At 43.9% G+C, this 70,818-nt stretch overlaps 4 protein-coding genes across 6 annotated transcripts in view; 1 reads left to right on the top strand and 3 right to left on the bottom strand.

Annotated features, from left to right (window-relative positions):
• Window positions 1-5,015: 5,015 nt before the first annotated feature.
• On the bottom strand, window positions 5,016-20,222 carry LOC121533455 (MAP kinase-interacting serine/threonine-protein kinase 2). Of its 2 annotated transcripts, none has more exons than XM_041839412.2 (14): window positions 20,035-20,222; window positions 19,287-19,502; window positions 18,727-18,814; window positions 18,459-18,578; window positions 18,256-18,353; window positions 15,962-16,041; window positions 15,667-15,740; window positions 15,357-15,461; window positions 14,899-14,954; window positions 14,569-14,664; window positions 9,781-9,975; window positions 9,373-9,537; window positions 9,234-9,274; window positions 5,016-9,077 (listed from the first exon to the last, which is right to left on the bottom strand). In XM_041839412.2, the coding sequence occupies exons 2-14, from the start codon at window positions 19,335-19,337 to the stop codon at window positions 8,804-8,806; spliced, it is 1,443 nt and encodes a 480-aa protein (XP_041695346.1). In that variant the 5' UTR covers window positions 19,338-19,502; window positions 20,035-20,222; the 3' UTR covers window positions 5,016-8,803. The 2 variants fall into 2 exon arrangements, with proteins under 2 accessions (XP_041695346.1, XP_041695347.1); XM_041839413.2 differs by having other exon boundaries at window positions 18,459-18,560; window positions 20,035-20,221.
• Window positions 20,223-29,142: 8,920 nt separating this feature from the next.
• mob3a (MOB kinase activator 3A) lies at window positions 29,143-31,116 on the bottom strand. Its single transcript, XM_041839415.2, has 3 exons — window positions 30,688-31,116; window positions 29,824-30,026; window positions 29,143-29,549 (listed from the first exon to the last, which is right to left on the bottom strand). The coding sequence occupies exons 1-3, from the start codon at window positions 31,103-31,105 to the stop codon at window positions 29,520-29,522; spliced, it is 651 nt and encodes a 216-aa protein (XP_041695349.1). The 5' UTR covers window positions 31,106-31,116; the 3' UTR covers window positions 29,143-29,519.
• A 73-nt stretch (window positions 31,117-31,189) lies between these two features.
• On the bottom strand, window positions 31,190-44,318 carry LOC121533456 (tyrosine-protein kinase ZAP-70-like). The gene is made up of 15 exons (XM_041839414.1): window positions 44,193-44,318; window positions 43,986-44,072; window positions 36,318-36,812; window positions 35,955-36,115; window positions 35,728-35,866; window positions 35,546-35,627; window positions 35,412-35,434; window positions 35,275-35,314; window positions 34,951-35,161; window positions 34,488-34,694; window positions 34,074-34,266; window positions 33,799-33,939; window positions 33,561-33,673; window positions 33,181-33,444; window positions 31,190-31,248 (listed from the first exon to the last, which is right to left on the bottom strand). Exons 3-14 carry the CDS (start codon window positions 36,720-36,722, stop codon window positions 33,327-33,329), a joined length of 1,833 nt encoding a protein of 610 aa, XP_041695348.1. The 5' UTR covers window positions 36,723-36,812; window positions 43,986-44,072; window positions 44,193-44,318; the 3' UTR covers window positions 31,190-31,248; window positions 33,181-33,326.
• A 3,256-nt stretch (window positions 44,319-47,574) lies between these two features.
• The window catches only part of adamts10 (ADAM metallopeptidase with thrombospondin type 1 motif, 10), a 36,895-nt gene continuing 13,651 nt past the window's right edge, over window positions 47,575-70,818 (top strand). The window contains exons 1-15 of one of the 2 annotated variants that reach the window (XM_045205500.1): window positions 47,575-47,774; window positions 52,719-53,095; window positions 56,072-56,442; window positions 57,540-57,690; window positions 57,955-58,157; window positions 58,614-58,697; window positions 61,292-61,437; window positions 62,486-62,529; window positions 62,937-63,042; window positions 64,193-64,339; window positions 64,499-64,640; window positions 65,380-65,487; window positions 65,585-65,730; window positions 66,169-66,232; window positions 66,581-66,692. In XM_045205500.1, the coding sequence (XP_045061435.1) occupies window positions 52,990-53,095; window positions 56,072-56,442; window positions 57,540-57,690; window positions 57,955-58,157; window positions 58,614-58,697; window positions 61,292-61,437; window positions 62,486-62,529; window positions 62,937-63,042; window positions 64,193-64,339; window positions 64,499-64,640; window positions 65,380-65,487; window positions 65,585-65,730; window positions 66,169-66,232; window positions 66,581-66,692 (1,930 nt within the window). In that variant the 5' untranslated portion in view covers window positions 47,575-47,774; window positions 52,719-52,989. The remainder of the gene's footprint in view (window positions 47,775-52,718; window positions 53,096-56,071; window positions 56,443-57,539; window positions 57,691-57,954; window positions 58,158-58,613; window positions 58,698-61,291; window positions 61,438-62,485; window positions 62,530-62,936; window positions 63,043-64,192; window positions 64,340-64,498; window positions 64,641-65,379; window positions 65,488-65,584; window positions 65,731-66,168; window positions 66,233-66,580; window positions 66,693-70,818) is intronic. The other variant, XM_041839416.2, reaches the window with a different exon arrangement.

Raw genomic sequence — 70,818 nt, forward strand, 5'->3', positions numbered from 1 at the left:
CGGGCCCTCCGACGTCATAAGGCGGCGCCGATCTCCACCGCAGTGAGGGACCGGTGTACGCACCTGGTGATCGAGTCTGGCTCTCTACCAGAAACCTGCCCCTCCGCCTGCCCTGTCGGAAACTGGGTCGGCGGTTTGTAGGCCATTTAAAGTCCTGGGAAGGTTGAACGAGGTGTGTTATAAATTACAACTACCTGTTGAATATAAAAGTATTAACCCCTTGTTCCATGTGTCCCTTCTCAGGCCGGTGGTAGCTGGCCCACTCCAAGAAAGTGAGATCAGGGAGACTCCTCCGCCCCATTGGACATCGAGGGGCACCGGCGTACTCCGTGAGGTCCATCTTGGATTCGAGACGTCGGATGGGGGGTCTCCAGTATCTAGTGGAGTGGGAGGGGTACGGTCCGGAGGAGCGGTGCTGGGTGCCGAGGAGAGACATTTTGGACCCGTCTCTCCTGACGGAATTCCATCGTGGGCACCCGACGCACCCTGCTCCGCGTCCTCGGGTCGTCCCCCGAGGCCGAGTCGGCGCACGTCTGGAGCCGCGCGTCAAGGGGGTACTGTCACGGTTTCGGGCCGAGGCTGCCTCTCTCCCTTGTTCGGGCAGGCTTCGGCGTTCGTTGTCTCCGGAATACTAGCTGCCACCGTTGTATGTTTCATGTTCGTTGCTTTTGTCTGATTGTTGTCACACCTGTTATCATTTAGTGTCATTAGTGTCCTATTTAGTTCTCGTTGTGTTTGTCAGGTGTTGTGTGTTATTGATTTTGGTCTGTCGTGTGTTGGGCTTATTTTCGCCCCTTTCGCTCGGTTGAGCTTTCCTCCACTGCGTTGGGAGCTTTCGCACCCTGTTAGTGCGCTTGTTGCTATTTCGCCTTCGTGCGTATTTTTGCCTTCGGGCAAGTGTTGTTATTTTTCCTGTTTGGAGATTAACTAAAGTTGTTTGGACTATCCTTCGGTGTTCTGCGTTTGATTCCACCACTCCACCCACCTACAGCACGCGTGACAGGCAAGTGAGTTAGGAAGGATGCCTGTATCTTTGTAGTGACTAGGTGTATTGACACACCATCCAAAGTGTAAGTACACTGAACAAAAATATAAACACAACATGCAACAATTTCAAAGATTTGACTGAGTTATCAGTCAATTGCAATAAATGCATTATGCCCTAATCTATGGATTTCATATGGCTGGGCAAGGGCACAGCCACGGGAGAGCCAGGCCCAGCCAATCAGAATGAGTTTTTCTTTATTACAGACAGAAATCTGGTCTGCGGTTGTGAGTCCGTTTGGACATACTGCCAAAATCTCTAAAACAACGTTGGATGAGGCTTATGGTAGAGAAATTAACATTCAATTATCTGGCAACAGCTCTGGTGGACATTCCTGCTATCAGCATGCCAACTGAATGTTCCTTCAATACTTGAGACATCTGTGGCATTGTGTTGTGTAACAAAACTGCACATTTTAGAGTGGCCTTTTATTGTCCCCAGCATAAGGTGCACCTGTGTAATGATTGTGCTGTTTAATCAGCTTCTTGATATGCCACACCTGTCAGGTGGATCGATTATCTTGGCAAAGGAGAAATGCTTACTAACAGGGATGTAAACAAATTTGTACACAACATTTGAGAGAAATAAGCTATTTTTTTGCTCATGAAACATGGGACCAACACTTTAGATGTTGTGTTTATATTTTTGTTCAGTATAATAACTTCACCATTCTCAAAGGGATATTTAATGTCTGCTTTTTTATTTTTTTACCAATAGGTGCCCTTCGTTGTGAGGCATTGGAAAACCTCCCTGGTCTTTGTGGTTGAATCTGTGATTGAAATGCACTGCTCAACTGAGGGACTGTACAGATACAGTGGGGGAAAAAAGTATTTAGTCAGCCACCAATTGTGCAAGTTCTCCCACTTAAAAAGATGAGAGAGGCCTGTAATTTTCATCATAGGTACACGTAAACTATGACAGACAAATTGAGAAAAGAAAATCCAGAAAATCACATTGTAGGATTTTTAATGCATTTATTTGCAAATTATGGTGGAAAATAATTATTTGGTCACCTACAAACAAGCAAGATTTCTGGCTCTCACAGACCTGTAACTTCTTCTTTAAGAGGCTCCTCTGTCCTCCACTCGTTACCTGTATTAATGACACCTGTTTGAACTTGTTATCAGTATAAAAGACACCTGTCCACAACCTCAAACAGTCACACTCCAAACTCCACTATGGCCAAGACCAAAGAGCTGTCAAAGGACACCAGAAACAAAATTGTAGACCTGCACCAGGCTGGGAAGACTGAATCTGCAATAGGTAAGCAGCTTGGTTTGAAGAAATCAACTGTGGGAGCAATTATTAGGAAATGGAAGACATACAAGACCACTGATAATCTCCCTCGATCTGGGGCTCCACGCAAGATCTCACCCCGTGGGGTCAAAATGATCACAAGAACGGTGAGCAAAAATCCCAGAACCACACGGGGGGACCTAGTGAATGACCTGCAGAGAGCTGGGACCAAAGTAACAAAGCCTACCATCAGTAACACACTACGCCGCCAGGGACTCAAATCCTGCAGTGCCAGACGTGTCCCCCTGCTTAAGCCAGTACATGTCCAGGCCCGTCTGAAGTTTGCTAGAGTACATTTGGATGATCCAGAAGAGGATTGGGATAATGTCATATGGTCAGATGAAACCAAAATAGAACTTTTTGGTAAAAACTCAACTCGTCGTGTTTGGAGGACAAAGAATGCTGAGTTGCATCCAAAGAACACCATACCTACTGTGAAGCATGGGGGTGGAAACATCATGCTTTGGGGCTGTTTTTTCTGCAAAGGGACCAGGACGACTGATCCGTGTAAAGGAAAGAATGAATGGGGCCATGTATCGTGAGATTTTGAGTGAAAACCTCCTTCCACCAGCAAGGGCATTGAAGATGAAACGTGGCTGGGTCTTTCAGCATGACAATGATCCCAAACACACCGCCCGGGCAACGAAGGAGTGGCTTCGTAAGAAGCATTTCAAGGTCCTGGAGTGGCCTAGCCAGTCTCCAGATCTCAACCCCATAGAAAATCTTTGGAGGGAGTTGAAAGTCCGTGTTGCCCAGCGACAGCCCCAAAACATCACTGCTCTAGAGGAGATCTGCATGGAGGAATGGGCCAAAAATACCAGCAACAGTGTGTGAAAACCTTGTGAAGACTTACAGAAAACGTTTGACCTGTGTCATTGCCAACAAAGGGTATATAACAAAGTATTGAGAAACTTTTGTTATTGACCAAATACTTATTTTCCACCATAATTTGTAAATAAATTCATTAAAAATCCTACAATGTGATTTTCTGGATTTCTTTTCTTCTCATTTTGTCTGTCATAGTTGACGTGTACCTATGATGAAAATTACAGGCCTCTCTCATCTTTTTAAGTGGGAGAACTTGCACAATTGGTGGCTGACTAAATACTTGTTTTCCCCACTGTAATTATACACTATATATATAAAAGTATGTGGACAGCCCTTCAAATTAGTGGATTGGGCTATTTCAGCCACACGTTGCTGACAGGTGTATAAAATTGAGCACACAGCCATGCAATCTCCATAGACAAACATTGGCAGTAGAATGGCCTTACTGAAGAGCTCAGTGACTTTCAACGTGGCACTGTCATAGGATGCTACCTTTCCAACAAGTCAGTTCGTCAAATTTATGTCCTGCTAGAGCTGCCCCGGTCAACTGTAAGTGCTGCTATTGTGAAGTGGACACATCTAGGAGCAACAACAGCTCAACCACAAAGTGGTAGGCCACACAAGCTCACAGAACTGGACCGCCGAGTGCTGAAGTGCGTGGTGCGTAAAAATAGTCTGTCCTCGGTTGCAACACTCACTACCCAGTTCCAAACTGCCTCTGGTAGCAACGTCAGCACAATAACTGTTCGTAGAGAGGTTCACGAAATGGGTTTCCATGGCCAAGCAGCCGCACACAAGCCTAAGATCACCATGCGCAATGCCTAGCGTCGGCTGGAGTGGTGTAAAGCTCGCCGCCATTGGACTCTGGAGCAGTGGAAACACGTTCTCTGGAGTGATGAATCAAGCTTCACCATCTGGCAGTCCGACGGACAAATCTGGGTTTGGCGGATGCCAGGAGAACGCTACCTGCCCGAATGAATAGTGCCAACTGTAAAATTTGGTGGAGGATGAATAATGGTCTGGGGCTGGTTTTCATGGTTTGGGGCTAGGCCCCTTAGTTCCAGTGAAGGGAAATCTTAACGCTACAGCATAGAATGACATTCTAGACGATTCTGTGCTTCCAACATTGTGGCAACAATTTGGGGAAGACCCTTTCCTGTTTCAGCATGACAATGCCCCTGTGCACAAAGCGAGGTCCATACAGAAATGGTTTATCAAGATCGGTGTGGAAGAACATGACTGGCCTGCACAGAACCCTGACCTCAACCCCATCGAACACCTTTGGGATTCATTGAAACACTGACTGCAAGCCAGGCCTAATCGCCCAACATCAGTGCTCGACCTCAGTAAAGCTCTTATGGCTGAATGGAAGCAAGTCCCCGCAGCAATGTTCCAACATCTAGTGGAAAGCCTTCCCAGAAGACTAGAGGCTGTTATAGCAGTAAAGGGGCAGGACCAACTCCTTATTAATGCCCATGATTTTGGAATGAGATGTTCGACGAGCAGGTGTCCACATACTTTTGTCATGTAGTGTATATGTGGGGTACAGAGACAAGGTAGTCGTTCAAAAATCATGTTAAACACTATTATTGCACTTGTGACTTGTTAAGCACATTTTCACTCTTGAATTTATTTAAGCTTGCCATAACAAAAAGGGGTTGAATACTTACAAGACATTTCAACTTTTAAGTTTAAATTATTCAGGAAAAACAATTCCACTTTGACATTATGGGGTATTCTGTGTGCAGGCCTGTGAATTTCTCTCCAATTTAAAATTCAGGCTGTAACAAACATTTTGAAAAAGTCAAGGGGTGTGAATTTTCTGAACAGCAGAAAGAAAAGAAAGTGTTTCAAAGCATTTTTATTGTATATTTTTTAGAAAAACAATACAAAATTCTGCAACAGTCAGATGTTGCTTTGCGTGAACTGCAAATCAGTCACATGTTACAGTAAAGTGCTTATTTAAAATCAATGTTTGTCTGATGTAATTTCCAACATTTTCCCCATCAATATTTTGGGCTGGGAGAGAACAGTTAAAAAAAGTATTAACAACACTCAAGAAAAGCCTGAAGGCTTGAGGAGATCATAACCACATTGTAGAAAAAAAATCTACATTACCTCCCTCAAACTCAACTATTTATAAAAATGTTTAATTAAAATGTAAATGTTAAAATGCATTGCCGGTGGGCTACATTCAAATTGTGGGGAAGTGGATTATGACTGTCCAGTTGAAGGTCTCCATTTTACTTCAAAAAGGTCTCACAATGTAAGGAGGGATAGCTTGTATCCACTCTCCAAATAAAAAGGCAGTCCAAAACTACTGCATTGGGTAAAAGTAGAAATGGTTATGACCAAGGAAACTCATACCATAATTATATCTAAGCGTACTACCCAAGTCTTTGTGCATTTCTGAGAATCCCAACCCTAACAAAATGTAGGGAGAAACATGTCCGATACAAAAGTTGAAATACTGAATTGAATAGGTATTTTCAAATCCCTAAAGTTTGCCTGACTTAGCTTAATGATTTTGTTCAGATTCTTGATAGCAAGGTAGTTCCACAAACAAAGAAGAAAGAGCTGCATACACAAATTCAAGTAAGTCTTACTATAAGACATAAAACCCCACAAAGATGCATCGGTAGAAGGTTTCTTTAAAATATTACAATCAGTGTCCTATTATCAGCATAATGGGCCATATGACGCCAAGGGAGCCATTTTTTCCAGAGTACCACACTGCAGTGCTGGCAACACCACATGGACATTCATGAGTTTAGTAGTTTCTTACGCCTTGAGAATGTGCACTCGTGTAAAAAACCTCAAGTCAAAACACTTGTCATGACTATTACCCTCTTTGGCAAATGGCTACAATGTCTTGAGACCATCACCGTAAAATAATTGTTCAATTTCAGAAAGAGCCAAACTTGTTTCCAAACAGATAGTTAAACACTTTCACATACAAAAACAGTAAAAGAAAACGCCTTCACTGGGCATTCATTTCGCTCCAGATACAAATAAAACACTTTCCCCATCTCACATCCTCTTGTTCATTCAACTAGAACTCAAGAACAAACGCTTAAAAAATAAATCTTAAGAAAAACATCTGGTGTTCCACCTGAACACCACATGCAGGTCGATATAAAAAATACAAATAAAAACCCGCTTAAAAACAGCCATAAAAATATCAGTGGCACAGTTAAACATTGATGTCGTTATCAAACATAAAATAAAGTAAACTTTTTAAAGAACTCATTAATACAGCTACATGTCCTCAGAATATATATATATATTTTGAATGCTTTTCCATTGTGTTTATTGTTTTTAAATATGGTTTTCATAGTCTCCTTCACCATGTTCTATGCAAATTTGCAACGTTATGATGCAGTTTAGAATCATTCTGAGAGGGTGTGCGTCACATTAGAGGACACCATCAGGTTACCCTCTTAACGGAAAAGCCTGATTGAAACCGGATCTCAGAAATACAATAGCTCTAAGTCACAGTGGCCAAAATGTGCTTTTTTAACCCTGCTATGCTTGACAGGTTATTATGACAGCCATGGCATACAATTACTTCACACTAACCGGCAGTCAAATTACTTAAGACGTATTAGCTGTGAACATCGAATGGTCTGATGACGACAAAACTTAGTACACAATTTGGCATGGGGAACCATATTTGCCATTTTTAATGAGAGGGTAGCATCAGGCAAACCCCATTCAAAATGTCAGAGGCGTATACTACAAAGCAGGATCAATGAGTTTGCCAGCTAACGTGCCAAAATGTTCAGATTAAAAAAATATATATATTTTTTAAGTTGAGCTTGAAATGGGAAGTCTCTTTAGCTAGGTTTCCATCCAATTGGCGATAGATATGTAAATATTCAAAAACATTGCATAAAAACAAATATGCATATTTTCTCACCAGAGATAGGTTTTTATCAAATTGACCTGTTGCGGATAAAATGCTGTACGTGATGACGTAGTGCTCATAAATTACTTTTGCGGATAAATTCCCATGTACCGAATAAAGAATACAAGTTACAGGTTTCGTCAACATTTTTTGTTATATTGCTAAATGTGCCCACTGGTCTTGGCACATGTGTTCTAGCCAACAGCTCGCAGATAGAGTGCCGGTAGGATAGCCTACATGAGATTATTATGGACAAAAGAGAAAGATTTGTCAAAAAGCAGCCAAGCGTCAATCATGTTTCCAGAATAAGACCCTTGATATTTATTGGAAAGGAGCAATCAAATCACTGCGTGCACTTTCGCCACCTTGTGAAGTTATGATTCACTTATTTCATATGTAGCCTAATAAACTGCATTCTTTGATGAGTCGTAGTGGGAGGACCACACAACATATCGCGTGACCAAGTTATATCAATATTTGCGCATAAAGGCATTTGCGTCACCATTTCCTCACATAATTAAATTGTACCGACAAATATCCCCCCTAGTCTATCATATTTTGTTTTAACATTTGTTAAGTTCACTGACAAATTTGCCGTTTCCATCAGGCCTGCCGTGAATTAAAAATAATAAAAAAGACGTACTTAAAAATAAAAAATAAACGCATAAAACGGTTGGATGGAAACATGGTTAGCAACTCAACCAAAAAACATTAAGTTTAGCTTTCTTAATGAACAAGAAAATAAAGTTACTTCTGGTTGTTCAAAGTTAGCTGGCTAACTCATTGATCCTGATTTGTAGTATACCCCTCTGGTATCAAATTAGTTACATGTGCCAAGAACTTTGAGTTGGTGCATAAAGCCTCTCTTGCAGAGGCAGGAAAAACACATTTAATTCAACCCCTATTGCATTGTAGAAATTCAGGAGGAATGAACATTGAATGATGCATGGCCAGTGCTAGTTTGGCATAATTCATTTCATCTATTAAACTGCATTGGTAGACATTGCAGCGTAATAAGGGCTGGTTATAGATACACGTTCTCTGGTACTAGAGGCTCAAGTGCACAGCCACAAGGTTTTGTACTGTGGGCTTAAACCTTCTACAGAGTCAGTGTAGTTGAAGAGGAATTTATCCATTAAGATAAACAAAATAATCTGAAAGCTTTGAAAGTCCCAGCCAAACAATGGACTGCACCAGGAACTAACATCATTCGCGTCCAGCCTGCTCTACACTGAATCCCTCCACACGTCATCTTGGCTATTGCATAAGCATGTATGTATCTGCTGATGAGGCATTCATGCATACACAGACATACAGGCAAAGAGAACATTCTAGGTAAACTTAAGTCACAGTTGATCTAGTTATAACGTGAAAGCAGCACAACAGGTAGTACTTTGGTGTCTGAGCTTGGTTCAAATTTTCTGCCTTAGCTTGAGGCCTCCAATCCCATCGACCTCCCAGTCCCTAGCAGGCCCAGCAGCCCGTCAGCCTGGATGTGCGTGTGTATGCAGGCCCGGCTGATGTGCTTTACAAGTGCTGCTGTGGGGCAGAAGTCAGTTAGGAAACAGACAGCAGGCATGGCAGCAGTCTCCTGTTAAAGAGGGGGTCATGCCTGCAGTCAGTCAGTGTGGCTGAGGAGCTGCGGCCAGGTAGTGGCAGAGAGGCCAGGCTGAGCGGTCGTCTAGAGATCAGAATTGGTGTTGGGGGGAGGTGTCAAAGATGGTGGTTTAGGCACATGATGACGTGATGACAAGGGGGGTGAGGAGCTGGCAGAGTTCGGCGGCAGAGACGGGCTCAGTCTTCAAGAGGCTGCCCCTCTGCCTGCGCTTGGCCAGCTTTGAGTTGGATGGAGGGTAGAGGCGCATGGAGGTGGAGCTGGCTGTGATGACCAAGGGAGCCTCGTCAAACTGCTGCTGCTCCTCCATCACTGCCTGCTCAGCCAGCTGCCGGTTCATGGCCACCGCCTTGCCAGCAAAGAACGTCAAGTCCTTGGCACTGTTTCTGATAGGGTAGGAGGAGACCAAACAAAAACATTAACAATGCAGGTGGTGACACTCCATTTTCAATAGTTGTACTTTCCTATAATGAGCTGATCAGGATACACTAGAATAAATAACATACCCCATATCCCTCAGGAACTCTGAAAGATGAACTCACCTTTGATGTAGGATGGATGTTGGCAGAGTGTCAGAGAAACCCTAAAAAAACAAAAAGCAGAGAGACCTGTTTTAACAGGTGGGTAGACAAAAACAACCCCCACCCATTCTACCCAAGAGGGAGAGAGCGCGAGACTTACCCCCTGCACCCAAGGGTGCTGCAGAACCTGGCCAGCACTCAGGCGGTTCTTGGCGTCACGAACAAGCAGTTTGGAAATCAGGTCTTTGGCACTTGAGGAGATGTGAGCCCAGTCCTTCTCAGGAAACTCATACTTCCCTTCCTGGATACTCTCGAACAACGTGTTCTGGAGAAGAAATAAGCGCTTTCTTTACCATCACATAGTAAGGAACTTGAAGAAACGTATGGCTTGAATTTCACAATTGTGTGCAAGCCACAGGTGCCCTATGTAAACGTGCATCTAGGACTACTATACTACCTACTAAACAAACAGGATACCGTTTCAGGAGCGCACATGATAAACAAAAGGGAGAGAAAGCTCGAGCGAGAATCTGACGCAGCCGGAGGTGGCCTTGGTTTCCTTTCTTACCTGGCATGTGTGGCATGGTTCTCCCATATCCCAGCCACAGTCGCTGCCGCAGCGGCCCACGAAGGGCGGGTAGCCACTCAGCAGGATATAAAGGATGACCCCCAGGCTCCACAGGTCACAGCGCTTGTCATAGTTGGTGGCCTCCTCACTGAAGGCCTCCACCACCTCAGGGGCCATGTACTCTGCCGAGCCACACTGCAGGAAACAGACAGATCGCAGGGTTAGTTAGCTCTGGGCTGGGAACAGTCAACAACTCCCACCTGAGGCTACTGCTGCAGCTATATAAAAACAGAGCTGAATGTAATATGTGGGTACAACAGTGAAAAGGAAAAACAAGTCTATGCTGTCCAATATCTGTGAACAAGTTTTTGGTAAAAAAAAAAGAAAAAAAAACTGCCTGCTGCATTACTCTCCATTCAGCTGATGCCTCATGTGCCTGCACAGAATAATAAACCTGTCTGAGACTCTGTTGTATGAGAGTCACATGGTAGACAGCAGCTCTGGGCTAAACTAAACTAGTACAGCAGAGGGGCTCAGGAGGAGGGGGGATTATCCACACTGATGGATTCCTTTAAGTGCCTCTGCTTTCCAAAACATCTCTGCAGAAAACATAACAAGGCATGGAGAACATTATGTGCAGTGGGCAGGGAGGTGAGGGCAGTGATGAGTGGGGCCTGTGTGACTCACACAGCCTGCTCTTAGCACTCTGCTCAAAACCCACTGTGGATCGGCTACAGGCTCAGCGTGACTGTGTCGGATGTGACACTAGGCCAAACACTGAGCTAAGAAAAGAGGATTGTCGGTGGGTCAGTCTAAGAAAGCCCAGCACAGTTGCATAACTCCGGCAAACAAAAACACCCAATGGTGTTTCAATACTAGCACAGCTTGGCGGGTCATGTTTCGGAGGACGCATGTCTCGACCTTCGCCTCTCCTGAGCACGTTGAGAGTTGCAGCGATGAGACGAGGTCAAAACTACCAATTGGATATCGTGAAAATGGCGTAAAGATTACAATAATCAACAAACATGATTGAGGAATCTGTGGGGTTAGATTGACCAGACCATAGCAACTAAACCCAGAGCCCAGGTCAGCAGAGGTATCAAGGACACCCTTTAAACACTCCTGATTGGCTAGCTAGCTTTATCATGAAAGGTGCTCTAGATAACCTCTGGTAAACCAAATGTCCATAAAACCCAAACAATGAGAGTCTGCTGCAAATCCCATTCCTCTATCCAAGGAGAGGCTGGAGAGCAGTCTGTTTGCACACAGCTAGCCTCTATTGTGAGCCCTGGTCCAGCTGTCGCCCCAGCGCCGTCCCACTGCACCCTTATGCAATGCAATTTCGCAGTGCAGGACTCAGAGCAGACAAAGCCTAGTCTGTTGGCCAGCGAGCCCCAACACAGCTGGTTGCCTTCCTCAACAACACTCCCAGATTCAGGTCAACTCCAACCCTCTCTCATGCAACACCCAAGAGAAACTGCAACACTGCCAGCTAAAACAGCATCATGGAACAAAATATATTTCTGTACACCAAGGTGCTTCAGAGGAGTAATGGGATTATGATCATCAAAAGAGTACTCATGTTTCAGAGCTCCCTTCAAAAACATGGCTAAACCCAGCAGCCAGAGATAGGCTGGCTAGACTGACTGCTCAAGGCACTGATAAGGGTGTGGGGTGGCTAAAGGGGGTAGGATGAGAGAGCTCAGTTCTACTGATACTTGTACAGCAGATTTGACTTTCTAGAGTAGATAAACATAACCCTGCTGGTGCAATACTACTGTAGACTTGCATCAGTCAATACTACTGGACTTGCATAAGGCAATAGTACTGAAGACTTGCATCAGTCTCAGCCTCAATCCATCCTGCTGTGACACAGATAGTGGTTAATCAGCGGACGTATGAGGATTTGTTGGTGAAGTCAACCTGGGACTTTCCTAACCATGTGACCAGTCAGCCCATACAGTCATCATGTGACAACACAGCTGTTGTTTGAGGACAGCTTACAGAAAGAGGAGTTGGTCTTTCATCAGCGCCTCAGTTGCACAAAAGTGCCTGACAAACCTCTGACAACTCTGTGAATTCCCCTTAAGGCGCAGCACAGGCCTGTGTGTGGTCTCGTACTGCTGCACACAGCCCCATGCAGATCTGCTTTCACCACTCAGTTCTCAGGAAACCACTTGAACATGATTCTCAGAAAAGAGACCAGCTAGTCCCTGAAATTCACACCCCTCTCCACCTGAAGACTTTCAACCTCTACAAGTACAGTAAACAAATTGCTCACGCTTGCTTTTATCAAATTCTATTTACTCAAGCACATGAAAATCTGTAAATACATTGGGGAATAACATGGCCTAAGTGCAGGCATGTGGGTAAAGAAGGGGGAAAAACAATTTAAAGAGGGGGAGGGAGAGAAATAAATCAGAAAATATTGTCCCTGTGATGAGGCCAAAGAAAAACAAGGGAGAGCGCTGGGTACACACGCCACTCCCCCCACTCCCCCTCCCACTGGCTCAGCCAATCAAAGCACAGTTGCTAGGTACAAGGGCAAGACTCAATTTCTATAGAACAAGCTTCAGACATGGGGCTTTTGTTTCATGAATACAAAGAGAAATGCAGGCTTGCACAAATGTGGTGAGAGAAAGTGGGTGGTGATTACAGTGCGGGAAGAGACTGGAGGGTGGGTGGCAATGCTATTTCTGTTTCTGCATGTTACAGCACAAGTGATACCAGAGGATCAGTGAAGGAAAACATTGTTTCGTTCCAATTACCGTTCCAAGGAAAATAAGGTTCTCATTCAACCACTTCCACATACCATGGCTTGGCCTCGCTGTCTGTGCAATCTGTTCCCTGTAGCCTTAATCCTACTCAAGGATATTACATCTAGTTCTTTCCACAGGAATGACAAAATACCTTTATTCAAAACAAGTCTGACCCGACCCAGGGCACTCTCTCAGATAAAGACCAGGCCATTGTTGAAACCAGAGGGGGATGCAGGCAAGGTGAGGGAGAGAGCAGAGACCCATGATCATAGAGGGGGAGAACACTCACGCCACCCAGTCGGCCAAATGTGCGAGTGTGACCCCCCCATCCCACCAGACTAAACACGTGAGAGCCCTGGTCCCACAACTATTCCACCAACAGGCCAGGGCAGAGCTGGCCCACCAACAGGCTGCTAAAGCTAGGTCAGGTTACAATGCAAAATCCACCACCCCCTACATTTCTCCACATTCCCCCTCTAGCTAGCCTGGACGGGCGATCAGCTTCACCTGCTCACACCCATCTCCCTTCCTCTGACAGCTATGGGATGAGGCGCAAAGAATGGGATGGGTTTCCTTTACATTTGAACCATTCCAATAACTGTGCCATTCAGGGTTCAAATAGTTATGTTTGACGAAACTTGGGGTTATGGTTTAACCCCATGTGCCTCACTATTTCCACTGATAAGTAGCAGGATGTGGACATTAGACTTCTGGGAATTTGAATGGAGTTGACAGGAGCAATCCAGATATCTAAGCCTGGGAGCTGCCAGATAGGAGAGCGCGGCCAAGGGCGGGGTACACACACACACACACTGCCTGAGAGTCAATCCCCAGATGACACCACCTGATCTTGTCCAATACCATACAGGCCAGCCCATTTAGCTGGGGAGTGGCATTGTAAAACCACCCTGCATATTATCCACCTGCCCCGTGTAAAACAGCCAGCGGCAGGGCATGTGACCGATTAACCTCACTGGGGCTTTGTGCCACGTCCTATAATCACAGCACATCTGCCTTCTAGGGACGTAACAATTCACCAATACGCATCAGTCCCCGATTCAAATGTTTAAGATATGACTGCATCGGTCCGCAGACCCCAAACCGATCCAAATGTAACATGAATCAGGCAGAAAAAAAATTATTCAAACGCTACGAATCGCCGATTCAGTCAAATGATCATGGCTATACCTTCGGACTTACAATAGATGTTATTTCGATTGTTCAGGTTCCCCATCAGCAATAGTTTTGCTTTAAGCAATCAGTGTATATGGTCTTTTTAGATATACAAATGTAATGTTGATAATTTCATAACAAGGAATCACTTTTGCGAGGTGCACTACATGGCCAAAGCGGGCGGAGAAAAGAAGCCCACCAAAAACTTCCAAACGGTCAAAACCATTCGATTTTGAGATGCGGTGAAATCCAAAGTTGTGCGCTATATCTATTTATGCTATGTCATAGCTAATTTGTAAATATTGATACATTACTAGCTCAAACACTTAATCTGCAAAAATGACAAATTAGTGTGTGATTGTAATTTCAGAACCAAAGTAGGGGGACAAAACATAGGCTACACTGCCCCCCCCTAATTTATAGTGGTAGTGGGGTGGTAGATGCCCAGTCTCCCTTATGGCTCAGATCAGGTACCTACAGAGTATACGCCATAGACATACATAATTTACACCCACACAGAAGTCAGCTCAGACAGAGCCAGCTAATGAGCTCCATCAATAGATTTGAACTTAGAATAGAAAATGAATGCGTTTATGCAACAAATGTTAGTGAATCGTATCGCATCCATTCATTCTCTAATCAAACTGAAACGCACCGAATCGTTTCAAACTAAAAATGTATCGTTTTAACCCATTTATTTAGATATGTATCAAATAGTCTTCAAAAAGAATGATGCAGATCCCTACTGCCTTCCATAGAATTTCTCCCATAGCATTTCCACAAGATTATTTATACATGCAGTCAAAATGAGTCAAGGTGAACTGGACTGGCGCAACAGTGTAGTATACGGACTGACCGGAGTGAGGAGTTCTGGGGTAGAGATGGGTGAGCTGTCGCTGTTCAGCTTGATCCCACTGCCCAGGTCAAAGTCACAGATCTTCACAGGAGAGATCTACAGAGGAAGGGAGAAAGGCACGTTTTAGAGGTTACAAAAACATCCTTTCTTCTGATGCCGCTCAATAGATTTGTGACCAAAGTTCAGGGTGTTGGTTGTCGTTTATGCCTTTCATTGGGTATGATAGGACTTTAGGGGAAGGCGATTTATTGGCAATCATACTTAACTTCAGATTAGAGTGCCCTTGGGCCAGTGACTAAAGATATCAGACACCCATCAATGGAAACTTACCTTGTCCACATGCTCACACAAGATGTTTTCTGGCTTCAGATCTCTATGTGCCATTCCTTTAAAAAAAGGAAAAGAGGCGTCATTCTGAGGCATGGTGAATTAAACAGTAGGGGTGGGGGGATTTTGGCATGTGGCAACTGACCAGCATGGGCCACTGCTAGGGATCACAGGGCGTCTATGGCTAACCTTTGACCCAACAGCCCAGGTGTGGAGGCAACACGCGAGACCATAAGCCCATTTATTATACCCAGGTGTACAGTTGGCCGAGCCTTCCAACAATCTGCTGAAACCAGATCAGATAGTTGCAGTGTAATGCCCTTGTGAGACACGCCAGCCCATCTCCAGATGCCAGCGCCCATTGCCATGCCATTCCCAGTATCCACGTGAAACCCCATCCTCCCCCTTGGCCTGGCAGGCGTGCCCTGGGCTATGGCTCGACCCTGCTGGAGGAGGCTTACCTTTGTTATGCAGGAAATCCAGAGCGCTGGCGATGTCCTGCACCACAACGCAGGCTTCCTGCTCGCTAAAGTGTTGTCTCCTGTGGATGTGAGCCAGGACCGAACCTGCGGGTCAACAAGACTCTTATTACTCTGCTCAACCCCATTACATTGGCTTGTATAAAAAGTGCCTGTATTAAGCTACACCGACCAATTCAATATGAGACGCATGCAAGAGGAAATGGTGCATTTTACTATAGCTTTCCATTAGCCCCCCAAAGAGACTGGGTGTGAGTGTTCAGAGCATTTAAGCATGGTTAGAAGCACTCACCTCCTCTTAGCATTTCAAACACCAAGTAAAACTTGTCTTCCTCCTCAAAGAATTCCACCAGCTCCAGGATGTTTCTGCAGTGAAGGAAACAGGACACGGTCATTATGTGGTCATACGATTACAACCATTACTAAAACAGCTGTCAGTCTGGAAATATGTATTGAATAACTGGAAAAACGTCTCAGAGCATTACTCATTAAGTGCCAAGAGCATCTGGTGAAGTAAGGTGCACTGCTTTCTACTAAAAAGTGTCACAAGTCAGCCATGTGGTTGGACATATAGGCAGTAATCTTACCTGTGACCCTGGCACTGGTACAGCATCTCCACCTCCCTGAAAACGCGACTGCGGCTGTGACCTGGTCTCTTCTCAATGATCTGGAATGGAGGAGTCTGGGTTAGGGGATGGGGTTCCAAACACCATGTATGCATCATACTATACTGTGCACGGAATGGAAATAACCATGTGCCCTTAGCCCCACTTCCTCCTCACCTTCCAACCTTTACCACTTTAGGCACAGTTAGGATGAAGGGTTAACATACTTCTGAGGTTTGCCTAGTGCCTACCCACCCAGACAGCCAATAGGTTAAGCATCACACCTCTAAATATAGTATACGTGTGTAACCTATATTCCAATCTTCAAGGCTTGCTCCATGAAATCAAAAGGTTTCATTCCAGCCCCCACAGGCAACCAGTTCCCAGTTGCATCAACAACAGAGTGGAGACTAAATTTAGCTGTAGTACTGTTGTGGGCCGCTGCTTGGCAGCCTAGCTTGTTGCAAAGCCAAAAGAGACTGCTGACACTAAAAGCAAATGCCTCCATTTTTCCAGCTGCCCCCTCTTCTCATTGTCTGAGGGTGTACGTGACGCTCTTCCTGCTAGCTGGATTAGGGATGCCATTGAAACCCACCGGGTCAGAGCACAATGTTTATAGGATTAGAGGCCTGCGTTGTCCAAAGCTTAAGCAATATTCTAAACAGTCAGCACAAAAACCTGTTACTTTCTCCTGAACACAACCTCCAATGAGTAGCCTCCAAGTAGCAGACACTAGTATTGATTAACTAATAAATGGGAGAATTGATAGATGGCTAAATGGATAGCCAACATGGGGGTGAGCCCCTTTTGTCCCCATGGAGGGCTGTGGGGATTTTACTGTCCTCTCAGAGACAGTCACCCAGCACCTCCAGGGGCTATAAATCCCTGCAGCCTGGCTTCAGGATGGCCCTATTGAATCATACTGCAGGTCTGTAAATAAACCCAGACATGTGAATGCCTAGACAGCCCAGGAGCACTCAGTGTGCTGGGCCCCAGGATGAAGCTAGCCAGGCAGGGAAGAAGGTAAGCAGATAGGAGACCGGCCCCTTCAGTTTGTTTTCCTGCAGCTCTGGCTTTTGTTCGGATTGCAACACTAGAGTCCCCGCCCCCCTTCCAGACATCAGGAGGGGGAGGGGTAGTTGACGAGGACATCTGGTGTGGGCGGTCTGAGCCCCTTCAGAGCCTCAACTGACCTTCAGACACTGGTTCTCCCACAACCCCCGCCCCCCCCATAGGACCCCTCTTTTCAGTAAACAACTCTATTACTAGAAAGATTTAAGGGGAACAAATACCATTAATATACTGGATACAAAAGTAGTCTTACAGCAGTCAAAGAATCCATACAAAATATGGAACTAACTAAATCTTACAACACTTCTGCAAAAATGAAAACCAGACCAAATTGCACAACATCTCATGGCAAAAGGAGAGAGAAAGAGGCAAGAAGCCACAGGAATCCAACGACTGTTTTTCAATCCACGCCCCATTTTGTAGAAAAAAAACTGTGGCGCTAGAGGAACAAAAAAAAGAAGTGAACACACCAGGTCACAACCCTTACCCAGGTTTATGTTTTGGTACAGCTGCCAGCACACCTCCTGCCACTAGGAGCCTGGCTGACGAATGAGAGCAAAGAGGGGGGGTGTCTTATTGGCTGGCAGAGCCAGAAAAACACAGTAAAGTTTCTGTGCTAGCAGTAGCTAGGTACCCAGTGCCCATAAAAACTACAACAGCAGCACAACACTGGCAGAGCCTCAGACATCAGTTAAAAATAACAAAAATGATCAATTATGTCTTGGAATGTCCCAAACAAGGTTACAGTCCACAAATGTAGATGCCAGAGAAGACTGTGTCAAAGAGACTCATTGATATAGTGCATCTATAGGGTCTTCCATTAAAAAAAAAAAACATGAAATGAATTAAGGGGCTACATTTCCAGAGCAATTCCTTCACGTGCACAATTCACAGCTTGTGGCTAATGATCAGATAACCATGTGCAGTCTTTTGCAATGTAACATTCCCATATCGATCGCAACCCAAGGCCCAGACAGCAAAGAAGTGCGATGTGAAATGATAGCAGTCACAGGCCCATGTCAGGAGTGACGCACACTTCAGACACTATCCTCTGAAGTTGGCAATATCCTGGGAGAGCCTTCAATAACCTTTCCTAGAAAAATGGTCACGTTCCCAAATTCTATACAAACCACTCAAACATTCAGGCACTCAATGATATTGGGGTTCCTTTTCAAAGAACTCGTGCAGCATGAGAAACATCTTACCTTCACAGCATATTCTTTATTGGTGATGAGGTTGATGCAGCTCTGCACTCTTGCATATGCCCCCTCTCCAAGAACCTCTGCCTGCAGCCTGTAGACATCTGGTAGGACAAATGTACAAAAAATTTAAACTGTAGAAAAAAATTGCTTGATTTTGTACTATAATCTACAGAATCTGTCCTTTACATGAGAAGAAAATTACTCACCCTCAAATCGACCAGAGAAGCTGTCAGTTGCCCTGCAACGCTTTTTCTTCTTATTTCTCTTCTTGGCATCAGGGATGTCAATAGGCTGGCTGGAGGGAATATCTACACAATCATAAAAATCTGTAAGAATAATTTAGAATTACAGGGTGCTACTTAACATAGGAAATGCTACTACAGAGTTTGTGTCCCAGGATGCCGATATTGACCTATTGGAGTAAGATGAGAACTTCTAGTCAAGGGTTCAGTACAAACAAAGGAATACACTTACCATGTCTATTAGACGACTCAAAATTGAAGTCGGAATCAAGGAGGGATCCATTTTTTGTGAATTCATCAGTCTCAAAGGGATTTTGGCCCTAGATGGCCAGAACAAATGGGTGAATTTAAACTAAAAGTTAAGCATTGTTCAAAATTACCCACACAATTTATGATAAAATTATCAAACCATTAGCTACAGTGGCCATGGCCTCATCCATTTCAATATTGAGTCAAGTTTCAAGAATTTCACAGCGATACTGTATCCAGTGAACAATTCTGTACACTGCCCACTTGTACACAGGCTTCACATATACAATAACATCTGAACCAATATGTGATGTTGTGCCATTTAAAAACATTGTCCAAGTAGGCCAATTTAACATTTTCCCTGGGAAACTCAATTAGTCTGTCATTATCCATATCTGCATGTGTGAACTGTAAACATTGGTAGCAAGGACACACGTTTGTCACCCAAGTGTGAAGACAGATGTAGTTAAATATAGCAAGATGGAGCCTGGTATCACTTCGTCATCTTGTAACCAATGCAATCTAATAGAAACACTCATTCACCTTGAAAGAGCTATGGAATCCAGTGACTTCGCTGATCATATTTTGCACCATTTTGCTTTGATTAAATTTGATTATGAGGGACTGATGGCGGCTGCAGCGTTTATGTAGTATCAAATTACACTCTCCGAAAACAAAATGTTTATTTTAGAGAATGAAGCAAATTATCGCTGTGCTGTCTGGTCAAGATGATGCGGCTCTTTCAACCCGACGGGAGCACTGTGGTGAAAAAGAAATGCATTGTATAAACATTAGACAACAATCGGGAATATTTGACAACAATAGACTAGTTAGGCCTATATCAAGCTAGACATTAAACATTGGAAGAATGTAACTTTAAGGAGTAGCTGTAATATTACATTTCAAAATAGTTCACCCAATTCACATAACGCAACATGGCCCGTTGTCCAACCACGTTTACTGAACCCACACTGCGCTACTAGAAGCAAACACTTTGCGTGAGAACACTGCATAGCAGCATCAATTTGCAGTTAACTAATCTAGCTAGTTAGTTAATCAATCGCACCAATATCCTCAAATTAATTACCAACTGAGTCAACCGACTAAACAATCTAAGCGTAAAGCAATATGGAAATGGCATTTTAAAACAATGAATGCCAATTAAACGATTTGGCTAGCCAGATAGCTAGTTAATGCTGTCGAGCCATCGACAGAAGCATTAAATTCGATAAACTCCGAGTAAAAAGGACGTCAAGCCAAAGTAACTATCGACAAACTAGTTTTAATTTACCCCGTTTTCGTTTTTCACAGCTCCAGTGTTAAAGCCGTTGTTTGACCCACTGCTTTCATCAAAGCCGCAGAGATTGTCGAGGGGAAACCAGATCGTGAGTGTGTGGAAGGTGGAACGAAATGCATCCCGACAAGGCTTTTTAATCTCACGACTGTTTCCGCCCACTTCTCGGTTCATCCAGCCCATTCGGTTACTCGCACCCAAAACACAGCAACAGACGGTTGGTTCATCACATGGGCTGGGATTAGGAATTACGTGTGTTCTCTAGGTCTGATTCCATTTCAGCCAATAGCATCTTTCCTAACGCCTTCTCATTCACCCTTCAGAAATGATCTGAAATTATTTTGTAGGTGTGCAAGCAAACACAGCCTTTCACCACATTGTGGAGATTCTGCCATGTCGCTTTCTTCTATAAAGAATGTTCAGAGTGCTAGGTTTTAGGAGAGGGGACAGAAATGGAACTGGGCGAGAGTGGATTGCTTTGTTCCCCATGAGTTCCAGTGAAGAGGCATGCTGGAATGAAGAGGATGTACACTAGTGTGTGTTAGGACACAAACAATGATCATGTTTATTCAGGTGTAGGCTTATCGTGTTCTGTCAGACATGGCGAGATATGCATTTCAACAATAGCATAAATCTAAGTATTTTTCACATTAGATCCTGAATAAAAAGTGCCCGCTAGACAGTTATCCTACTTACGGAGGCTGGTGATGACAAATTGCAATAGGGGTACACACATAGACTAACCAGGTGAATCCAGGTGAAAGCATTGATCCGTTAATGATGTCACTTGTTAAATCTACTTCAGTCAGTGCAGATGAAGGGGAGGAGACAGGTTAAATAAGGAATTTTAAGCCTTGAGACAATTGAGACATGGATTGTGTATGTGTGCCATTCAAAGGTTGAATGGGCAAGACAAAATATGTATGTGCCTTTGAACAGGGTGTGGTAGTAGGTGCCAGGCACACCGGTTTGTGTCAAGAACTGAAACACTGCTGATTTTGGTCCACCACCCAAAGGACATCCAGCCAACTTGACACAACTATGGGAAGCATTGGAGTCAACATGGACCAGCATCCCTATGGAACGGAGGAGGGGGGGTGCAACTCAATATTAGGAAGGTGCTCCTAATGTTTGGGATACTCAGTGTATGTGAATGCACACACACTAGTTTAGTGCAACATACATGTCATATAAATCAAATCAAATTTTATTTGTCACATACACGTGTTTAGCAGATGTTATAGCGGGTGTAGCGAAATGCTTGTGCTTCTAGCTCTGACAGTGCAGTAATATCTAACAAGTAATATCTAACAATTTCACAACATATACCCTATACACACAAAACTAGTAAGGAATGGAATTTAAGAAAATATACATGGACAAGCAATGACAGAGCGGCATGGACTAAGATACAGTAGAATATTATAGAATAGAATGCAGTATATACATATGACATGAGTAGTGTAAGATATGTAAACATGATTAAAGTGACTAGTGTTCAATTTCTTAAAGTGGCCAGTGATTTCAATAGGCAGCAGCAGCCTCTAATGTGCTAGTGATGGCTATTTAACAGTCTGATGGCCTTGAGATAGAAGCTGAGGAAAGTAAAATATTAGTAGTATAGGACCCTCCTTCATGTCTTCACACTACACATCTATGGCATGTTATCTCGTGAATCGTGACCTAGCATCGCACGTTTCAGAAATTGCTGAAGAGGTGGTACGCTGGCAATCAATTGTCTCTCACAGCAGTGATAATGAAATAACTCTCTGAGGATTTTCAAATGATCTACTGTATCTTCCCGTTACGCCTAAGCAACATTGACACAATGAGTAGAAGATTGACCCCGTTTATTTTGGTAATGTGCAATGGATTGCTTTCTCACAATGTTTAAGAACGAGTTTTAGCAAGTTCTATAAAATGACCCATTACATACAGTGCCTTCAGAAAGTATTCACACCTCTTGACTTTTTCCGCATTTTGTTGTATTACAAAGTGGGATTAAAATGGATGTAATTGTCATCTTTGGTCAACAATCTACACAAAATACTCTGTAATGTCAAAGTCGAAGAAAAATTCTAACATTCATGAAACATTTATGAAAAATACAACTTGATTAGATAAGTATTCACTCCCCTGAGACAATACATCTTAAAAACACCTTTGGCAGCGATTACAGCTGTGTCTTTTTGGATAAGTCTCTAAGAACTTTGCACACCTGGATTGTACAGTATTTGCCCGTTTTTATTTTTACAATTCTTCAAGCTCTGTCAAGTTTGTTGTTGATCATTGTTAGAAAGCCATTTTCAAGTTTTGCCATAGATTTTCAAGCTGATTTAAGTCAAAACTGTAACTAGGCCACTCAGGAACATTCAATGTCATATTGGTAAGCAACTCCAGTGTAGATTTGGCCTTGTGTTTTAGGTTACTGTCCTGTTGAAAGGTGAATTCGCCTCCCAGTGTCTTGGAAAGGAGACTGAACCAGGTTTTACTCTAAGATTTTGCCTGTGCTTAGCTGTATTCCGTTTGTTTTTATCCTAAAAATGTTCCAGTCCTTGCCAATGACAAGCATACCCATAACTTGATACAGCCACCACCATGCTTGAAAATATGAAGAGTGGTACATTTCTTTGCCACATTTTTTTCAGTATTACTTAATAAGTGCCTTGTTGCAAACAGGATGCATGTTTTGGAATATTTTTATTATGTACAGGCTTCTTTCTTTTCACTCTGTCATTTAGGTTAGTATTGTGGAGTAACTACAATGTTGTTGATCCATCTTCATTTATCTCATATCACTCACAACCATTAAACTCTGTAACTGTTTTAAAGTCACCATCGGCCTCATGGTGATATCCCTGAGCAGTTTACATCCTCTACGGCAACTGAGTTAGGAAGGACGCCTGTATCTTTGTAGTGACTGGGTGTATTGATACACCATCCAAAGCCTAAATAATAACTTCACCATGCTCAAAGGGATATTCAGCGGCTTTTTTTTTTACACGGCTACCAATCGGTGCCCTTCTTTACAAGGCATTGAAAAACTTCCCTGGTCTTTGTGGTGGAATCTGTGCTTGAAATTCACTACTCGGTTGAGGGACCTTATAGATAATTGTATGTGTGGGGTACAGAGATGGGGTAGTCTTAAAAAATCATTTAAACCACTAATATTGAACACAGAATGAGTCCATGCAACTTATTATGTGATTTATTAAGCACACAACCCTAACCCTAACTTATTTAGACTTGCCATAACAAAGGGGTTGAATACTTATTGACTCAAGACATTTCAAATTCCACTTAGACATGATGGGGTATTGTGTGTAGATCAGTGACACAAAATCTAAATTTAATCCATTTTAAATTCAGGCTGTAAGACAATAAAATGTGGAAAAAGTAAAGGGGTGTGAATACTTTCTGAAGGCACTGTAGCCTATGCTGCACCCAAAATAATGTATCTGTTTATTTAATGGTTGTGCAAAATATGTTGAATTATTGCCATGACCCAAACTTTTAGGTCATGTTCTTTCTGTTGTTTACCTATTGTTACTAACTATGTGGCCATGAAACACTTGCTACTGTATGTGCTAGTTTCCTTGTAGGACTTGTTTATAAGAAGAGGAACATCTTGTGACTGTGTTTTCTCTCTCCTTTCCTCTCCCCGGGCACTCAGTGTATCTTGGCCCATATACTTGGGCCTTAAACTGCAGCAAACATTATGTAAAGGTTTGGCTGCTACTCAATAGGGCCAGGACCAAATTATGCAATCCCAGGTTAGGTTGTAAAACAAACCATGGGGCTGAGGAGGGGCACTATGGGGTAACAGTAGCAGGGGCATAGTAAAAGGCTTCAAGTGGCAGCCTCATTCCAATAACAACATCCCAGGAGGTAGTCTTTCAGAGAGGGGATATTTCTGCCTGCTCACGGATTGGCTGAGATCAGGAGGCGTGGCTGACAGGATGATAACAACAATGGATTGCATTTATACAGCACTTTTGTGTGCTACAGTCAGTTACTCATTCACCACCAGTGTGTAGAAACCACCTGCGTGATGTATGACTGACATGCATCAGAATGTGTACAATACATTAACTACAAACCTCTGCAAACTTCTTGAATGGCCAACTCCTTGAATATTTCCCCCCCTTAAGTGTGTGTACATTACTGTATTTATACTTTGGATATCGCTTTTCAAGGGGAAAGTAAAACAAATAGCTGGTGGGGGTCTTTAATGTGTAGTAGCTCAAGACATCATACAGTGGGGAAAAAAAGTACTTAGTCAGCCACCAATTGTGCAAGTTCTCCCACTTAAAAAGATGAGAGAGGCCTGTAATTTTCATCATAGGTACACGTCAACTATGACAGACAAATTGAGAAAAGAATTTCCAGAAAATCACATTGTAGGATTTTTAATGAATTTATTTGCAAATTATGGTGGAAAATAAGTATTTGGTCAATAACAAAATTTTCTCAATACTTTGTTATATACCCTTTGTTGGCAATGACACAGGTCAAAAGTTTTCTGTAAGTCTTCACAAGGTTTTCACACACTGTTGCTGGTATTTTGGCCCATTCCTCCATGCAGATCTCTAGAGCAGTGATGTTTTGGGGCTGTCACTGGGCAACACGGACTTTCAACTCCCTCCAAAGATTTTCTATGGGGTTGAGATCTGGAGACTGGCTAGGCCACTCCAGGACCTTGAAATGCTTCTTACGAAGCCACTCCTTCGTTGCCCGGGCGGTGTGTTTGGGATCATTGTCATGCTGAAAGACCCAGCCACGTTTCATCTTCAATGCCCTTGCTGATGGAAGGAGGTTTTCACTCAAAATCTCACGATACATGGCCCCATTCATTCTTTCCTTTACACGGATCAGTCGTCCTGGTCCCTTTGCAGAAAAACAGCCCCAAAGCATGATGTTTCCACCCCCATGCTTCACAGTAGGTATGGTGTTCTTTGGATGCAACTCAGCATTCTTTGTCCTCCAAACACGACGAGTTGAGTTTTTACCAAAAAGTTATATTTTGGTTTCATCTGACCATATGATATTCTCCCAATCCTCTTCTGGATCATCCAAATGCACTCTAGCAAACTTCAGACGGGCCTGGACATGTACTGGCTTAAGCAGGGGGACACGTCTGGCACTGCAGGATTTGAGTCCCTGGCGGCGTAGTGTGTTACTGATGGTAGGCTTTGTTACTTTGGTCCCAGCTCTCTGCAGGTCATTCACTAGGTCCCCCCGTGTGGTTCTGGGATTTTTGCTCACCGTTCTTGTGATCATTTTGACCCCACGGGGTGAGATCTTGCGTGGAGCCCCAGATCGAGGGAGATTATCAGTGGTCTTGTATGTCTTCCATTTCCTAATAATTGCTCCCACAGTTGATTTCTTCAAACCAAGCTGCTTACCTATTGCAGATTCAGTCTTCCCAGCCTGGTGCAGGTCTACAATTTTGTTTCTGGTGTCCTTTGACAGCTCTTTGGTCTTGGCCATAGTGGAGTTTGGAGTGTGACTGTTTGAGGTTGTGGACAGGTGTCTTATATACTGATTACAAGTTCAAACAGGTGCCATTAATACAGGTAACGAGTGGAGGACAGAGGAGCCTCTTAAAGAAGAAGTTACAGGTCTGTGAGAGCCAGAAATCTTGCTTGTTTGTAGGTGACCAAATACTTATTTTCCACCATAATTTGCAAATAAATTCATAAAAAAATCCTACAATGTGATTTTCTGGATTTTTTTTCTCAATTTGTCTGTCATAGTTGACGTGTACCTATGATGAAAATTACAGGCCTCTCTCATCTTTTTAAGTGGGAGAACTTGCACAATTGGTGGCTGACTAAATACTTTTTTTCCCCCACTGTACATAACAGGTTAATTGATTTAAACAACATACTTACAGTAAGGACTAACAAGTATGTACATACATTATATAGGCATACAACTACAGTAAGTAGGAATTAAAACCAAAACAAACTTGTTTTTTGTTTAGGGGGGTCTACACGTGTCTGTGATGTATACAAATACGTGTGTATGTATCGTAGGTGTGTGGATGTGTGCACAAATGCTTAATACTCTCCACAAGAGAGATGAGTGTGCTGCAGTTAGCAGTCCTCTTCTGTTTCATCTTGGCTGCTGGGTTTTTCCAAGGAGTCAGCGCTCAAGGTCACATGGTGAAGATTTACACACACTTGTTCTTAGAATGAGGTTCCCAGAAAAATAGAAACATGACCACCTTTAAAGGAAAGGAAAAACTACAACTTTCAAGCAAAATAAAATATTATTACAGAAATACATGTTATCCAAATACCACCTTTACACGTCCCAATGACACTTTAGTTGAGGATAAAGACATAATAGCACCAAAAGTACACATATTACTAAGTTATAGGTTCCTGAGACCACACATGATACAGCCCACCCAATACTTTCTCCAAGATATTCCCACTAAGGACATGAAAAATTGCTCAAATGTGCTGTGAAATTAATATACTGTGGAGTGGGTGTATTCCTGGTCAGCTCATGTTACATAACAATGTTACATAACATATGGCATTAATTTAAATTCTCCTTATTCAAACTGAGATAATACTAACAAAGGAGATTAGTGAACAATCAGCACACTTAAATGAAACATATTCAGTTCACTTCAGGACCACAGTGTTTGGCATTTTGTATATTATTTGAAGAAGATTTCACTTAAATGTAGGACTAGTCCAGACCAACCACTCAACCAACAGACAATCTTAACTGAAAAAATTCCCTATGGTGTCCCTAAAGCTGTATTTGCATGGTACTCAGGTAGGCAGGTACATTTTCTATATGAGTTATCTTACATGTCTGGCAACTGTAGTAATTACTATGTTGGCCTAATAATATTGTACCTGTCCTTGTAATATACTGTACCTGTCCTTGTACTTATCTAGTAAACATATATATATTTTTAGGGGCTTCAAATTTAAGTAGAACCACAAACTGTGAAGGAAATTGTTTAATGAGTAGCATAGGATGGTTGTTTAGCAACAAAAGCGACTCATTCGCAAATTTGGGGCAAAACAGACAGGGTTGGCTTAGATTGTTGACAATGTAAACTATATGTCATCTGCAATGTTTAGGCTATTGAAAACATGCTGTAAATACATTTGCACAATGATGAGCACTTGTTGTCTCTCAAATATATCCTTACAGTTGTTGGTTAGCTAGCTAGCGAAGTTGAGCCATATTAGCATAGACGTGACATCAGTCAAAACACCTAAAAACAAAACATGGTATCAAGAACAAGATAGAACTAGCTGAAACAAGCCACCTATGATTCCACACATAGCAGCTTCTTGTCATTGTTGCTAGTTATCTGGCCATCCAGAATCACAACAACACAAGGACTTCTGCTCCATTGAAGCGTGCACATCGTTTCCATGACGTTGTCAGCTAACCCGTCTATACAGGAGAACATATTGTAAACTGTGACTACCTAATTCTACTTGAACCCAATTTGACACTTTTGGTCCCTTTCTGTGTACATTTGAGAATATTTCATTATAAAGTCCTAAATATTAGACATCCCAAGCACTTGTTTTATTGTAATATCCTAATATGTAACGGGAATAATATCCTATTTCAAATAGAACTTAACTATAATTGAAATAAGACCATTTGAACTGACAGTCTGTGAGATAATACAGAGGGCCATACATGAGGCAACTGACTTGCAAGTCATGAAACCGTTAGGGTGTGCACTCAAAGCCTAATATTTGCTGAGTCACATAATCCACCATGTAAATGATCACATTTGCATTCAAAACAGTACAAGCACATTGTCATTGCAACAACTCAGACAGAGTTGAGTAAGCTTCCGTTTGATTGGTGCTACTGAAATTCTTTAACTTGATCGCCTTGATACAGTTGAAAGTATGGTTCTTATTATACCTCAGTGGTCTAAAACATTCCAGTAAATAAAAAACAAGCAGATTGAGATGAGTTAAAAATACCTCCTGCCTGTCTTACACGTAGCTCCGTCTTACACGTAGCTCACGTAGCTCACACAGCGAGACCAGTCACAGGGTTGCTGTAGCGGGGAGAATGAGGGGAAATTATTCTTGTGAGTTGGCACTGAGACTACATATTCAAGCAGATGCAGAGAGAATTTTGATTAGAACCTGCTATGTACTATTGTTGACCTAGGGTAGATAGAAAAAATTATATTCCCCTCACAGCTAGTGGTTATGTACTCCTTTAACACGGCCAGTGGGTACTATTGGCACAACAGCCTGAAATAAAGGTGGTTTCCAGGTGTTGCAACCTGGTCTCAGAGTATTTCGTATTATTCTGTACGTAAATACGAGACACATTTCGTATGGTATGTATTAATTCGTGTATGATACTGTATGTTACGAATTACAATTTGTATTATATGTTATGAATTTGCAAAACGTATGATATGTTATGAAATCTAGCTAGCTAGGTGGCTAATGTTACCTATCTGGCTAACATTAGCTAGGCTAGGGGTTAGGGTTACATTTAGGAATTAGGTTAAAGGGTTAGCTAAAAGGGTTAAGGTTAGCTAACATTCTAAGTAGTTGAAAAGTTGCTAATTAGCTAAAATGCTTAAGTTGCCGTGATGAGATTTGAACTCGCAACCTTTGGGTTGCTAGACGTTCGCGTTATACGCCCACCCATCCCGACTAAGTAACCATCTGTTTTATGTAATCATACGAAACGTAACGTATTGTATTAAATGGAGGGTCTCGGCTTTACGTAAGATTAATACAAAATGATCTGAGACCAGATTGACAACCGGAATGGGCTTCCTACTACATATAAACTCCACAACCCAGCCATATTTATGTGTGCTCTTTATACCACCTTGTGGACTAACTTAAGACCTGCACAACTGGTTTATTATGTTGGTTGGCTTCGCTCGACAGGCTTTGTTCTCAGTTCTTTTATTGCTTTTACAAAACAATGCCATAGATTTCATAAACAAACAATATACCAGTTTGAATGTATATTCTGGAAAAATAACAATGTATGATAACACAGCATGGCTTCAAACGCTGCTCGTCTAATCAGCATCCAAACTACCCATTCTATAATTAAACATAAGACACTGAGTTTAGAGTTTAGAGTAGGAACAGAGTGCGTTTAATCTCTCCACATACTACAATCTTAGATATGTACAAACATACATATATTATTTTAAGATAAGAAGAGAACAACTAAATGACAGGAATGATTCAGCTTCAAATTAAAATAGAAAGATTTCTCTCTTAATACTGTGCTCTGATAAAAATGCTCAAAACATTAAAAAGGAAGAGAATGCCTTACAAGGTTCCTGGTTAAACAAACCTACATGGTTAAAATAGATTACAGTACTTGTTTATAAAAAATAAAGACTCTTTTAGATTTGGTTTATGTTTCCTGTTTCATTCTTCTACATGGACGGAACTAGTCCTCAAGGGGGAATGTGTCAAGTGGTCAGTGGCGCTCCCTTAGTGGCACATCTGTGATGTCATCTCTTTCTGTAGGAGACAGGAGTGGTAGTTTAGCAACATTATCATAGCAAAAGCACACAAATGTGCTTGTAAACATCACAATTCTAGGGTGCAATACAGACATAACTTCAGGCAGCTTCCTTTACAAAAAAAGCCATGTAATGTGTAAGAAATTATATGAAAATTAAAATGTATCCTTGCCTTTATGAGCTTGTGCAATCGTTTGTTTTTTTCAGATTGTTTGTTTAACAGCTCGCCTACCAACAAGATAGACAATTCAATTATTTTTATCCTCACTCACCAGTGGCTCGAGCTCCTTGTGGTCTGTGAGGTTGAACTCTGTTACAAAGTAGTAGAAGTGCTTGTAACAGGTGTTGACGTGGGCCTCTGCACCCATCTGGCTCACACGATCAAAGTGGTGGATGTAGACGTGGACGAACACACGAAACAAGCGAGACAAAATCTTCTTAGCTACCTGCATGAAGGTCTTGGGGAAGGGAGTACCTTCAAAAACCAAACAAAAGATGACAAAAGAATATGAAGATGTGTCCTCCGGGGACATGTAAAGTAAACACAAAAGTAGTCATGCTCTCAACCGTATCTGTGTTTGAATCAGTCTGTTTGTCAGATTCATTCTCAACTTTAAATATTACCTTGGGTGCAAATAAAATATATTTTGTTTTTGTGAACTTGTGTACTACAGGATTATGCTTGTATCATTCGAAGGAGATATGTGAGCCTTTAAATGACAACACCTAGGGTAGAGGATTCATATTTTCATCAAGAATAGATGAAGTTATCTGTCCATCCGTTTACACTAATCTAATAGTATTTTAGCAATGCATTTCCAGGGACATGTGCACATGCCATGCCTATTTATACCCTACTGTAGATTGTGTGACCCATTTCTAATGCCATTGCTTGGATGTTTCTACAGATAGTCAGATACCAAGTTGTGTGGTTGGAATTACGTGAAGAATGCAAGGTTAGGAATTTTTGGATCATTGTAGATGAACAGATACAGCTGTTGCACTTGGTAATGACAAAGAGAACAAGGATTTTCAGCCTATCAAGATGCTCTTTTGTAACTCTGCGAAAACATTAAACCTATTTATCACAATGCAGATCCAAGCCCATGTACCTAGTTATCATTCTTTGTACATACCGACGTTGGTGGGGAAGATGTGCTCGTTGTTGATCTGTACCTCGATCCAGTCCATCAGCAGGCTCATGTACTTTGGGGCTGGAACAGCTGTGGGCTTCTTGTATTTGTGCTCGTCCTGCCAGCGGTACTCGTACTTGGGCCCTCCGGACATGACTGGGCAGGTCTGGTCGGTGCAGGAGTCACTGATGGTGCCGTAGATGAGGTTGATGCGGTTGAAGAAGTCCACCACATGCACGGCCACCCAGTCATTCAGGTCCTCTCCATGGGGCAGTGCCACTGCCTGCTTCAGGTCCAGGCCTGCATTCAGAGACGCCTGAGCCTTCTTGTGCAGCTCGAAGCGCTGTGTCCCGGGCTCAAACTTACGCTTCGGCCGGAATGTCCTGTCCTTGTTGAAGACTTGCTTCAGGGCCATGGACATTGTTGCATGTGGTAGTTTGTTTATGTCTTTTTGAATTATTTACTGGTTAGATGAAGGAGATATAACAACAGTGGAGCTGTTAAACACTGGTTTTATTTTTTCTCAAAGCTGGATTTAGTCCTGAGGCTGATGAAGGGTCAAATCTGAGAGAGGGGTAGAAATAATAATTTACAGTGTCAGATTCACAGATGCCATATTGTCAAATTCAGCAGTAACATGCAGTATTCCATCTGGTGCGGCTATGCCAACAAGGCCCACAATGTATTTCTTACATTTTTAATATATGTTAAAACGATATGCATCACCATTAGTTATGTTGTTTGGTAAGAATGCATAATACTGTAAGCGTTTGTTATGTTGCAGTCAATTTCTGAGCTCCAATTAACTAATTAAAAAACAATCAATTCATAACTAATGATTAACCACTGATTAATAATCACTTAATGAAATTATTAAACCATATTTAACTACCAAACCATAAAATACACATCTACGACTGCTGTCAAAAGAGTTGTAGGTTCATGGAAGTCTGTCCTCCACATACCTTAACAGACATCAACTTAGAAAAGAATAACGCCAACCAGTTACAATGTTGCAAAAGTGAGTGTTGTTACAGAGTAGACTAGCTAGTTACCATGTTGCAGAGAGTGAGGTTATTATTAGAATGTGGTTACAATGTTGCTAAGCTACACGAGTCATTTCCTATTTTTCACATTTACTTTATGGCCTGGTTCAGCCAAGCGAGCCAGCATGGCCAACCTTGCACGACTTTATGAAGTGACCTCAGATAATAAGGCCATTTCATATATTGAAGTTACTTATAGACCTACTTATTGACAGCAGACATCAGAAGTATAAAGTGGTCGGGGGCAAAAGTGAAACAAACTAAATCTAGCTAGTTAGTACATGATGTAGCCTTGCGGTAGCCTGAGCGGTGATGCTAATGTTGCTTTCTTGAACGATGAGGGCGCGTGACGAGGCCACCAAGTTTATTCATGACGTGAGAAAAAACGACATCAATCGCACTTGTTGCTTTTCGCAAGATAAAGTTAATCATAACCTGCTCCTCAAAAGATTTCTCATTATTACATTTCACGTAAAAAATAACGGAGTAAATTGCTACCGAGCTGACGGTGACGAAATTCGTCTCCCAACCACTTTCCCCGAACTTGGAGAGAGATACCACTTACTTGTTCCGCTTTACTGAGCCTTCCCCTTGCGATGTTCCCTTGAATAAAATAAACTTTACTAATCGTTTTCAAATGTATAACAGAAGCTACATTATAATGAATGTATAATAGTTTTGAACATAGCGCTAAGTCTATACTTTATTAGGAAACAAAAATAGGCCCCTCCCTATCCAAAAAAACAACAACACTTCCTTTGATCAGACGTCACTGTACACGGCCGGAGGACGGTGGCGCACCTCAATGAGGCGCACACAACTCTTTATTCTAGGCCTACTGTACTGTAGTCTAATGATATGCCAACAAGTATCTTGATAATTCATACAAAGTGAATTGTTTGACATCATATTAATATAAGCAAGACTGTTGTGTCGATGATATAGCTATGGGTTTAATTGTTTCCTCATAGTATTCGATTTTAAAGTGTTGTGAAAATGTTAATCAGTTGTGGAAGTGACAAAGTTTCGCGAGAATTTTACTTCTTGGTAAGCGAAATTATGAAAATGTAGACCATTTCAAAACTCAAAAACGGAATTAACCCCATGTCTCTGACCTTAAAGTCTGTTTCATCATCCATTCACAAATAATTTCCACAATTACTTGATATACATACACCATATTCAGTGACATTTTTTTTTTTTTTACAAATGTATCGAGAGCTGAAGCACTTTATTTTTTATTTAACCTTTATTTAACTTAAATAGAAACAGAGTTCACACTAGACCTAATTATATTCTCAGGGAATTACACTTTCAATATGCAGTTTTACAATTCTAACACGCACCATTTTTTTGAGTTTCTTCTAAAACATTCAAACCAACAAATGATGCAGTCCTGGGCTACAAAAAAAGGCTGTTCTTATATGAATGACTTTCATTACCAACTCACATTTGCGTCAATAAGGCTTGTTTAGCTGTTGACTGTTGCTGCCTGTTTCTGAAGCTGCCAGTTTGTGCCCAGTTCATAAGAGGCTCTTTGTCTATCTTAAAGAATGCATTGTGTGGCGCGGGGACAGAGTGGATCTTGTCCCTGGACTATTTGAGAGGCTCAGCAGCGTCTGCGGTCCCCTCAGGCGGAGTTTTGTTGGATATAGAGTAATAAAAGCCCCGCATGCGCTCCTCCACCTTCACAAAGCCTGGCCGGTCCTCGTGTCTGAGAAGAGAAAGATCAGAGACTTTAGACGTAATGGATCTCCTTTGGGCAGCAGTGTGGTCTAGTAGCAATACCATGTGGTGTGAAAATTAATAGGTCTCTGGTTTCTCACTTACTTGTATGTCCAGCAGTCCTTCATCAGAGCATACATTCTATCTGGACATCCAGATGGACATTCCATGCGGCTCCCACTGGCAATGAAACTGATCACCTCAGGACCTTTCATTTTCTGATCACATGTGGTAAAAAAACAGATTAAGATAATCTAGACAGCACTCAACAGCTCCTGTGTTGGAGGCTGTTATTACAGTATAAATGTTAAATATTTAGATCTTGCTGCTGTACAGATAGTACCTTGTATGGTTTCCCTCCATAAGAAAAGGCTTCCCACATGGTGACACCAAAGCTCCAGACATCACTCTTGCTGGAGAATTTGTGGAAATTCATGCATTCTGGAGCATACCACTTCAGCGGCCATTTTCCTGCTGTGCGTGCCTATGTTCCCACCCACACACATGCTTACCATACCACATGAATAATGTACATATAAAGAACAGCAGTATTTAACTATATAAAACAGACCAACTTAACATTATAGCACATGACACGTGTAAGAGACTCATACCTACCTTGTAATAGTTGTCATCAGCACCCAAAGCCTTGGACAGGCCAAAGTCACTGATCTTGGCAAACTGTTGGTTGACCAGCAGGACATTGCGAGCTGCGAGGTCTCTGTGCACAAAGTTCTTCTCCTCCAGGTACTTCATTCCCATAGACACCTGGTGCATCAGCCCCACAATGTTCTCCACTGTGACCGTATCCCTGAGAGGTAGAGGGACAGAAAGGGAACTCAAATGAACCTTCAGGGGAATTCGCTCATGGTATTTAGCTTCACTTTGCTGAGCTCATCATCACTTTTTGAGTAATAGCAGTGCTATCATTAATTGCATTTCCATAACTCTCTATGATCAGTGTCACTATTAAGAGAATAACATGCTTTATGATATACTGTACTACTGTACGTGTGAAATAATTGGCCTTACTTATTGGTGGAGAGGAACTTGTTGAGTGGCCCAGCAGAAGCCATCTCCATCACTAGCATCAGGCACTCGGCCTGGCAGAGCCCCAGCATGCGGACAATGTAAGGGTTACTCAGCTGGTGCATGATCTCTGCCTCCCTCATCATCTCATCTTTCACCAGATTCTCATTCTCACTCTTCAGCACCTTGATGGCCACATCAGTGTGGCCCCTGGAACCACACAATAATTTGTGATGTGTTATGAATAAGGCCCAGTGTTTTTCTAAATTTTAGCCTCTAACTAGGGTCCAGAGTTTTTCCTGATCAGCTCACTTTCTCAGTAAAAATAATTATAAACCTCTGTGACATAAAACTTAGTTTTCAGTTGTTATAAATGGCTCTAGGCATGAGGTTATAGATTCTAAACTCAGGCTCTGATGCTCTGTTTTGATTAATCCAAGAAGCAGCACCCCCCACCCTCCCTCACTTATTTGTCTTGAAGACTCCTTTCTTGACACAGCCAAAGTTGCCTGAGCCGAGCTCCACCTCGTCAATCATCAGCTGCTCCCTATTGATGAAGAACTTCTTCAGGTCATTGGGGTCATGGTAAGGGTTGACAAATTCACTGCAGTCCATGGGCAGCATCTGACGGTCTGTGGGGGGCGAAGTGTTGACTTCTGTGGAGCCCCCCAGAGGTACTGTAAGAAAGGGCCAAACCACAGGGAAATGTCTTAAAGACAAATTCAAAGATTTTTGTATATGTATTTTGGTGGAAAGGCTATGTGTGTCTGTTGTAATGTTATTGACCTACCTCCAGGTGGCGGTGTGTATCCATTTGTTCTGAATTGCCTCTGAAAGAAATGTACTGTATTCAATAGATCTGTGTGAATTAAGTTGGAAAGTACTGTATCTACCATGGAGAAATTAGAAAATGTTCTTGATACTCACCCCTGAGGGCACAACTGGAGACTCTGAAAATGGATTTGAAAATGTATTAAATTACATAGGGGACAGATTTTGTGAAATTATAAGAAGAATGTGATGATTGTGATTCATTTGAGAACAAAATGTTGGTTCAGTACGTTTGGCATTGTTACGGTTCACACATGGTTCCCTCAGAACTGTCACTAGCCCATCAGGCTTCATCTTCAGATACTCAACCAGCTGCAGTGTAGAAGGGAGGGAGAGTGGGGTAGCAGACTTAAACATGAGGTAGCAGACAATACATTTGAACCAATTTGTTGGAGAAGACAGAACAGCCTACCTGCCACACAGTGTCAAATTTGGTTCCCTCTGGCATGGAGTACTTCCCTGATTTGTCATGTAGAATCTGGTAATGGTAGACCGTTTTTCCGTACACCAAAGAAAGGGCAAAGGTGCCGGACTCTTCCCTGTCTCTGACTCTGATGAGAAAAAAAACACTATAATCATTGTTGTGAGTGTTTTGGGACTTTTGGATGGCATTGGACTAAAATATATTAAATGACTCACAGGAACTTTCCGTCTGGCTGTGCCCTGGAATAGAGTCGCCTCTCCCCCTCCTGGCGAGGGATCTTGCCGTGGTACCAGGGCATCCTCTCATGGGCGGTGGTGGCGATCAGCTTCTCCAGCTGTGGGGCCTGGCTGATGATGGCCTGCTCCATGGCCTCCCCCTGAACACAGATAGCCAGTTAGTCAACCTGAGCCTACATGGGGGGGGGGCAAGGCAAACTACAGTTCACAATAGCATAGTAAAACCAACAGGGCCAGCAGACTAACAACAGTAAACCTACTCATGCCAAGGTTCTACAGGGCATCAGAGATGTTGTTGGTGTGACTTCTGGCCCTGCTGCCAATCGTTCAGCCAACCCTCACCTCCAGGTTCCATGTCTGTCGTACATACTCCCTCAGCATGTTGTCCCTAAGGTTATCAAAGACGCCTGCTCTGATGGGGTTGTCTGGGGAGCGCAGACAGGGCTTCCTCAGGGTGCACACCAGGCCATCTGAGTCCTTACTGTAGAACTCACAGAGCTCTGCTGGCCCACAGTGGGGCTTGCCACCCGCAATACAGTAGGTGCTGTTGAGTTGTTTCTCCACAGAGTAGTGATGGAAGTCCAGGTCCCACACCAGGGAGACCACGTAGCCGCCCAGGCTCCGCAGACACTGGCGCAGCAGGAACAGTCCGTCGGCCATGCCTGCCAGCTTCAGGTGCTCCTCAGCCTCCGAGCGACTGATGCTGCCGTAGAAAAAAGGCAGCTCTGCCGCAGGGTCTGTCGCCATGTCTGAGTCTCCTCAGGAAGTATGAGGGAAGACTCCTCAGTTGGAAGGGTTGGAAGGGTTGGAGATGGCTGGAGGCTCCTGATTAAAGATCTATACAGTGAGAGAGAATGGGAAATAATAATGCATGACCACTGTTTTATTATTTTCACAATATTCAAATTACCACAAGTAATGCTAACTATAGTATATGTTTTCCTGATAGTTGTTTTTCTCTAATTGAGGATGTTGATGACTTATAGTCTACAGACTTCATCGGAACCTCCATCTCAGGGACCCAGAGGAGTATCTGAGGTATTTGTGTCGTTGGGCTGTTCTGTGTGCAGTAAGTGAGATAAATAGTAGGCTATGCGTGTTTCTCTACACTGCCACAGACTGGTGTTAAGCACAGCCACAACAGGAAATGACACCCGCCCCCGTCCTCCTTCTCCAACCTCTCTTCAGTTTCTCACTCTTCCGTTGAACAGGTGCTGCTGTTACTCAAATTTTCCCTGAGCTGTTCAACACACTAGCTGCACATATCAATGAAGATTATGAAAACAGATGTCATTTTTAGACAAATGAAAATACAGAAACAAAATATTTCAGATGTAGCCCCAATCAGTATTTGTTTCAACCAATTTGTGCTTTATTCTGACTATCAGGAGAATTTAAAAGAAGTGTAGACTGCAGGCTGTGTGTTTATCATGAAAGCATGTTGTGTCTGCTCTGCTGTGAGGTAGCTTTATTTGATAACAAGTGGAAAATGCCTGTTGGTGGGCAAGACACAGATGAGTATCATAACTTTTTAAACGCACACCAGACAACTATCAAGATGACATGATATTCACACACAGAAGCAGAAATAAAATGAGTTTGGTAGACAAAATAAACAGTTGAATCAGTTAACATAGTGATGTACTGAGTTTTCTATTTGCGGTTTTCATACATCTTCCTCTTTTCCGTTTCATTTGACACCCCCATTTTGGAAAATGAATGCTTTAGCAAAAAAATAAAAATGTAATCTGTTGGTGTGAGTCATAGGTCAGGGTGGTTTTCCTTGGTTTGGTTTGTAGTTTGAATCAACTGCCAAAATCAAACTTCAGTTTATTATATGATACACAATATACTAGCAGCTCCTTATGGGAACTCTTCATCCCTATTCTTCCTGTAAAAAGTCCAAACTTATGGCCCATGGCCAATATCTGATGTATTGTTTCAGAGTTCTGAAGTCTTGTGCTTGGTGAAAGGATTCTTTGAGGTGGGGTATGTCAAAAGGGGGGTGAAGGTAAAGACTGTATCACCTGTGTCTATGTGTGTCTATGCTCGTGTCTATGCTTTTAAAAGGGTGGTGTGATTCAATCACAGTTTCCTGGACGTACAGTACCTGTGACAGTCTGTCTACATCCATGTCAGAAACACAGACACAGAGCCATAGAGAGACGCAATGTGCCACAACACACACAGACTCCACCATGGCCTGAGAGCTTCAAACCCCCACTCACCACAGTAAAGGGACAGTGGTACAAAGACATGTTGTAATGTGAAAACTGTGCCTTCAGTATGCACTTGTTGACATTTCTGAAATTCTATTGATGTGAATGGCTAAAACTGATTTTTGTTTAGTTTTATTTCCTGTCTTTTTATCCTTGTATTATATGACCTGAATCAGCTAAAAGTCGGAACGACAGAATAAAGTACTTGAGAATAGCCATAAAAGTCAGTTCCCATGCAAATGGAAAGATATTAAGCATAAAAAACAATCTGTCAGAGAAGAAGATGTATTGTCAACAAGAGAGTTGTTGACAAGGAAATGTCCACATTTTATTTTCTAGTTCCCTGAATTTATGTTTGAACACATAGACAAAACTATAAATGTCTCACCACTAGCTCAATAATCGGAGCATAAATATGCTGTTTGCTTTTGACCACCCCAATTTTCATCCCTCATGTTGCTTTCCTTCCAGCTCAGAACAGAACACCTAAATGGATATTGACTTCTGATAAGGGAATGCACTATATATTCTCTTTTAAACTATTTCTGAATGTTATACTGCTTCATAAGAAAAACAAACCAACCAAGACAAATTTCCCTAACAATATATAGAGCAACCCAGATGTTACTTTACAAAACAGAGACTGACAGTGTGATGGATATTTAACTACATCAGTACTTTTCCCAACACACTTCTACGAACATTACCCATGCTGTTAATATTCAAACGTTACATTCCAGCGAAATGGCTGTTTTCCCACAAGACATTAAGCTCACATCAAAACCAGCTGTAGGCCTATATTCTCCCCTGGTAGACCCTGCATTCTCAGTAGTGCTTTGCCCGGAGGTTGGTTGGGGTTTACAGCGGAGCCAATATAGGGCATACAGTACCAGCAGGTTGGACGGCTGAACCGGCCGACCCTTACAGGAGTCTCAGTCCCCATCTGCAGGCTGAAGGCCATAGCTTTAAAGAGCGGAGAGATAGCAGAACTGTGTTCTGACGCACAACCTTTTCCATGCAGTTACAAGTGGCTGTGAGGTCTACAATAGAAATGCCTTGTCCATTGTAGCACAGAGGATAACATGATAGAGGGCCCTTGGTTTAGCAATAAGACATTACATTCATCAACTATAAGCAGTAAACTCAGCTTTGCTAAATTCAGTCGTTGGCTCATGGCCATGATTTGTAACAATAATAATACATATTTGTCTTGTATTTCATATGTAATCATAGTCATATAAATAATGACCCACCATGTTTTGCCATTAGAGTGGATTAAAAATATGATTAAAAAGAAACGTTATATCAGAAAGGGTATCTGTTCTATAAGTTATACTAACCAAAACATTTCTAAATCATTAGATACTCAATATCTAGCTATTTTTATGCATTGCTTTGGCTACTATGCGCTTAACAAACCTTGTCAAATCAGGAGAACATATGCTTATCAAAACGTCTAAATATATACAGTGCCTTGCAAAAGTATTCATCCCCCTTGGCGTTTTTGCTATTTTGTTGCATTACAACCTGTAATTTAAATGGATTTTTATTTGGATTTCATGTAATGGACATACACAAAATAGTCCAAATTGGTGAAGTGAAATGAAAAAAATAACTTTAACAAAAAAAAATCTAAAAAAAAAAATAACTGAAAAATGGTGCGTGCATATGTATTCACCCCCTTTGCTATGAAGCCCCTAAATAAGATCTGGTGCAACCAATTACCTTCAGAAGTCACATAATTTGTTAAATAAAGTCCACCTGTGTGCAATCTAAGTGTCACATGATCTCAGTATATACAGTGAGGGAAAAAAGTATTTGATCCCCTGCTGATTTTTTACATTTGCCCACTGACAAAGACATGATCAGTCTATAATTTTAATGGTAGGTTTATTTGAACAGTGAGAGACAGAATAACAACAAAAAAATCCAGAAAAACGCATGTCAAAAACGTTATAAATTGATTTGCATTTTAATGAGGGAAATAAGTATTTGACCCCTCTGCAAAACATGACTTAGTACTTGGTGGCAAAACCCTTGTTGGCAATCACAGAGGTGAGACGTTTCTTGTAGTTGGCCACCAGGTTTGCACACATCTCAGGAGGGATTTTGTCCCACTCCTCTTTGCAGATCTTCTCCAAGTCATTAAGGTTTCGAGGTTGACGTTTGGCAACTCGAACCTTCAGCTCCCTCCACAGATTTTCTATGGGATTAAGGTCTGGAGACTGGCTAGGCCACTCCAGGACCTTAATGTGCTTCTTCTTGAGCCACTCCTTTGTTGCCTTGGCCGTGTGTTTTGGGTCATTGTCATGCTGGAATACCCATCCACGACCCCCTGGCTGAGGGAAGGAGGTTCTCACCCAAGATTTGACGGTACATGGCCCCGTCCATCGTCCCTTTGATGCGGTGAAGTTGTCCTGTCCGCTTAGCAGAAAAACACCCCCAAAGCATAATGTTTCCACCTCCAAGTTTGACGGTGGGGATGGCGTTCTTGGGGTCATAGGCAGCATTCCTCCTCCTCCAAACACGGCAAGTTGAGTTGATGCCAAAGAGCTCGATTTTGGTCTCATCTGACCACAACACTTTCACCCAGTTCTCCTCTGAATCATTCAGATGTTCATTGGCAAACTTCAGACGGCCCTGTATATGTGCTTTCTTGAGCAGGGGGACCTTGCAGGCGCTGCAGGATTTCAGTCCTTCACGGCGTAGTGTGTTACCAATTGTTTTCTTGGTGACTATGGTCCCAGCTGCCTTGAGATCATTGACAAGATCCTCCCGTGTAGTTCTGGGCTGATTTCTCACCGTTCTCATGACCATTGCAACTCCACGAGGTGAGATCTTGCATGGAGCCCCAGGCCGAGGGAGATTGACAGTTATTTTGTGTTTCTTCCATTTGTGAATAATCGCACCAACTGTTGTCACCTTTTCACCAAGCTGCTTGGCGATGGTCTTATAGCCCATTCCAGCCTTGTTTAGGTCTACAATCTTGTCCCTGACATCCTTAGAGAGCTCTATGGTCTTGGCCATGGTGGAGAGTTTGGAATCTGATTGATTGATTGCTTCTGTGGACAGGTATCTTTTATACAGGTAACAAACTGAGATTAGGAGCACTCCCTTTAAGAGTGTGCTCCTAATCTCAGCTCGTTACCTGTATAAAAGACACCTGGGAGCCAGAAATCTTTCTGATTGAGAGGGGGTCAAATACTTATTTCCCTCATTAAAATGCAAATCAATTTATAACATTTTTGACATGTGTTTTTCTGGATTTATTTGTTGTTATTCTGTCTCTCACTGTTCAAATAAACCTACCATTAAAATTATAGACTGATAATTTATTTGTCAGTGGGCAAACGTACAAAATCAGCAGGGGATCAAATACTTTTTTCCCTCACTGTATACACCTGTTCTGAAAGGCCCCAGAGTCTGCAACACCACTAAGCAAGGGGCACCACCAAGCAAGCAGCACCATGAAGACCAAGGAGCTCTCCAAACAGGTCAGGGACAAAGTTGTGGAGAAGTACAGATCAGAGTTGGGTTATAGAAAAATATCTGAAATGTTGAACATCCCACGGAGCACCATTAAATCCATTATAAAAAAATTGAAAGAATATGGTACCACAACAAACCTGCCAAGAGAGGGCCGCCCACCAAAATTCATGGACCATGCAAGGAGGGCATTAATCAGAGAGGCAACAAAGAGACCAAAGATAACCCTGAAGGAGCTGCAAAGCTCCACAGCGGAGATTGGAGTATCTGTCCGTAGGACCACTTTAAGCCGTACACTCCACAGAGCTGGGCTTTACGGAAGAAAAAAGCCATTGCTTAAAGAAAAAGAGAAGCAAACACGTTTGGTGTTCGCCAAAAGGCATGTGGGAGACTCCCCAAACATATGGAAGAAGTTACTCTGGTCAGATTAAACGAAAATTGAGCTTTTTGGCCATCAAGGAAAACGCTATGTCTGGTGCAAACCCAACACCTCTCATCACCCCGAGAACACCATCCCCACAGTGAAGCATGGTGGTGGCAGCATCATGCTGTGGGGATGTTTTTCATCGGCAGGGACTGGGAAACTGGTCAGACTTGAAGGAATGATGGATGGCGCTAAATACAGGGAAATTCTTGAGGGAAACCTGTTTCAGTCTTCCAGAGATTTGAGACTGGGACGGAGGTTTACCTTCCAGCAGGACAATGACCCTAAGAATACTGCTAAAGCAACACTTGAGTGGTTTAAGGGGAAACATTTAAATGTCTTGGAATGGCCTAGTCAAAGCCCAGACCTCAATCCAATTGAGAATCTGTGGTATGACTTAAAGATTGCTGTACACCAGCGGAACCCATCCAACTTGAAGGAGCTGGAGCAGTTTTGCCTTGAAGAATGGGAAAAAATCCCAGTGGCTAGGTGTGCTAAGCTTATAGAGACATACCCCAAGAGACTTGCAGCTGTTATTGCTGCAAAAGGTGGCTCTACAAAGTATTGATTTTGGGGTGGGGGGGGGGGTTAATAGTTATGCACGCTCAAGTTCTGTTTTTTTGTGTTATTTCTTGTTTGTTTCACAATAACAAATATTTTGTATCTTCAAAGTGGTAGACATGTTGCGTAAATCAAATGATACAAACCACCAAAAAATCTATTTTAATTCCAGGTTGTAAGGCAACAAAATAGGAAAAATGCCAAGGGGGGTGAATACTTTCGCAAGCCAACGCGGCAATGTTGTTTTTTATATAGTGGTGTAGGCCACTATATAACAATGTTGCTTAGTAACACATACAGTGTTTGCAGAAACAACTACAAATAGGCCTACAAACATCAGACCTATATTAAAATGGTGGGAGGTCTCTAATATGTAGTTCATTTAAAGTCTGTGGCTGAGACTGCTACCTAGAAAACAAATAATACTTAGAAATTGCTTATGTCAATGGAAAATCGAAAAGGGACTTACTGCGCATATTTTTCCTATACGTAGAATGAAATTGCCCAAGTCAGCCACACATCCTCAGGACACAGTTTAGCCAGTCTGGTTTAAACCAGGGCCCTATCCCAACAGGCAAATCAAGTTGTTTCTTATAGATTCTTATAGAACCCATTGCATTGGTTCTATTGGAATGCATTATGTTCAGAATATTTCAAAGAAGTATGAAGATTGGTCTGTCGTCTAGTTGAGAATGACTCTCTGTTAAAAACGACATAAAAATACAGCCCCTTATTTTCATACAAAGCACAGTAACCTCTTTTGTATTATTTATCTGATTACAAGTGCCAACGAGTCTCAAAATAGAATCTACAGTATAATTCAAAATAAAATTACAAGCAGTAATGACACACATAAAACACGGGTGTGTCTACTTGAAAATCTTACCCCCTTTTGGCTTTCTATTCATATACACAATGAAAGCAACTATTTATAAATATAATCTCTACTTTTGAAGCCACAGCTAGAATGTCTTTGCCGCACCGTGGTGAACCCATTTTGCCTTTGTTACAGCACAAACTCTACTAATAGAAACATATTAACAGTTTTAAATGTGTTTAAGACACTGGTTATAAGGGAACAAGTCATAGAAAATGAACATTTCAAGTACAATCTTTTACATATATTATTTATATAAAATATTGTATTGTATACTTCAAAGTAGATTAAAGTAATGGACTTTCAACTTTATATTTTTTCCGTCTCCAAAATACAGCCTAAACAAATTCCTTGATTTGGTTAAAAGAGATTCATCCTAATTCCTCAATTGAAAATGAGTGAATAAAAAGACAGAACTGGCTTTTTAAATTAGATGCACTCACCATACACTATTTCACTGGAATGGAGTAAAGAAGTCAGAGATCCTAGTAGATTGGCCTCAGAGACAGAGAGCTGCTGAGTCTGTCCATCTGTATAGGTGACAGAGAAAATGCATCAGCACTGCTGAGTGAGGGCATGAGTGAGGGTTCAGGAAAACTATGTGGGTTGATTGATACAGCCCTGGAATCTTCACTAACCTACTTCCTCACCTCAGTTACATGACACCCTTTCTACTATACTACCTTTTCTTTCATGAAAAGGCAGAAATAAAAAATGGCACAATTTCAATAGCTACAACCATCTGACAGAGCTGACCCAGTCTTCTGTATCCACCTGTCGACCACGGCCCTCCAGCAGTGAGGCTATGATGGAGGTTTTAATGGTTAGATGGAACAGCATTCCATTTCAGATATCTCTTTGTTGGAGGCCACATGTCAAAACAGGGCTAGTGCAGGCCCTCAAAATCACCTACAGAGGGCGGTCTGGATTAACTATTCAGGTAGGCCTAACTACTATCACTAATAACAAGTCAAGTGTACGTGTAATATGCATAGGATACACATGATGTACACAGTACAATGGAATACTTAATAAAGGAATGTCAGAAGTAGGATAATAACACTGGCACGCTGCTATTACTACTACAGTTGTCTACTAAATGCCTTCTATGCTCGCTTCAAGGCAAGCAACACTGAACCATGCATGAGAGCATCATCTGTTCCGGACGACTGTGCGATCACGCTCCCCGTAGCCAATGTCAGTAAGACCTTTAAACAGGTTAACATTCACAAGGCCACAGGGCCAGACAGATTACCAGGACGTGTACTCATAGCATGCGCTGACCAGCTGGCAAGTGTCTTCACTGACATTTTCAACCACTCCCTGACCCAATCTGTAATACCTACATGTTTCAAGCAGACCACCATACTCCCTGTGCCCAAGAATGCCAAGGTAACCTGTCTAAATGACTATCGCCCCGTAGCACTCACAACTGTAGCCATGAAATACTTTGAAAGGCTGGTCATGGCTCACATCAACACCATCATCCCAGACACCCTGGAACCACTCCAATTAACATACCGCCCCAACAGATCCAAAGATTAAGCAATTTCTATTGCATCCCTCACGGCCCTTTCCCACCTGGACAAGATGAACATTTATGTAAGACTCCTGTTCATTTACTACAGCTCAGCGTTCAACACCATAGTGCCCTCCAAGCTAGCTCATCACTAAGCTAAGAACTCTGGTACTGAACACCTCCCTCTGCAACTGGATCCTGGACTTCTTGACGGGCCGCCCACCACACTGACCCTCAACACAGGGGCCCCTCAGGGGTGCGTGCTTAGTCCCCTCCTGTACTCCCTCTTCACCCATGACTGCGTGGCCATGCACGACTCCAACACCATCATTAAGTTTGCCAACGACACGACGGTGGTAAGCCTAATCACCGATGACGATGAGACAGCCTATAGGGAGGAGGTCAGAGACCTGGCAGTGTGGTGCCAGGACAACAACATCTCCCTCAACGTCAGCAAGACAAAGGAGCTGATCGTGGACTACAGGAAACGGAGGGCTGAGCACGCTCCCATTCACATCGACTGGGCTGTAGTGGACCGGGTCGAGAGCTTCAAGTTCCTCAGTGTCCACATGACTAAAGATCTATCATGGTCCACACACACCAACACAGTCGTGAATAGGGCATGACAATGCCTCTTCCCCCTCAGGGGGCTGAAAATATTTGTCATGGGCCCTCAGATCCTCAAAAAGTTATACAGCTGCACTATTGAGAGCATCTTGACTGGCTGCATCACCACTTGGTATGGCAACTGCTTGGCATCCGACCGCAAGGCACTACAAAGGGTAATGCGTACGGCCCTGTACAAGACTGCTAAATAGTTTTGACTCATCACATACGCTGCTGCTACTGTTTATTATCACTTTATTTATAGTTATATTTACATATCTACCTCAATTACCTCGTACCCCTGCACATCGACTCGGTACTGGTACCCGGGGTATTTATTATTACGTGTTTTACTTTTCAATTATTTCTCTTTGCATTGCTGGGAAGGGCCCGTAAGTCAGCATTTCACTGTTAATCGACACCTGTTGTTTATGAAGCATGGGACGAATAAAATGTTATTTTATATGTTACTATTAGGCCATATTAGCACCTACAGCAACCATCACAATAAGAATATCACCACCAGGACTACATTAGGCAGCCTAACCTAGGCAGTGCGTTTCAACCACATTCTGGGTTTACATGTATGGTATTAGTCATGTAAACGCCTTACTCTGATTACCTTAATCGGAGTAAGGTCATAATCAATGCATACTCCGATTAAAATACCTGTTTATTTTTTATCTTTTGAATTAATAAGACATGCTGCTTAACATCAGAACCCCCTAAAAACACACCACTGCGATACAAGTGACTTTTCCTAGCAGGTTAGGAGAGCATTTTCGCTAACCCTAACCATACTCCTAACCTGCTACGAAAAGTCGTAGCTGTATCGAAGAGGCGTGTTTTTAGGGAGTACCGCTTCGTTATCTGCATTGGCCGTGCAGCATTTACGGTGATACGGCCTCTGCAGAAGTCAGGGCATTCATAATTATTTCTCATCGCTGAGCAGTGCAGAGCTGTTGAGCAGAGCTGTTGTGAAGGAAGTTATCAAGGAAGTGAGTTTGTGTTTATACAGGACCTCCCTCCCCACCTACCGTCAAACAATCATGTCAATGCGGAGCTATACGGAGCCCTCAACATTGTTAAAACATTTGGAAGGCGCACAGTGATGCGGTACAGAGCTCAATTTGGCCTCTGCGTGCCTCCGGAGGATAGGATAATTAACGTGGCAGGTTAGGAGAATTAATGTGTCAGGTTAGGATAATTAACGTGGCAGGTTAGGAGAATTAAGGGGCAGGTTAGGACTAACTTAGCAGGTTAGCGTAGCCGGTTAAGATAATTGACATGGCAGGTTAGGAGAACAAACCTAGCAGGTTAGGACAAGGGTTAGTTAGGGTAGGTAAAACGTTACAAGGAAGCAGCAAGCAGTCGCTTCTAAAACGGTCTTGAGTGGCAACCAATCTGTTCAATTAGCTGTTTCGATTTCCATACACCCACTTATTTCGCAACGCCCACTTTCAGACACACTCCACACATAATACTAGCGATGGATCTTTGAAATACTATTTAGTTTTTACAAACTATTTCAACTCTGAATCAATTGGGCTTCCCAAAAAATAACATGGTCGCTGTTATAGAACGTTTATTTTGATTAGAGTCCCATCTAAGAGCCAGCTGTAAACTGCGTTATTAGGCTATTCCTATTAGGGAAGTCGCATTTCTTGCCTAAACCTTTTCATCGAAATAGTATATTGTAAACGTAGTTGACCAATAAGAACAAAATTAATGTATATATATGCTGTTGCAGAAGTGTGGTTATAGTTGTGTTTAAAAACATCCCCTTCTTGGGGCCCTTTGTTTTCTGAAGCACAGTATAGGCAAAAATCTTTGGTGTAGCTCCTCTGTGCGTAGTGTTCAGACGCTGTCATTACCATTTTTACTTCCTGGTCTAGTACGCAGCAGTGAGAGCGAGCGTGCAGGCATTCACAGCGTATCTGTGGCAGTGGGACCCTGGGAGCAAGAGAGCTCCACTCACTGTACGATCATCAGCTCAATACAAACAGAACTTCTCAAGGTAACTGACACGTCTTGAAGGAAAACAGGAGAAAGACACCGGAAACCCTGAGAGGCAACCATAGTGAACTTGGACAGGGAGAAGGAAAAGGTACTGGACCCTCATTTGAAACTTATTTTATGCTCATATTTCGTAAACCTAGTGTGCACTTTTGTCTATATTGTGAGAGCATAGTCGATTCCGTAAAAATGGTTGACGACTTCTTTAGAAGTCTTCCATATCGATTTTCCAGCTATTTAAAGTAATTTTGCACAACTCGAAAATGTGCATGGAATTATCAGGTAGAGTCAGACCATGACATTTTGTGATGGTGTTGATTTCTCAGTAAAGTAGAATCTTTTGAATTAACAACATTGTTGGGGGGTATTTCCTTGTTTAATTGCATTGAGGTTATAATGAAGAAACTGTCAAATGATCCGGACACTTTTCCCCATTTGTTAGATTGAGTTAAGTGAAATGGGGACCCGTTATTTGTAAAGCTGAACCCAGGTGGGCGGTGAGGGACCACGCTTGGCTGATTCCAGGCAGCAGCAGCAGTTAGTGTCAAGTTCTGAGGGTTTCTGCCGGGTGGGGAGCGAGCAATGCTCCAGCAAGAGTTGGGCAATGAATAGGCAGAAGGGGATTCTTCAGGACATCAGCAAACTACTGCACTCTCAGTGTTTGAAGAATATTTGTGTGCTTGGGTGATGCGTATCTATCACTCTCTCTCTCTCTCTCTCTCTCTCTCTCTCTCTCTCTCTCTCTCTCTCTCTCTCTCTGTCACACACACACCTCAAACTAATATTTGAACTAAAAACTCAAATCAAGTACCTTGAAGGAGTTGCATTGCACAGTGAACACAGTGATGTAACAGGTAGGCCTAACTGCCAAAACAATGACAACACTTGAGTAAATGAGGGATACAAAGTGTATTGAAAGCAGGTGCTTCCACACAGGTGTGATTCCTGAGTTAATTAAGCAATTAACATCCCATCATGTATAAAAATGCTGGGCAGGCCATTATTTTGGCTACCATGGCTATGCCCCCATAGGGCACGAGTGGTCACTGAATGGTTTGATGAGCATGAAAACGATGTAAACCAAATGCCATGTCCATTTCAGTCACCAGATATCAACCCAATTTAACACTTATAGGAGATTCTGGATCGGCGCCTGAGACAGTGTTTTCCACCACCATCAACAAAACACCAATGATGGAATTTCTCAGGGAAGAATGGTGTCGCATCCCTCCAATAGAGTTCCAGAGACTTGTAGAATCTATGCCAAGGTGCATTGAAGCTGTTCTGGTTCGTGGTGGCCCAACGCTCTATTAAGACACTTTATGTTGGTGTTTTCTTTATTTTGGCAGTTACTCTGTAGCTCAGCTGGTAGAGCACGGAGCTTGTAACGCCAAGGTAGTGGGTTCGATCCCCGGGACCACCCATACGTAAAAATGTATGCACGCATGACTGTAAGTCGCTTTGGATAAAAGCGTCTGCTAAATGGCATATTATTATTATTATTATTATTATTATTATTAGTCCATCATGTAACTTTCCCCTTGCAGATCAGTACCCACCTCTTCCTCAACCAACAAATGTATGACACTGACACAGAAGTGACCTGTTGCTGATTAGGCTAGTGATCTCTTTTGTAACAAAACTCAAATGTTGGTATTGCTGGGTTAGTTCTAAAAACTTATGGTAAGAATCTGTCACTAAAATGATTGATGTTTTGTTTATATTGTGAATGCCCTTCATATCCAATAGTTTCACCATGATTTGTAAGTCGCTCTGGATAAGAGCGTCTGCTAAATGATGATGTAAATGTAGGGCTGGGCAGTGTTTGATCAGCATGTGAGGTCTCAACGGACTGAGGCGAATGGACAAGTCTGTGGTCTGTCGTTGTCTGGGTGTGTAGTATGAGAAATATGAAACTAAAGACTTAAACTGCCTCATACGTAAAAATGTATGCACACCTGACTGTAAGTCGCTTTGGATAAAAGCGTCTGCTAAATGGCATATTATTATATATTATATTATGTTCTTCTGTACACTCTCTAGAGTTGCTGACTGACTCAGCGAGCCCAAGCCAGCTCTCACAAAATATTGTCTTCGACTAGGGCTCATTTTCAGAGTGCGCATCCTTGGCTGTCTGACAAGCCTAGTTGTTTATGTTCCCACTTTTCATCTCCAGATTGTTTATTTGGGAGAAACTGAAAGAGGAATGCCTCTCCACCAAAGACAGTGTTTAGACTGAGATCCCTTCCTTTATTCTCCATATTATTTGTATCACCTCATCTGTTGTTTGTTGTGCAAGGCTTAACGTGGGGGAGTCATGTAAATTGAGCTTGCTTTTCTACGCCACTTCTGAGGGAGTGACTGCTGTCAGGGCGATACAAGTATCTAGGCCATGTGCTGCATGAGCTCCCAGCTTTCACTTAGTGTTGATGTGTTTAGAGTAGAGTAAAGAGGCCACACTCCCCTACTCGAATAGGACTCTGAAATGACAAATGAGACATCAAAAGAGTAAGTCTAATATCAGAGAGGAGTGACAGGAAGAGTAGACAATCATAGTGGTTTCTTCAGAGGAGCACACTGAGGGTGGTGTTAGGAGCTGAGCAGGGGACTGAGCAGCGTTTCTTAGAGTGAGCCTTTACATTGAGCAAGTCATATGGGTTTGATTAGTGTGGCCTATTCTGCCTGTCTGTACAGTTCCTGGCAGGGTCACTATACATAGTCTGCAAAAACGTACTTTTCACTGCCTTCTCCAATATGTTGAAAAGCTTACGGTCCAGACTACATTATGACTTTGGCCCACCCTGAAATTGCAATTTACAATCCCCTGTCTAATGTCTCTTCTACTGTTGTCCACAAATACCTCCTTGTCTTGCTTTTAAAAAGCACTCTGACCACATTGTAATTGTGCTGTATACAGCCCATTCCAATTCCTGAACTCGCCATTGCCACAATCAGGCATTCAAATTGGTCAGAGGTACTCATCTAAGGAAATGATAAAAGTGTCTGCTAAATGGAATATATTATATATATATTATAAAATGCTAACAGTACTTACAGCATTATGTTTGTATTGGTCGAATGACAAACACAACAAGATATTTTTCCGAAAAGACCCGCAAAGACATATGACAAAATCACTTTCAACAAATTGTATAAATTCACAAATGACCTGATTTTTGTCATGTTTCTTAATTGAGCAATGGTTTAGTGAGTGTAGAGAGAACTTGAAGACAGTCAGTAAAGCTTTTAAGCAGCCTTGTTTAAAATCACAAAGGCAATGATAGGGGGTCCGATTATGTGGGCTTTGTTTAAATAAACAAGATGAGAAATAGTTTTAATGAAAACATTTGATATCTTGCTGCAAGTCTAATAACCCCACAATAAAATGAGACTCCAACAACAAGTAATGAAAATAAAGGAGAGTTTGGCCAAGCAGGAAATGACTGAAAAAAGCCTGGAGGGAGGGAGGGCTGTGGAGATGGAGAGGGGTTTACAGTTGCTCCACATTTAAGGGAAGTGGGAACACAAAGCCGCCTCACTGTTTTAGGACCCCATTCCGTACGGTACTGTACCGTGAACCGCTGCTCTGCTGTACTGGGACCCAGGGAAACCAGAGGCACATTAAGCCTCCATCTATCCCAGTCACCTCTCTCTGTCAGCTACGTCTGTAGATTGTATGGTAGTCAGCATTATCTGATTATGAGCAGACTATTAGTGTGAAAAGCTTCAGCTGCTCATTTTCAGATGGGCCGGGTCAGAGAGAAATAGTTTGTCTCACTTGTGCTTGAACAAATGGATTATTATTCATTAGCTAGATTAATTAATGTATGGAGTAGGAAGATACAACATGGCAAAGCTTCAGGCCAGGCGGTCTCTGGAACTGGATGTGTACAATGGTCTACAGAACTCAGAACATTCCAAAACAAAAATATTTCCTCTGAAAGCAGTCAGAGAGAGGTGAACCTTAATCCAGGCACAGAGAAAGCTTACATTTTTTCAGAAGGCGCAAAGATTCTTGTTTCTCTCACTCCCTCTCTCTCACTGTCTCTCTACACACACACACTTAGTATTTAAGCATGGCTATCCCAGCTCTCTCCCGTCTCTCTTTCAGCCCCTTGAGCTTTGTACTCCCTTTTTCATATTTGTTTTGTCAGGAGGCAACTTGTTCCCTCACTCTCGTCGCCAAATCGTTTCCCATCTGCTTCCGGTTACCTTTGCCTGCAGTTGGTTTGCCGCCAGCCATCTGGGCCAGTGTGGCTTCTTCTCTGTTCTCTGCCCAGACATACTCAGAGAATGATAGAGGCAGGGTAGGCAGTGTGGCTCGAGGGAAGGTTATCAAAGATTGGGTTTGGGCCTCTCAATGACATTGCCAAAAAGGCTTAGGAACAAAAGTCACAATGTTACTGTAAATAGGACTCCTCCTCATCCAGGATTTTAACTCCTCTGTACACTTCAAAGTGTGATGGGGGATGGGACATCTTCAGCGTTGTGATGTAATAATAACCAATGTTGCTTTTTTAAAGGTAATTTTTGATCTCCCCAAAAAGCCTGATCTATGGCTAATGGCCTATTCTCGCTGTGTGTGTCTGCCTCTTCCCTGTGATGTGGCCAGGCCACATGAGGCCCACAGTGAGTGTGGAAGTAACCCGCTGCTTGTCTCAAATTGGGTAATTGTCCCCCACAGCCACTGACATAACACCCACTTCCAGCTCCTCTCAGCCTAAGCACAGCGTTTTAAAAGATCAATGCCTTCCTTTCTCTTTCCGGTGAGCAGACGACTAAAAGAGACACAGGGCCCCCAGGTCGAGACTTGCTTACCCTGGTCATCAGATTGTCAGCCAGTGTTTTCCTGTGACGGGGAATGATTGATCAGCTGAATACGCAGGGGGAGTAGGCTGTTCGTGAGGCACTGACTACAGACTAGATATATTTGTGTTGTCAGATGGGGACCATTTGGGTCAGGGGGATCTCATGCTCTCTCTCTCTCTCTCCCTCCCCCAATCTCCCCTCACACTAACCTGTTTCTTTTCCACAGGGAGGCCACAGTACATTATAGACTCCGCTGTTGCTGCTGCTGTACTCAGAGACAGTCTCTCCATCAGAATCTTCCTCTGACTGTGGTCCTACCAGAGAGAGAAGCAGAGAGGCTGTGTGTCCAGAGCTCTCCAGTCTGGTCTCTAGAGGTCTATCCTGCTGCTATGGCCCGTGAGTGCGCTGCGTCCCACTGGTGAGCGAGGGGCATCAGAGGGCAGAAGACATGTTGGGACAGAGGCCTGGGGACCGCACTGAAGCTTGCTGTAGTAACCATGGAAACGGTATGGAGGAACTTGGCCTGCATTGTTGTCATCATCGTCATGGTTGCCACCGAGGTCGCAGAAAGTCAGACTGCTGAAAAGTTCACCCAGTCACACGGTGAGCAGAGATCGGGCCGACTAATTTCTTCTCTTTTGTTTGACATAAATGGAAATGTTTAACTGTGTCAATGTTTGTCATGAATACACAGTTTGATTATATTGTTATTGCTGTCATATTCATTGGGGAATTGGTATTATTCCCTCTCCTGAACTGTAAAAGTGGTTCAACATTTCCAGTCACCTAAGTCCAACAGAGGTAAAGGACCAGTTCAATTAACTCTTCCATACAATGTGGAGGGCCTACTCTGAGCTGAGCAACACTCCAGGGCAGAGGCCCTGCTGAACCTGAACCCTGCTCTCACAAATCAACTCCAGAGACGGAGAGCCACGCGCCCCCCTCACCTCTCCTCAGCCAGGCCAATCCCCTTTAGGCTCGGACATAAATACCCAGAGTGTCCATGACAGAACAAGGCACTGATTGTGTATTTCTTATGCTTAACCTCTGCACCCTGTAAGTCATCTGTTTCCAATAGTCTGCCACACTACTTCCTTGAAAACCACTACAGGCCCATTCATTAATCTCCTCTGTTTAAACAATGCTCTAGAAGGACACCTTTCTAACCCAAAACTGAAACCAGCTCCATTGATGGACGGTAATCAATTTTATGAGTTATCATTTGTCACAAATATTCACTGGAAAATGCAACAAGTAGGTTAATGCTTAATTTGTTAATGCTGTGAAATTCAATCAGGACAGGCTGTTTAGTACAGTACGTCTGGTGTTATACATTTCAGCACCACTGTTAGATTCCTCCATGCTAGTCACGTCTCCTACAATGGATATTGACTCCTGGTCAAGCGTTAGTTGTTATCTAACTGAGAATGGTAACCTCTTTAAGTCATTCTAGATTAAAACCTTCAATGAAAACAGAGAATGAGAAAATGGGGGGCATGAAATCTGCTTGTATTTGCTGCAGCACTTCATGACAAGCTGCAGAGTATATTTGGCTTGTCTTTGTGTTTATTTAAAAGAAGGAGAGGACAAATATGCAGACATGGCGTAGTTGGAGAGTTGGGCTTTTTCTGAAAAAATATTTCTTTGAAATAAGCGAATAATGAGGTAGTGGCATTAAGTCATTTAGTTCAGTGTTATTAAACCATTGCATGGAGTGTATATATAACCTTTCCCTCGGACTGAGACTGAGGCTCCGCACCGCAGTCTCATAACTCAGCCAGTCAACTGTCCCAGGCAGAGGCGTGACCGACAGACATATAGACAGACAGACAGGCCGACAGACAGACAGGCCGACAGACAGACAGGGAGACATGGTGGGAGACAGACACGGCGGGAGACAGACACGGCGACAGAGAGGGAGACATAGAGGGGGGACAGACACAGGCAGACAGACAGACAGACAGGGTGACAGACAGATACACAGACATGGAGACAGACATTAAGACAGACATGGAAACAGGAAGGGAGACAGGGAGCGAGAAAGACAGGCAGCCAGAGCTGAGAGCAGAGTTATGAGCAGAGGAACTGCTGACAGGGCCCTATGGTGATGGAGGCAGAGATTGACTTTTTCAGCCAGGCATGGATGAGAGAGAGAGAAGTCCCTCTCTGGGAATGCTTCAGTAAAAAGGGCCACTGTTCTCATTTCCCTCTTTTTTTTAAAGAGGCTAATTAAAGGTTCCTTTCTTCTAAAAGCTAAAATAAAGCGAACCCTGGGTAGTGCTTAATGACAGTTTATTTTACAGAAGGTGAGCGCTCTGCAGACCTTTATTCTTTTATGTGTCTCTCTCTGTTACCGGTTGGGTTTATTGGTGAGTAATGATAGTTTCCTCCTCCTCCTGGTGATTAGAGAAATGGTTCACCCTGTGGTGCCATAGAGCTGGGAGCAGCTTTCCATCAGTTGTAGGTGACCTGGGAGAGGATCAGACGCCACGCGACCCTTCAGACCAGACTAGGACCTACTGTACGCTTATACTGTGTTTAGCCAACTTCACTCCCCTATTTTCCATTGTACCAGCCATATTTCCCCTTTGAAGTACCCTGCACATCTGGGCACAGTGCATTGGGAGGGGGCTGGCTGCAGAATGGTAGCCTTATGAAAGCAGTGGTAGAGCCAAGTCAGCCCACTAGCTGCCTCACTCATTAATTAGACAGGCTTATCAGGTTGCTGGACAGATTACTGCTGCGCTGCAGAGAGAGAGAGCCATTGCACAGAGCAGGCAGGGCACGAGGAGCAGCTGTATAGCTGTGGAACCACAGAGGGATGGAGAGAGGGAGGAGGGGAGAGTAGGGGTAGAGTACACTTTTTAAACTAGGCCTCATTAAGTCCTTCCAAATATTTGAATGGTCTACTTTATCTGACCGCTGGCCTCCGAGTCACCTCCAGTCCTCCATGAGGCTTTCCTGTGCCAGATACTTTTGCCCCTGTGAAAATACCATGAAAATACGACTTTTTATGTGGATCAATTGTCTGAAATGTTGTAGGAGAGGAATTCAAAGCTCCTATAACTGACTGTTGCAGAATGTGCTGAAGGATGTGAAATGGAGTTGGGAGGGGGCTGGGGCGCTGTAATGGTGCTTGCTGTTTATTTAAGCTGGCCTGGCCACATAAACAGAGGCTGGGTCTGGACTCACGGTACAGACACTAATCCCTGCCTGTTTACTCTGTGGGGAGGGCTGTTTCTCCACAAAACAAGGCAAAAGGCCTTGATGAAAACTGGGCTCATTTCTGTTGACCTTTCCCCTGTTAGTGCAGTGTTTGGAGCGCCATGTTTGGACAATAAATCTCCGGGCCCGCAGCCAGAGACAGGAAGTATAGGATTTCAGGGTTGCCATGGAGACAGCCTTGGGAGGGATAGCGTGGACTGAGAAGTCCTCAAGAATCCCACTAGTCACTACTGACTCTGGCCTGTCCTCATGAGCTTTAAAGCCATGATGATAATGCACATACTGTATATTCAACCAAAGTTTATTTGTAATGTCAGTGTTTGTGCTCTGTCTCCTCTCTCTGTCTCTCTCCAGCTACGTTCCTGTCCAGCCTGGGCCAGTATGAGATTACCATCCCGGTTCGCGTGGGGCCGCAGGGCGAGACCCTGGACACAGACGATGGGGGTGCAGACAGCCCCAACCACCATCGGCGGAGCCGCCGCAGTGCTGAGGACCAGCAACAGGACCTGTCCCAGCTGTACTACCAGCTCTCTACCCCCACAACCAACTTTCTTCTCAACCTGACCCTGCAGGGGGGCCTGCTGTCCCGTCAGTTCCGTGTGGAGTACTGGAGGAGGGGACGTCTGGCCTGGAGCCACCCTTACGCCCTTCAGTGTCTCTATGTAGGCCACCTGCAAGATCAGCCCCACTCTAGCAAGGTGGCTCTCAGCAACTGTAATGGCCTGGTAAGAATTTGTTGTCCTTGGCCTCAAGGGACCCAGGGCTAATGGAGCTCCAGTGGAATCCTCTCCCTCTCAGTGTAACATTATGATTCTGTGTACTAGGATAGCTCTGACCCTGGATCCTGGACTAGACCAGGGCACCTGTCTGGACCACATGCTATTCTGGAGCAGTAATGCACCTGTGTAAACAAGGGATTACCAAAGCCCATTGTTATCACCAGACTTCCCCTGCTGGTCACAACTCATAACGTCACTAAGGCATGTTCACAGCTGGACGTCCAGACCATTCAGTAGCCAGCTAGCACCTCCGCCCACGGCAGACCCTTTTGAAATAATGAAATCAGTCAAATGACACAATTCCAATGAAATTGACACATGAAAGCATTCTCCTTATCCATCTATTATTGTGATCCCTTTACAGCTAATAAATAATTGGGCCCAAAATAACAGGGGTAAATACAACCAAGGATTAAATCTGCTCACAAAGTGTTAATAAGCCCCACACATAATTACTTGTGGTCAGACTAGCATAACTTAATTCAGCAGGGAATCCGCTGTGTGTCCACGAGAGCATCACTAAACACATTAGAGGATTAGGTACACTCTGAAAGTGCGCTGCTATTGTAGCGACTAGAGAGGGCCAGGGGGGAAACACTCACTTTGACCTCAGAGGCTGCAGTCAAGATATCTAATCAGGGGAAGTGTTAGTGTATCTCTGTCTCCTCTCTGTGGAAAGACAGATAGGATCACTCTCCCTATGTATCTGACCTACAGAAAAGTCTGGGAGAGAGGTGAGGGCCTGTATTTGTTTAGGCCCAGACTGATGAGAGACTGATATGATTATCATTCCAGGCCAGGGATAGTTATGTACTGTACTGTATCCACTGAGGGGAGGTGAGATGTTAGAGACTGGCTGTAGACAGACGGAGACCTCCAGTAATGCTACTGTAATGGGCCTGTCAGGCAGCCGAGATACTGACAGGCAGCCGAGATACTGACAGGCAGCAGAGATTGGGACTTCTGTACATGTCAGTTCTTGTCCCGTCACCACCAGCCTTCAGAGGGCCCCTGGCTCACCTCTGCTTCCCTGACTTTTCCAGCAGGGGGTGATCGTGGCAGGGGGTGAGGAGTACATCATCGAGCCTCTGACCCCGGCCGAAAACCTCACGAGGGGGGAGAGCCGCCCCCATGTGGTTTACAAGAGGTCATCTCTTCGCCACCAGTACATGGACCAGTCCTGTGGGGTCATCGGTAGGTAGAGCTGTCTGGGTACTGGGTACAACATGCCCATTTAAACGCTCATGTTTCACAGGTTACGATTGGATCAGCAAACAGTTGTTTATGATATCTGCTGTACAAGCAGTCTCAGTTTACAGGACATAATAACCTTGTTTTAATACATGTACATTAATGCCACTCTTCTCATCAGTCAAAATGTTGTGGAGTGGCTCTTATCAGGTAGTGTACCCTCTCCTCTCTCAGTGCCATTAACCGCTCTTTGTGACTGTTCTTCAGATGAGAAGCCAGGTAAAGGCATGTCCTGGTGGCAGAGGACTCTGAAGACCCCTCCCAACCCCATCGGCCGAGGCCAGCTGCCCCTGAAGAGGTCTGTGAGCAGAGAGCGTTACGTAGAAACACTGGTGGTGGCCGACAAGATGATGGTGGGGTACCACGGCCGCCGGGACATCGAACAGTACGTCCTGGCTGTCATGAATATTGTAAGTTTCACATCGAGTCAGATCACTACAACTGGCAGGGTGGAAAACTCTGAAAATACTTGAAAAAGCCCCATAATCTCCTTTTGTCCTATCCACTTTGTCTGTGTTTAGGATTGAGTCTAGGATTGTTGTTACTGTATTGAATGGTTCTTCTGTCATCTCCTACAGATAGTGTAATAGTATTCTTTCACAGGATATCACTTCACACCCTGTTGATCAGATGGCTAAGCACACACTCATGTCTGCAATGTATTTAATGAATGGTTGGCCTCATTTTACTGTTCCACACCAGGTTGCATCCATCCTGTCACAAAATCCCAAACAGAAGAAACTAAACTACAGGAGTGTACTGTAAAGTAACCCAAATTACACACGTTTCTAGGTTGTAAGTGGTAGTGATGAATGATGTGTCAGCTCTTTTTAAGACTGGTCTTTTCTTGTTTCCCTGGAGGTCAGGTTGCCAAACTGTTCCAGGATTCTAGCCTGGGGAACGCAGTGAACATCGTGGTGACCCGCCTCATCCTGCTCATGGAGGACCAGGTATTCTCTTCTAGACCCATTCTGGAAAAATCTCTGCCTTTCAAAGGACTCAATGGAGTCTACATCCATCCACCCTGCCTCCTCTGCATCTCACTCCTAGTCCAGTCCAGCCTAGTTTCCAGGCCAGCATCTATGAGATCCTTGTTTGTGTCCAATTATTGGCTTAAGTGTTCTTCCTCCTATGCTCCCAGCGGAGACTGTCTTGTAAGTGGAGCCGTTTGCGGTGGTAGAGAGAGAGCGACCTGCCAGGCGGCCCAGCCATGACTGCACTTGTTGTTGCTGGTGACCTCTCGGGCCATTGCTATGACGTACATTAGTGCCCTAGAAAAGTGCATATCAAAATAAAAAGCTAAATATGAAGGCAGGCATCACTGTGGCCTAGTGTTCTGTCCACCTGCTGCCTGGTGATTGACATGAATGTCACGTCATGTTCTTGGTCCCTGTCCAATCCACCAGGCCATGGCACTGTGCTATTAACGGCATGCGGTCAGACTGAGTGCCAGGACAGGGTTACACTCTCTGGCGTAATGTGGACATTATAAGCTTCAGAGGGTATTATAAGGGGACTAGTGGGTTTGCAGTGAAGGTACTGTGGCAGTCTAATAACCCTTTTTCACTCACAGCTCCTGTCATCCTGTATACGCCCGGGTTGAAATTGATAGATTTTGTCATTGATAAGCGCCTTAATTGGAACGCAGTGGCTGTACAGTACCATGCTATACATGACATCAGAGCTCAGTTTCTCCACTTCACAGCGCTGTATGGGTTTTCACTGACAGCCGTTATAAACTTGAGCACCGTGCGCAACAAGAAGATTCCCCCATCCCTTCCACTAATTGGGCTACTTTTTGCACATTTTGTTGTTGTCTGAGTGAGGGAAATGCTGTAAATCGAGAGGAGTCGATGTGTTCTGAAAGATGAGACTTTGAGGATTGTAATAAATACAGCTTTGATGTCATACAAGCAAACCACACACCCATGAGTCCAAATGTGCACTTCACATTTCCATATTTGAAAACTCATGTCATTTACAGTATCAATGTTTACGATCGCTATGTTTGATCCACAGTTACAAGGATGACATGCGTTATACCCGGGGTCGTCCTGAATAGAATAAGCCTATGTTTGTCGTATTGTGAAGAAAATTTGAGGCGGAACACGCACATGAATGCACTCCTGTCTCCATTCTAAACCACTCTATGTCTGAAAGACATTTGAAAGCCTAGCACTGTAAGATCGTATTCTATTACTTAGATAACCATGTTAGCAATATAATACGCTTTCAAATTATGCCCACCTGACCCATACTGCGATTTTAAAGTGTAATGAACATTTTTGGATTGTGTAAACAACAACAGTAATTGTGTGATGGTGGGAATGCAGGTATGTGTTCCAAACAAAAAACTATAAGTGTGCTTGCTTCAGTTTCTCAATAGTAAAGCTAGGAGAGTTAAAAAACGCACCTTAAAGTGGAAGGCTCTTTCCTTGAGCCATAAAAATGCAATGAAATTACTTAGGAGCTGTGCACAGTTTGGAGAGGTGTGTCCACTTGGAGACACCATTGAGACCTCACTCAAACCCTTGTAGTCTTTTTTTTACCTACTACAAAATGTATATAAATATTCTTATTATGTTACTGAATGTATCCAGAGTATTTTCAGATTTCGTAATTGACAAATGCTGTGAAAAGTACAGTAAATGTAAAATGCACATCAAATCAACAGTGTAATGTTTGGATTCAGTCTTGTGTCAGGTTAACTGTTGTGTCCTCAGCTTTTGGTCTGATAATTTCACCATCATCTCCAACGTGTTCTTTCAATTGCTACCATTGTCATGCATATGATTTTTATACTTTTTATACATGCATATGATTTTTATACATTTCAATTTGGCCCTATCCATATAGACCATTTCCACGAGTGTAAAGGGTTAGCAACCTGTATGATTCATACCAGACAGCTGAAAATAAGCTCCTGAAATTTGCCCCGGGCGTATGTCATCTGACAAATAAATAAATGTTATGATCATTAGCAGTAGTATTAGTATTATTCTTGCCGTTTTAGTCTGTTGTGGTTGGGCTCAGACCAAAAGTAGTCTCCCAGAGCAGAGATTCTGCTGGTTCCAGCTGAAAACTGCCCCTGGAAAACAAAACAGGCCAGCCAGCCCACTGAGCCCAGAGATGGATTGTGGGATGTGACAATTACTAGTTATGTCACCACCATGTGCATTCCTGTGTTACCAGCCTTACCCAGCTGTAGCTAGGAGAGTATTCCCTCACCCCTGCCAGGGTGGCTAATGGCAGAGGGAGAGCAAAGCAGTAGACGCTCCTGTCCTTATCAGTCCAGTTCAATAGCCCCTTGGCAGAGGCTCATTCCACAGCTATGGTTATACTGATAAATTCTGCTTATGTAGGGAAAAGGAATTATTGGACCACACAGGGAATGTCTGTCTCATTACTCCCGTTGGCTTCTAAATGATTGTCGGTGGTGGCAGATCTATGAAAACCTAAAAGTGATTTATACAGTCATTTGATTATTTCACTGTACTCTGTTTCCTTAATATGTTGATTTCAGTTTGTATTCTGTCTCTGTCAGCCGACTCTAGAGATCAACCACCATGCAGGGAAGTCCCTGGACAGCTTCTGTAAGTGGCAGAAATCCATCCAGAACCGGAATGGCAATGGGAACGCCATCCCAGACAACGGCATTGCTCACCATGACACTGCCGTGCTCATCACCAGGTCAGCACTCATAGCACCAGAACATTCTTAGTGATTCAGTGTTCACAACTCGGACTTTCGCGTCAATCATTAATTGACGCCAATCTGAAACTTTTGTGAACAATCGAGATAAGTGCACAGATCTCAAGACCGAATACTGCTCTTAGTACTGAAAGGCACCCGCTAGCATTGTCAATGCACATAATGAAACCTCTCTAGCCTAATTCCTTAATGATCCACCACTGAGTCTATTGGACAAACAGAATATATTACGCTCAAATTCTTATTTGGATTACGGTTTTAGTAAGAACTTACTCCATATTCTGCCCTCGAGATGCCTCTGAGTTCACAGGCTCCTTCCTTACCTCATGGCCTGTCATTTTCGGCAAATGTGCGTTAGTGTCTGGTCCTGTATGGAGTGATGAAACCTAGGCAGTTATACTCAACTGAGCATCTGGAGAGAGAGCGCTGTAGAGAGAGAGAGGTAGAGAGAGGGAAGGAATCAGAGCACAGCTGCCTTGAATCTGACAGCCTTGAGCCGGGCCAAGGAAGCAAAGTGCAGTTTCAGAAATAGTGAGGCACTATTTAGGGGGGAAACGGCAACAGCAGTGGAAACACAATACTGCAGAGAGATACAACAGAGCACCATTCACTGAAAAACACTCCTCTGCCCATGCTTGGCTCCTGTTCCTAGTAGCTTGGAGTATCTTGGGATGTTTGGTCTGTGAGAACATGTTCTTTATATGAAGACTTTTATCAAAGAGGGATGGAAAATTAAGTAACCATCATTTTATTTCCTGCCATTGTTCAGACCGTATCAGTTACTTATCAGGTCTGTTATGTGTCCATAGGGCTTAGTGTCGCTGAGAGAGAGAGGGGGGAGGGAGAAAGCGACAGCGAGCGAGAGGAGAGAAATAGTGTATGTGTGAGAGTCTTTGTGTGTGTGATTACATGTGTGAGTGCTTTTTGCTGAATGTATGTTTTAGTGTAAGTGTGTGTCAGGGTGTGGACGCACCGACTGCCAGAGTATTCATTTTAGTAAATTATTTATTTCCCTTCCTGTTCCTAGGTACGACATCTGCATCTACAAGAACAAGCCATGTGGAACCCTAGGTAGGACCTCTGGTTAAACCTGGAAGCCCAGCCCAGGAGAGGGCTAACCCTGGGCATACACACTGCACACACACAGGCCGCTTGTTGGGAAGCACTGAGCTTCAGTGTCAGACTATATATAATCTAAAGAGCCAGGGGAGGGGATGTGACTCAGGAAACTGCCCTCATTTTCACTATTAAGTACCTACCTATCGTATCTCTGCTGCAGCTGACTGACCATCATGACTGACTAGCACAGTCTTAGAGTGACACATAGATGCAGAATTGTAGGTTTTAGTTAAGTTTGTAATGCATGTAACTGTATGTATTTTTACTTGCATCACCTCTGTATGTGCTTCAGCATGCATGAATTGGAACGGACATTTCTGGCTATGTTAGAGACAGTATTGTGTGTGTCTCTGTCCCAGGTCTAGCTCCAGTGGGGGGGATGTGTGAGCCAGAGAGGAGCTGCAGCATCAACGAGGATATCGGCCTGGCCACAGCCTTCACCATCGCCCACGAGATAGGACATACGTAAGGCGCTCACCCACGTCACCTATATCACCCTCATATCCCTCACCACTGGGGCCCTGAGTTGTTCCTGACCAGGGAAACAATCGGGGCCCCAGTAACAGTTACAGCCTTCATCACCTTTGACACACCCTTTGGTCTTTAGGCTCGGCTTCTGTTTTATGGACCTACGCTGTTTCAATAAACCACTCTTTCATTGGTGTTACCTGTGACCCCTCATAGGAAACCCCTGTCCTGGCTTCTGCACCTGCCTCTGCCCCTTGCCCCCAACCTGCCCATAACCCCCACCCCTGCGCTGACCTGGGCTAAACTGGCCCAGCCTCAGCGTGAGATTGCTGTTAGATTAGAGCTGTACCAGAGGGAGAACTTACGTAATTACCTCCATGAGTAATTTCCATCAATACACAACTTGTTAATAGCTTAATATTTTCTTTGTCATATTTATACGCAAGTGGAAAAAGTTACGAGTGTGGCTGGTACACTATATCATTCTGGGCCTACCTCAATGCCTGGCAATAGGCATGTCTTTTGTACCTTCCCTTCAAGACACTTAGTTTTACTTGCTGGCATACCAGCCGATCTTACTCATGCATACATATTTATCTAGGCGCATGCCTGAGTAATATCGGACATGCTCCACTGGACATGCTTGTCATTTCCAAACCTCTTCATTCCCTGCCATGAAAGAGGATTCTGTTAGATTTGCGCTGATATTTTCCTTTCAAAAGCCATTACTTGGTATCATTTTAGAAAATCCACTATTTTTGCTAAGTAATTGAGTGTGCCATTTACCTACGTGTGGACACAGGCCTCTGAGGTATTTTCACAGGTGGCAAACCCATTGGTGCTCCCCCCTAATGGCTAGTCCAGGTACCTTTGAACTGGATGGGGTGCTTGTACCCTGGGGCTGTCTAGACGGTGGGCCTTGTCTTTTACAGTGCCTATGGAAGTGTGTATCAGACAGAGAGAGCAGAGCACAGAGACACTTTGCTGTCTGTTAAATCTGCACAGACCCAGTTCCGCGCTCATGGTGTTAATGAGGTTAACAGGGAGAGGATGTTTGATACCATCACCAATACCCCAATACCTTTTTCACACATGCTCAGTCACCCAGGAGATATATCAATGCAGTACCATCTGGTTCTCCCTGCAGGTTTGGGATGAACCATGACGGAGTGGGCAACGCCTGTGGCTCCCGCAGTCAGGAGACAGCCAAGCTGATGGCTGCACACATCACCATGAAGACCAACCCCTTCGTCTGGTCTGCCTGCAGCCGAGACTACATCACCAACTTCCTAGAGTGAGTCTGAGACTCACCTCCAATGCATAGGATATTAAAGGGAGTTGCAGGGCTTGTTATGCGTGGACAGTGGGATAGAGTAACTAGCTAGGTACATTGTGGGTGAGGTCCATGTTTGTTGGGCCTGTATTCATTGTCTTCTCCTGTTTGTGTCTGCAGCTCAGGTATGGGCTCATGCCTCAACAACGTCCCCCCGAAGCAGGAGTTTGTGTACCCAACCACGGCCCCTGGCCAGGCCTACGATGCAGACGAGCAGTGCCGCTTCCAGTATGGAGTGAAGTCTCGGCAGTGTAAATACGGGGTACCTACTCACCTTCCTCCTCTAACTCGCTTGATGAGGCTGTATGGTCATTTGTAGCTGACAGATACATTCAGTACTGTATGTGTGACCCATGTAGAAATGATACTCACACAAATCTTCTGATCCATCAGTACCACGTGCACCATATGTCCTCTCCCTCCTTCCCCTACTCCAGAGCAGACGTGCGTTTCTCCTCTCCATCTGTAGGCCAGCTCTCCTCTCCTCTCTGGCATATCTCTGGCTGTCTGCCCACTCTGATCAGTGCAGCATGAAGGCAGGGTAGCCAGTAGCCACTGGATTTACTGCTATTTATTTGTCTCCCAGCTAGAGTTGACATTTTATTTTTAACCAGTCCCATTGGTTTTTGGCCCCATGTGTGAAGAGTTTATGAAGAAATATTGTGCTATCTTTATTGTATAACATTTTTTATTAGATGGTCTATTTTATTGGCCCGACAGCTGAGTGAACAGACATCTGGAACAAAATAGTACTTTATAGTGTCATTATCATTGATACTTTGCAGTCAGAGCATATGTATACAATAAAATACAGCGCCATATGTTATTGCTATTGTAAAAGCCTTAAATACATTAGCACCACAGAGACCAGAGGTAGTTGAACCAACCACTGGTGCCGTCTGCTCCGGGTCAGTGGGCCCTCTTGGCTGGGCTCATCAGGGCCTGTTGTCTCTATATGGTCTGAAATGGACACACTCTGACAGCTCTCCCTGTGTCTGCAGGAAGTCTGCAGTGAGCTGTGGTGCATGAGCAAGAGCAACCGCTGCATCACCAGCAGCATACCTGCTGCGGAAGGAACCATCTGTCAAACCAATACCATAGAGAAAGGGGTAAGCACTGGAATGTTCCATGATCAGCAGAAATGGGGGGTGTTTGGTTTTTATTTCATTAGTTCCACAGCTTGTGCCTCTCCTGTGTGTGTTACAGTGGTGCTACAAGAGGGTGTGTGTGGCCTACGGGACCCGGCCAGAGGGGGTGGACGGCGGGTGGGGTCTTTGGACCCCCTGGGAGGAGTGCAGCCGTACCTGTGGGGGAGGAGTGTCCTCCTCCATCCGCCACTGTGACAGCCCCAGGTGAGTGATGTGGATCTCAACTCTGTCCATAGGACGGACAATAGTCATTGAATTCACAGCCACTGTAGAACTGTAAAGCCATAGGGTTGTATCTGGCTGGCTCTTCCTAACTTCCAAGCACATCTGTTTGGAAGAGAGACGCCAGTCTACCACCAATCATTTTAACATCTCACAATAATCACCCACGTGCAACAATGACAGCCGTAATAAAGGATATCAACACAGACAGTGGCAAACGGACTTCTCTCTGGTGTTTCTACTGAGGAGTTAGTCTGATTTGACTTGGATAGCTGAGTAATAAAAATACAGACCGAAAAGATTAAAACAGGGTGGTAGAGCCCGGCTAGCCATGCGGGAGGAGAATAGAACCCAGTGTGATTGGGGAGTTATTGTTCAATTGCACTCAGATGTGTTTTGCCTCTGCTTTTCTGGTTCCAGGCCAACGATTGGTGGAAAGTATTGTCTGGGAGAGAGGAAGCGCTTCAGATCGTGCAATATTGATGTGAGTGGGGGAGCAGAGCAGAGTGGAGCAGCAGCTCCCTCTGAGAGGCCTACAGTACCATCACCATACTCATCCTGGCCCGGCCCAACTCTACAGCTCTCAGACTGACCTAATTAACAGCAGCCTGCCCAGCCCAGAACTAATGCCCTCAGTGTGTGTGTGTGTGTGTGTCCATGCGTGTGTGTGTTTGGTAGAGTGTAGAGGCTACTATGAGTTCAGTCTTATTTTAAATGACTGCTGGCAGCAAAAGAGACAGGGTAGGGGATACAGTGGGTGTCTGATGTCGAGAGGCCTGTGATTTGACTGACACAGAGCTGATCTGTGCCCCTCTGTGTGTGTCTGTCTCAGGAGTGCCCTGCAGGCTCTCAGGATTTCCGGGAGATTCAGTGCTCCGACTTCGACAACGTTCCTTTCCGGGGGAAATTCTACACCTGGCAACCCTACAGGGGAGGTGTGTACAGTAAGTGTGCGTGTGTGTGTACCCCCTCCCCCCTCCACAGCAGACTGTGATACATCATTACAGAGGTAACTACAGTGTGTCTGCTCGGTTGTCATTTCAGGCTGAAAACGTCTGAAGATAGGGAGAAAGCTGACATACCTGCCTGTGAGTTTACAGAGAAAGAATAGTGCAGCAGCACATAGAGAGAGCTGAGCAGGAGAGTGCTGCCAGACCGTGGGCCCAGAAAAGGAAGAGGGGAGAGCAGAAAAGAAGAGAGAAGTAGGGTAGAGAGAAGAGTAAAGGGGAAAGCTGCAGACAATCTCCTGTCTGGCTAGAATGCCTGTGCTTGATGAGCGCTGCGCTGGACGCGAAAGATAAATACTTTCGACGACATAGCTGCCTTTAATCTACCAGTCCAATAACATAATGGCTTACAGAGGGGCCCTCTCCAACTCCAGGCAACAAGTGCTCCTTTCATCAAGTCAGCTGATTTTACAATGGAAATCCCTTGCAGCTGTTAAAATACGAGCTGTGCCACAGTCTGCCCTGCGTTAGGGCTATATCACACATCCCAGCCCCCTTCTCTCCCCTCACTCTCACTCACTCACTCACTCACTTGTTCACTCTCCTTCTACATTCCTCCCTCTTTCTCCCTCTCTGTCCTGCTTTCTTTCCCCCTCTCTCTTGCTATTTTCCTCTCTCCTCTCCGCTGCCTCTCTCTCTCTCACTCTCTCACTCTCTCACTCTCTCACTCTCTCACTCTCTCACTCTCTCACTCTCTCACTCTCTCACTCTCTCACTCTCTCTGTCCTGTACTCGGACACCTCTAGCAGGCCATCGGGCTCGACTCAGACAGCCAAGGACAGTTCATTCAAAAAAGTTTTAGCAGTCATATACATTTTTTTCTGAGGCATGAGCCATCCACATTGTTGAGCTCGGTCCAACAACTTTTGCAGGAAGCCTTCCTCCAGCAGGCCCACCAAGTCAGTCAGCCCCCGTCCATCCATCCATCATCCCACAGCTTTGTCATCCGCTAGCCTCCCAGGCAGCACATACTGTACCTGTTTCAGCGGTGCCAGCACAAACAGAGCCCAAAGTGATTGCAACAACTTTTCACAGTGGAACTAGCTGGAAATGGGTATACTTGGCTAGTGCACAGCCGTGGCAGTATTAGATGACTTGTCAGCCCATAAAGTGATATGTTAGTGCACAGGCTGCTCTTCCAGCCCGTAGGGGGTAACAGTTTGGGGGGTTGTGGGCTGTGATGCCAGAGAACCCTGGCTAAGAGAGTGGAAAGTCACTCTGCTGCCTGCCTGGTCCTGACTGTCGGCTGGTACCTCTGTGCTCCCTGCCTGGTCCTGACTGTCGGCTGGTACCTCTGTGCTCCCTGCCTGGTCCTGACTGTCAGCTGGTACCTCTGTGTTGCCTGCCTGGTCCTGACTGTCAGCTGGTACCTCTGTGTTGCCTGCCTGGTCCTGACTGTCAGCTGGTACCTCTGTGCTGCCTGCCTGGTCCTGAATGTTGCTCGATTAGCACTTATTTCTGCTCTCACATGACCAGAGCCTGGCCAGGTTATAAAGCATGGAAACTGGGTTGACCAAAGGGGGGTGGTGAGTAAAGTGAGACCATGGCTGTGTTGTGTTGTATGTGTGTTGCATTGTGTGTATGTGTTTGTGTTGTGTGTTGGGTCGGCCCATAGAGCAGATGTGCTGGCGTTTCCGTGCTGAGACATTGATTGGCCTTGTCAGCCAGTAAGAGAGCTCAGTGTGGTCGCTGGCATACTCTGTAATATGGTATAAATGAGAGCACCTGTCAGTGCACAAATACCCCCCCCGCCCCCTCTCCCTTTCCTCTCCCCCTGTCGGTTTTTGTGCAAGTCTGCAGGATTACCACATTCCAGTTTCCCAGGGAATTTGCTGAGAGATGCACTATTTCTGTTAGCGCCCTCTCGTTCTTGTTGTTGTGAGCGTTTGACCCCACTGTGCTGTTAGCGGAACCAAAAGCCTCAGAACACACAGCCCCTGATCAGTCCCAGACCTTAGGTGGTAGAGGGGTGACACAGACAAAGAGGGGGCCGAGGGGACAAGGGTTATGTGTGTGTGTGGATAGAGGGAGTGAAGGGGGGGACTTAATCACAATCAGCTGCTTGTTCTCTTGATGTTAACAATCCAAACTGTGCTCTCCCCTCTCCAGACCTCCTCCACCTCCCCACTCTCCTCTCTGCCTGCTTGTTCTCTTGATGTTAACAATCCAAACTGTGCTCTCCCCTCTCCAGACCTCCTCCACCTCCCCACTCTCCTCTCTGCCTGCTTGTTCTCTTGATGTTAACAATCCAAACTGTGCTCTCCCCTCTCCAGACCTCCTCCACCTCCCCACTCTCCTCTCTGCCTGCTTGTTCTCTTGATGTTAACAATCCAAACTGTGCTCTCCCCCCTCCAGACCTCCTCCACCTCCCCACTCTCCTCTCTGCCTTTGGCACCCGAGTCCTTACAGCTGTGGGGGAACAAACTAACTGGGTGAAACATAAAACCCATTAAAATACCATGCGTGGTCATCAGACACATTAGAGCAGCCCGTGGTGTTTCTCAGTAATGGAGGGGAACGGCTGGAGTAATTGTATTGTGTCTTCACCCAACAAGATGCATCAGGCCTCACTGCTGAAAGTGCAAATAAAGAGCGAAGTGGAAGTGATTTTCTTTTCGTGTTTGTGATAACGTTGTGTAATGTTGTAAACCCGACAGAGCAGCACAAAATCGCATTGTGTAAATGTTTTTGAGTAATGAAATGGTGTGAAAGCCAGTGTGTGTGCCATATAAAAGGCTGAGTCTGATGTTGTTGTCTCTGCTGGCTGCTGCAGATCCTATAGAGGACCTCCGCAGCTGGCTCTCTGGTCAACTCAATCTAGCTCTTAATCATGCTATGTGTTGTTTACCAAGACACCTAATGAAACGTACAGCTCTTAATAACCTCTGACTTATTTCTGATGGTATTGTCATGTCCTTGCCAAAACACCAGCTGTCTATGGGATCCTATAGATGACCTTCACAGCTGCTCCTCTCGCCACCAGCCTGTACCGTTGATACCAGGCAGGATGGGTCCATGGACTCATGCTGCTTAAGCCAAATCCTGACTCTGCCATCAGTATGACGCAACAGGAACAAGGATTTGTCAGACCAGGCAATGTTCTTCCACTCCTCAATTGTCCAGTGTTGGTGATCGCGTACACACTGGAGCCACTTCTTCTTTTTAGCTGATAGGAGTGGAACCCTGTGTGGTCGTCTGCTGCAGTAGCCAATCCATGACAAGGATTCGACGAGTTGTGCGTTCCGATATGCCGTTCTGCACACCACTGTTGTACTGCGCCGTTATTTGTCTGTTTGTGGCCCGCCTGTTAGCTTGCACAATTCTTTCCATTGTCCCTCGACCTCGCTCATCAACGAGCTGTTTTAGCCCACATGACTGCCGCTGACTGAATGTTTTTTTTTTTTTTTGCACCATTCTCGGTAAACCATAGACACTGTTGTGCGTGTAAAGCCCAGGAGGCCTGTCGTTTCTCAGATACTGGAACTGGCACGCCTGGCACCGATGATCATACCACACTCAGTCGCTTAGGTCACCCGTTTTGCCCATTCTAACGTTCAATCAAACAGTAACTGAATGCCTTGATGCCTGTCTGCCTGCTTTATATAGCAAGCCACGGCCACGTGACTCCCTGTCTGTAGGAGCAATCCATTTTCGTGAACAGGGTGGGATACCTGTCCGGTGAGTGTATATTGTTGTTTACCCAATAGTATCACAAACAATTCATGAAAATAACAATACACAGCTCTTATAAACCTCTGACATGATGGTATTGTCAAGGCAGGGTATTTGTTGTTTACCCAATAGTATTACATGACAGCTTATTTACATTTACATTTTAGTCATTTAGCAGACGCTCTTATCCAGAGCGACTTACAGTTAGTGAATACATATTTTTTTTATACTGGCCCCCCGTGGGAATCGAACCCACAACCCTGGCGTTGCAAACGCCATGCTCTATCAACTGAGCTACATCCCTGCCGGCCATTCCCTCCCCTACCCTGGACGACGCTGGGCCAATTATGCGCCGCCCATGAGTCTCCCGGTCGCGGCCGGCTGCGACAGA

This window comes from Coregonus clupeaformis, chromosome 20, assembly GCF_020615455.1.
Source record: "Coregonus clupeaformis isolate EN_2021a chromosome 20, ASM2061545v1, whole genome shotgun sequence".
Taxonomy (NCBI): domain Eukaryota; kingdom Metazoa; phylum Chordata; class Actinopteri; order Salmoniformes; family Salmonidae; genus Coregonus; species Coregonus clupeaformis.

Bases quoted from the DNA above. Each gene is read 5' to 3' on its own strand.
- LOC121533455 (XM_041839412.2), bottom strand. From the start codon at position 19,337: ATGGTGCAAAATATGATCAGCGAAGTCACTGGATTCCATAGCTCTTTC. The intron at 15,741-15,961 runs GTAAGATTACTG...CCTTCACTGCAG, and splicing joins TACCAGTGCCAGGGTCACAG to AAACATCCTGGAGCTGGTGG. The intron at 15,462-15,666 runs GTGAGTGCTTCT...GTTGACCCGCAG, and splicing joins GTTTGAAATGCTAAGAGGAG to GTTCGGTCCTGGCTCACATC.
- mob3a (XM_041839415.2), bottom strand. From the start codon at position 31,105: ATGTCCATGGCCCTGAAGCAAGTCTTCAACAAGGACAGGACATTCCGG. The intron at 30,027-30,687 runs GTATGTACAAAG...TGGTTTTTGAAG, and splicing joins CATCTTCCCCACCAACGTCG to GTACTCCCTTCCCCAAGACC. The intron at 29,550-29,823 runs GTGAGTGAGGAT...TGTCTCCTACAG, and splicing joins ACAAGGAGCTCGAGCCACTG to AAAGAGATGACATCACAGAT.
- LOC121533456 (XM_041839414.1), bottom strand. From the start codon at position 36,722: ATGGCGACAGACCCTGCGGCAGAGCTGCCTTTTTTCTACGGCAGCATC. The intron at 35,315-35,411 runs GTGAGTATCAAG...CATTTCTTTCAG, and splicing joins CTCCAGTTGTGCCCTCAGGG to AGGCAATTCAGAACAAATGG. The intron at 33,445-33,560 runs GTAAGTGAGAAA...TTCTCTTCTCAG, and splicing joins AAGGACTGCTGGACATACAA to ACACGAGGACCGGCCAGGCT.